At 46.6% G+C, this 60,948-nt stretch overlaps 1 pseudogene across 1 annotated transcript; it reads left to right on the top strand.

The window, feature by feature from the left end:
• Positions 1-369: 369 nt before the first annotated feature.
• Positions 370-41,449, top strand: LOC144152026 (uncharacterized; annotated as a pseudogene). Its single transcript, XR_013319032.1, has 9 exons — positions 370-492; positions 1,412-1,613; positions 20,021-20,124; positions 23,369-23,574; positions 27,457-27,624; positions 31,640-31,915; positions 38,960-39,104; positions 40,535-40,792; positions 41,216-41,449. The product of XR_013319032.1 is annotated as an uncharacterized LOC144152026 (transcript).
• The last annotated feature ends 19,499 nt before the right edge of the window (positions 41,450-60,948 follow it).

The following is a 60,948-nucleotide window of genomic DNA, read 5'->3' as shown; positions in this document are numbered from 1 at the left end:
ACATTTCGGCATTGAAACAAGGCGTCGTTATTCAAGTTTCTTTGCACATCAAGTTTGTTGCCGAAATGTTGGAAACACTGTGAGGCCGCTACATTGTACAAAATTTCCTCCTCCTCCTTAATTATACCTGCTGTAATAGGGCTAGGAAATGCGTTTTGCACGCGTTTAAGAATTTATAGAATGTCAAGTTGACTGCGTTATTACAGTTTATTTATAGTGCAAAATACGATGTTACATGTCCGCGGACCATTTTTTCATGCGGATTTCCTTATCTTTTTTTTTGCTTTTCTCTTTTCACCAGTTGCTACGTGCCTACACCTGCTTAAGTTCCGGCCTATTTTTTTGGCCAGTAAACAAACAAACGTAGAGATGAAGGCGACGATCAAGGACGGCGTTGTGTACTCGCCATACCCGAAGGTGGATATTCCGTCGTGTTCGATCTACACAGCCATGCGGAAGTTCCTCTCCGAGACACCTGATCAGCTCGCAGTGGTGAGAGTCGGACAAAAAACCGAAGCTTTAGCATTTTCTTGTGGTTTTCGAATGTAGTCACCGCAATTTGCCACACAGCAAAAGCAACTTTTCAATTGGTGCTAGCAAAGCACAATTAGGCAAGGCGTTGCCAGTAAAGACAACAGGTTGTCGCAGATCTAGCGTTTTAAAAGGTCCCAAAACGAAGCTCCGTGTACCAAAGCATAAGAGAAAGGTATGGAAATCTAGCCCCTACCTACTGTCCGCTGTTACTAAACCGAGAAGCTTCTGACACAGCACCCAGCTAAGAATGCCTTACCAAAAAGGAATGAATCATTTGACATAGTAGAGACGCCGGTGACAAAAAAAAAAAACACGCAAGTGCTGAGACACTAGACTTCGGACAACAGACGCGTGTTCATAAGAAGGCGATTTACTTTGAAATTGAAGGGTTGTGTTGTACCAGCAGCGACGCATGGAGGAAAAGTGCCTGCCCTTTTTACGACAGCTATACTTTACACACGTCTCAAAAGAGACGCCTGCCATTCGCTTTTGCAGTCGAAAATTGTACCAGTGGAAACAGTTCGTGGTTGTTATGAGATTGTCTGTAAATGCTGACACGCCTGAAAAACTGTTTCATACCAGCAAATGCAGTTTCGCATGCCGAACAAAAAAAATTACACAGCGGTACGTACGAGACGTGCGAGTAACAGAAACGCCGGATAGTAAGCTATCCTTCTGTAACCTCCATGATGAAGGACCTCTGCTCACATGTGCCAGATCACAACACTAGTAAATAATCTGACATCATAAGGGCAGGCGGGGAACATGTTCCTTACGGGTACGCATTCCCCACAAAAAATGAAAGAGAAAATCCCAGAGTGTATTCTGTGAACGACAAACTACAGTTTTTGCTTTTTATTTCTGTGGTTTGTGGCAGGTGGACGACACCACACGGCTAACAAAAGGACAGTTCCTGTCACGCATGAGGCGTTTTGCCGCGGGATTTCAGGCTCATGGTGTGGGGCCTGGAGACTGTGTCTGCGTTCACCTGGAGAACAGCGTGGACAACGTGGCGGCTCTTTTTAGTTTGACCTTTACGGGGGCCTCTGTGCTTCTTTCGAATCCCCTTCTCAATGAAGGTGAGAGAGAAAATGTTTAGCTCCCCGTGCTAAGCGTAGCGTTGTTTTTGAATATACTTGTGTAGACTCCACATGACACCATCAGTGCACTTCGGCCACGAAGTTCTCGTAGCTGACGTGGAGGCATATTTCAGAAGTGCTGAAAAGATATATTAAAGCAAAACATTACTTCTTTCGTCCAGAGGTTAAATAGTCACATGTAAAATGTAACGACACGATAACGTAAATTTGGTGCCAAAATGGAATGACCTATGAATGCTTCACCGTGGACGCCTGAGTTCACCTTCTGACCGGAAACACACCCCCTGCGACACACCCTTCCAAGCACGACGGGTGATTCGTCGGGCCCGCTTTTGGCACTGCGCACAACGCGTCGTTTTCAGAAGTTGTACTCAACCATGAGCGGCGGCCGCGGTGGTTGCGGTGGACCAGCTGATAGGCAGCCGACCACCCGCGAAGCATCACACGCATGCGACGCTAGGTCGTCTCGGTCTACGTGATTCGTCTTGCACCACATTCGCCGTGAAAGAGGAACGTTGCGTTCGCCGTGAATGAAAGCGAGGTCGGGCCTCCTTCTGTGAGCGTTGCACGGGACCGAAGGGTTTTAAATGCAGAGCATTTCTTTAACTCACGATGTTATGAGTCCGTAACTCGGCGTCCGCAGCCAGCCAGCACGTGCGCCCCTCCCCCGCTCCCCCTCGCTCTCAACAACAGGTGCGGGCGCGCATGCGCGTGCTCCGGCGATGAAAGAGGCGTTGCAGCAGCAGGTGCTACCTCCTCTCCCTCTACTGCGCGCGCTACGAATATACTCGTTGCCCGAGCGAACGATCCGCGGCCCGACGTTGACGTTTGGCCGCGGCTTCTCGTGCACGAAGTTCGGCGTCGGCAGCGCGCTTCAGACGCTTGCGTTCGGCGTCTGCAGCGCGCCGTCTCGCCGCCTTGTCTTGTGCCGCCGTCGATGAAGAGGATGGCACGTTGTCTTGAACTGGTACTACAACACTGACGTTGGCTCGCGTCGCAGTACTGGTTGAAGGTGTTGCTTCCATCGCATATGAACTTCGACGATGGCGCACTGCCCTCCCGAGAGGGATAATGAGAAAGAAAAGAAAATAAAGAAAAGAATAACAATAAAAATACAACCGATTGCCCCGCAGAGAGGGTGGGGTGCAAACGATGGCAATTAATAACACGTTACGTACTTACGTCCCTCGTATCTATCTCGCTCTCTCTCTCTCTCGTCTCGCAACCCAACTACCCAACCCCTACGACAACAACAACTACAACTACCACCGCCAACTACCACAACCTACGCCACGTGACCACCCCCAATGCTCTGCATGCATTTACTCGTGTCCCTCACGCGGGGGCATGCGACGGAAGTTTTTTAGCCATGGTCGGCAATACAGCTACATCGAAGGTTCTCCAAGTGAAACCAAGACTCAACGGGACCACACCGAGTATAAGGTGGTCTCATTATACCTTATAAGGTATCTTATCACCTTATAAGATTACCTAGTAGAAAGGTATCTTATAAGATTATTTAAGGTATTCTGAGCTAAGCCGCAGCCATGTTTTCTAATTTAGTTGTGACGGAAATAAAAGAAATGTGGGTGTCATTACTCACTATCGTCAACTGGAAATGGTTATTATGGCGAGATTTTCTGCTTAATACCGATTAAATACATTTTCACAGTCGGGAGAGACGAACAAAATTCTATTTTATTTCAACAGGGGCATGAATGTTTAGACAGCCCTCTAATAAATGATTTCTCAAATCAACTAGCATTCAGGAATGTACGTGGCCATTATGTATGTTGTAAACCTAAAATAACACAGTTCCAATCTGTCTTCGATAAATAAGTTTGTACGCTGCAATATCGATATCCTGCTGCGTCGGTCGTTTGAGGAGCACTTTGATATATCCCAGTAAATGTACAGATGTGTTAGTTCTTATGGCTGCACTTTTACCGGAAAATATCCACAGTAGAGTTAACTTTTTAATAAAGTGGCGGAATTGGTCGAGACGAATCATTTACAGTGGAATCTTGATAATACGACTTTCAAGGGACCGCGAGAAAGCGTCGTATGACCGGGGTGTCGTACGACCGGGTTTCAGGTAAATACCGGCGTAATAGACGGTCTTACGCGACAGGTTGGCTAAGAACTTAAACTGCTCTTCTCGTGTGATTTGCAAATCTTTAGCTGAAATCACAAATTTAAAAAAAGGCACTCCTATACTGTGCTCCACTCCCATTCATGGCGTCCAGCTAGCCTGCCAGCCAAGCACCGCGCGCTATGCGACACCTGTGACGTCTGGCGCTATTTATAAGCCCGCCAGTCCCGCTCCTTGCGCGCGCGAGATGAGGCCGACATGGTCAAGCAAATTGAGAGGGGAAAAAATCCTCCGCCGCATGCCCCCCCGCGAAGGACACGAGTAAATGCAGAGCATTGGGGTCGTTTACGGGGCATAGGGTTGGTGGTGGTGGTGGTGGTAGTTGCTGGTGGGTTGTTGGTGGTGGTAGTTGGGTTTGAGAGAGAGAGAGAGAGAGAGAGAGAGGAGAGAGACGTAAGTAGGTAACGTCAACTTGTAATTTATTGCCATCACTTGCACCCCTCCCCCCCCCCTCAATCGGACGCTGCTAGCACACCGCTGAGTCGCCAAAGCACGCCGCTGACGACGTAGTTTGACTGAGTCAAGGATATAAGGCGCGTTCGTAGCCTTTGATTCTGTGTCGTCTTGTGGCGCAGTGGGTAGAGCACCATGTACCTCGCGTTCCGCCCGCAGGGTCGTGGGATGAAAACCAGGCGCCAGTAACTGTTATTTCTTTTTTTAAGTGCGAATGCTCTTCTTAAGCGACCCTGAACCTGCGTCCACCGGTGATGTCCGCATAGCATACCAGTGAAGATCGTTTCCCCGAAGTCCGGTGTCGATCAGGAACCCAATCGCCCGGGCTTCGGTTGATTTGGCAGGAGGCTGGCTGGGCGATGGTGTTGAAGTTCTTGGAGGTGGCGGTCGAATTGACGAACTCGAGGCGTTGAAGTTGACTTAGTGAAACGGAAGTTTATGTACAGCTATTTACAGTACGAAAACTGGGTACAGGAATAATAAAAGAAAAACTGCAAACTTCAGCTAGACGCTAGCTCCGAGTGCGCACAAATCACTCGAGCTCCTCAACTTCGTCTAACTCTTCCTATTCTCGGAGCGTACACAAACCGCTCGAGAAACGACGGCCGAGACTCTGTCTCGCCGCAAGATCCGTCTAGTTGCCTGGTGCGGCGCTGCACCCTGAACCTCCGACGCGATCTTAACCTCGACTAGGGGGCTCCTAAATCCCATCCTAGCGTTAACGGTCGAGACTCCTTGTCTCGCCGGGAACTGCCAGCTCAGCGCTCAGACGAGAACCCTTTCCAACGGCCAAGTTCAGCCTTTTAAAACCTCGAGATCACCCTCTCTCGGGAACGCCCCTGTAGCGTTCGTACACGCGTATGGGAGTGCCCGAATTCACGTAGACAGCTGTCACTCAGCACGTCACGGAATATTCAATGAGGCGCCGCTATCTCAGGTCAACGGCACGCTCGTAGACGAGCAAGTTCGGGCGACCCCGCGGGGGGGGGGGGGGGGGGGAAGCGGGAAAGACGGCGACCGTGCGTCATGCTGACCAGGGCACGACGATAGAGACACGCCGGTAATCCCAGCGGGTCCGGCAGGCGTTCCTGGAATCCGGCGCCGCAGTCTGCCTTCTCAATGGGGGATTATCCTTGAGGAATGCGGAGGGCCAGGCAATCCGTCTCCCGCGCACGCCGCGACGAATTAGCGGTGGTTGCAGCGCAGTGTCGGCAGTGCTATGTCGCCAGACAGAGCGGTGCGTTCTCACGCGCAGCCCGGGCACCTGGCCGCTAAACTCATAAGTGGACCTTACAATACCCACGTGGGGGATTGGCCAGGAATCTCCTCGTCTTCCTTGGCAACGGGGGGAGATGGGCGTGCGCTGCCTGGCCGCTGACATGGCACATACCCACGTGGGGGATTGGCCAGGAATCGGGCGTGAGAAGGGCTAATGCAAAGGAGTACTGACACGAAATTTCAAAGCTGAGATCCGCTCTAGCAATCAAGTACAACGACAACACAAATAGGTGTCTGTGAATAAATGCATCTTTCTTTCTTTGTAGTTGTGTGTGTGTGTGTGATCTCTCTTTCGCGAACATTACGGAACCGCGCAAATTCAACTCGTGCATTCGCACTTTCACATTCTTCCCCTCGGGGAAATGCGGGGAATTTTCTTTTTATAGTGTAGGGGGAGGCTGGCTGCTGCGGACGCCGACGCACGGGTTACATCGTGAGTTATACAAATGCTCTGCATTTAAAAGCGAGTGAGAAACGGCCAAGGCCAAGCGAAACGAATGATAGTACGAGGCAGCTATGAAAAAACGGCATTGCCGTAGGTGATCGGACGCCCTTTGAACGGTCCCGTGCCGTCGCTATTTGGTAAAAATGCTCCACACATTGCGGTTTTTGTGTCCCAGAATACCCAGCAACGCCAAATAGATATGGTGATTCAAAATTTGCGAGTAAACCGTGTAGCGATGAAAATTATAGCGTGGTCTTACTACACTGAATTGCAGCGGCTGCCATGGAGTGGTCCAAAATGGCGGTGCGAACGGGTGCGTGTCCCCACCCTTGCGGCGGACGCGCGTGAATTGAGGCTGTCTAGCGATAAAAAAAAGCGCAGTGACAACGCGGCTTTGAAAAGCGCTGATAAGCAGAGAGCAGAGATATCGGTGAGCTTCAATTTCACGGTCCGCCTGCCACTTCGACTTCTCACGGTTGGCGCGTTGGCGTACTGCTGCCGCGTGGGGCCGTCTAAGCTTAACTCCAGCTCACGAGTTCCCGCCTGCTTGCTTGCGTCCGTTCAGCAAGTGGTCTCACCTTCGCAAGAACCTTTGTTTGCACATCAAGCAGCATCAAACAGGGGTTAGGAATAAAGAAGGCCAGGCCGAGGCGGCGAAGCGGTGTGGGAAAAACGCAGGTTTGTCCGCGCCAGGGTCTGTCGTATGGAGTGGACCGCGTGCCCCCCAGCGTCATATCATCATGGTTTTCAATGCATTGTTTTTAGGGGAGTTTGCCGGGACCACGGTGATCCGTCGTAAGAAGCGAGTCGTCGTAATTCCGGGGGAGGTAACATCGGTGTTCCACTGTGTTTTTTTTATAAGTCTGCTACCTTTGACCTGTATAACAAACCTGTTACAATATTCAAGATCAGCACCATTTCATGCAAAGCATTCGCAACAGAAAACAGTACAAAACAAGTCAGAACCGGTTATTACATAAAATTGACTGTTTTATTCAATTTAAAAAGGCAAGATAACCACAACTAGAAAACTGAAACGCATGGTCATCGGGCTAAGAATCAGAAATATATGTGTGTGTGTATATATATATATATATATAGTATAAGTAAAGAGTCGGATACACAGCAAGAACAATAACAAACAATGTTTACTTACGTAGCGGCAACGGGACTTGCCTTCATCAGAGTAAAGTTACATGATTTTGATGTCGAAAACATTTTGAACACATTTCTTATATAAGTTTGCATAAAACTGTGAGAAAGAGCGGAAAATGTTTCGGAAATGGGGAGTGTGCATACAGTCAGGCTACGCCTATGTTACAACATCAACAAACAAACAAGAAAAATAAAAAAGGGGGGGGGGGGAGCGAGAGAGAGAAAAAGGGGTCGTGTTAACAATGCAGCGTTCAAGGTTGCACCATGACGGGTCAACGTATGCCGCGCGGGCTGTAAGTTCAGACAATGGGGGAAACTGAACAACCGCGGTTTGAAAAGAAAGGGAAGAGTATACAGTAAGGTATTCAGTGACTGCGGAGACTAGTTCAGGGAAGCGAAGATGGGTGTGCCCCCCGCGGGTCAAGAGAATAGATAAGGGGCACAAAAGACCATTTCACAGAAGCTAGCAATTGAACAGGAAATAGGTAGGGTCACAAAAGGTTAAACATGAATAGATCACAAAGAGTTAAACATTCTTAAGTGGTGGTGGGAACGAGGCCTCCCTCCCCAGGACAAATGGCATTGTTGACCCGCATTAGGCTAACAAAGCTGCTGTATTAGGAGAGTTTCTGCGAATTCTGATGGCAAACTCGAGGGTAGGAATAATGAACATAGTTATAAAAATTATGAAGCCGCTAATTTTAATCGAGGGATAAGCACGTTAGTTTTCCGTAACTTTCATTAATTCCAAGCGTGGCTGACCCAAACTTATAAATGAGATAAGATTCCCGAACCTCGCGGTCGTGGCGCGTTTTGAAGGCGGATTCTAAAATCGTTGCTTTAAGATGTTCAAATGCATGCCCGGGACTGTTCACATGTCTTGACAGGGGCAAATAAGGGCAGCTTTTTGCATGAGAGCGGTGATTATTGAACTGTATTCGGAAGGGCGTTTAAGTTTCAGCACTCTGCTTCATGCAACAGCGCTGCAATCCTCTGGGCTGGCGTGACTTCGCATGCACAGCCGACCCAGTTGCAGCCCCGGCTATATTGCCAAATGACAGCGACTTTCCACCACTGCCTCCAATTCTATCCAGTGTAAGGACCCCGGAGCAGTGTCGTGCCAGCAGCCCACCGCCACCGCCCCCCAGATCCACCACAACCACGGCGCCCCGGGCGAGCGCCAGCGCCCCAACCCCGAAGTCTACGGACGAGCGTCGCGCCAGCGACATGCCAACCACTACTGGCAAACCTGCAGCGGCCACAACGCCCCGAGGGAACGCTCGCGGCTACACTAAGAAGCTCCCTGACCGGCGCCGCACCAACAGCATGCCACGCCCAACTCCGCATCTTCAGCGACCGCCGGACCTTCCCGGGTCCAAAATCCAGCCCTCCGTGCCACATGCCCTTACAACCTTCGAAAGAATCGGCATAGCAGCAACTGACTACAACACAAAAAAACAGGTAACGCGGCCTCCTTCCCCGTTTCAAGACAGTTTTTAGAGCTAAGAAAAATCACCAAAAAGCGCATACGTTCCGAATTGCACGTTTCCGCTCTTGCACAGTACTTGACTGCCGCGGTCGCTCCCAGGGGTCTTAGGATTAGAATAAAACCTGCTACTACCAAACTCTCCCCGTCCAACATGAATAAGTGGAAACAGGTACTCGATAAAGCATCCTTACAATTAACTGAAATAATCCTCAATCACTACGAAACTACGGCCTATTCTCTCCGAAAGAAAGAGGAACTACTTAGTCAGGAACTAAGCAAAAGAGAGTTGAACCTTTTAAGCAACTACGAATCTAAGACGGCCTCCGCCATATCCCGAACAAAAGACCGAAAGTTTAACCGAGATAAGATTTCTAACACTGGCCACATGCGTAAGAACCTAACAAGCTCCGGCACTAGTAACTGCCCCAACTCTGACAATACGGCCCATAATGTCACTACGACTGTAATAAATGCTTCGACTACTGCACCCCAAACAGTTCAGTTAAATCCCTGTACTAATATTTTTCCCTCGCCTGCCGTCACAAAAGAAAACCTTACCGGGAATGTAATGAACCTTTCAAGTATAACCCTCTCCCCAGCTCAGATGAACGTCTTGTCAAAGGGCCTAAACGTTTGCCCGGCTACTGGTGGTTTTGATGAATTTCAACTTTTTAAGGACTTAGATAACTTCGCCAGAAACATGAGACTACGAGAATACTTCTACGATCACCCCGCGACGGAAGAATCCCGCAGAACCCTACCTAGCTATAAGCACTGGACCCCTCCCACACAGCGTGATAGTTGCCTCGACATGTACATCAAAGCTGTCCAACGCGATGTGCGAAAAGCTTACCAAACACAAATTTCTTTCCACCACAACATGACTACCAACGAAAAGAAAGCCCTAGAGGAACTCGCAAGCTGTCCCGACATAATTATTAAACCTGCCTACAAAGGAGGCGCAATCGTAATCCTTGACAAAACCGACTATATTAACGAGGCCAATAAGCAACTATCAGTATCGACGTTCTATAAAGCACTACCCAATGATCCCACTCAAGATTATAAGCAAATTGTCAAAGATAAACTTGCTAAGCTTGTTAAAAATAAAACAATAAATGAAACCACGGCTAGTTCCCTGATCCCCTTAAGCCCAGTAGCCGGTAAATTCTATCTTCTCCCAAAGATTCACAAGGTGAACAACCCAGGGCGCCCCATTGTTTCTGGCATTGGCACTGTTACCGAAAACCTCTCGCGCTATGTGGATAATCTCATTTGCGACATTCCGCCCAGCTTCCCTCCTTCATTAAGGATACCAATGACTTTCTCTCAGACATCTCAAAAATTGAAATTCCTGATAACTGCCTTCTAGTCACCCTTGATGTTGCGTTACTGTATACTAACATCCCCCATGAAGATGGCATCGCCGCTGTATCCCTTGCGTATGAGCAGTCATCGTGCGACAAACCTATAGATTCTTCTGCTCTCCAAACATTCCTTAGGCTTATTCTTGAACTTAACAATTTTGAGTTCGACGGAGTTCATTACGTGCAAGTCAGCGGAACGTCAATGGGAACTCGAATCGGACCTAACTACGCTAATATCTTTATGGCTCACCTCGAATCAAACTTTCTTGACACCCAAAATTTAAAGCCAATGTACTATAAAAGGTATATTGATGACATATTCATGATCTGGCAACACGGTGAGGCGGAGCTCCTCACCATCATTGAGGCATTTAACCTAGCCCATCCTAGTATTTCCCTTGCTCATTCCTATTCGGAACACAGTGTAAACTTTCTGGACGTCACCGTTACTACCTTCGAAGGTCGGCTTCAAACTAAACTGTATAGAAAACCGACAGACACGCGGCAGTATTTGCACTTCCGAAGCAGCCATGTCAGACACTGCAAGACAGCAATACCTTACAGCCAAGCCCACCGATTTAGGAGAATTTGCTCAAACCAAGCCGACTTTGACTCAAACTGTCGAGAACTCAAGACCGCCCTCCTGAATAAAAAATACCCGGAAAAAGTTATCGACGACGCTATTGTGCCAGCCAACCAATTAGACCGTAACGAAATCTGTAAGAAAAAAGCCCCGAACGGGAACCCGCAAACTAACTTAGTTTTAACCCACTCATCCTCCGCTCCAAGAGTGTCAACCGTGCTAAAAAAACATCACAATATCCTAATGCAAAGTGACCGCTTAAAAAGCATATTCCCCGAACCACCACGCGTTGTCTACCGGCGTAATAAGAATTTAGGTGACTTTCTTACTAACTCTCGTATCAACCGACCGGCAACTACTGGCTGCATGCCCTGCAATAAACCCCGATGTAAAGTATGCCCACACATGACCACTACACAGCGCGCCACCAGCACGGCTTCAGACTACTACGTAAATATAAAAGGTAACTTTAACTGTGACTCCGCTAATGTCGTATATCTTCTAGAGTGCACTGTTCGTAGGCAACAATATATCGGCCAAACTGAAACGCCCTTCCGAATACGGTTCAATAATCACCGCTCTCATGCAAAAAGCTGCCCTTATTTGCCCCTGTCAAGACATGTGAACAGTCCCGGGCATGCATTTGAACATCTTAAAGCAACGATTTTAGAATCCGCCTTCAAAACGCGCCACGACCGCGAGGTTCGGGAATCTTATCTCATTTATAAGTTTGGGTCAGCCACGCTTGGAATTAATGAAAGTTACGGAAAACTAACGTGCTTATCCCTCGATTAAAATTAGCGGCTTCATAATTTTTATAACTATGTTCATTATTCCTACCCTCGAGTTTGCCATCAGAATTCGCAGAAACTCTCCTAATACAGCAGCTTTGTTAGCCTAATGCGGCTCAACAATGCCATTTGTCCTGGGGAGGGAGGCCTCGTTCCCACCACCACTTAAGAATGTTTAACTCTTTGTGATCTATTCATGTTTAACCTTTTGTGACCCTACTTATTTCCTGTTCAATTGCTAGCTTCTGTGAAATGCTCTTTTGTGCCCCCTATCTATTCTCTTGACCCGCGGGGGGCACACCCATCTTCGCTTCCCCGAACTAGTCTCCGCAGTCACTGAATACCTTACTGTATACTCTTCCCTTTCTTTTCAAACCGCGGTTGTCCAGTTTCCCCCATTGTCTGAACTTGCAGCCCGCGCGGCTTACGTTGAACCGTCATGGTGCAACCTTGAACGCTGCATTGTTAACACGACCCCTTTTTCTCTCTCTCGCTCCCCCCCCCCCCCCTTTTTATTTTTCTTGTTTGTTTGTTGATGTTGTAACATAGGCGTAGCCTGACTGTATGCACACTCCCCATTTCCGAAACATTTTCCGCTCTTTCTCACAGTTTTATGCAAACCTATATAAGAAATGTGTTCAAAATGTTTGCGACATCAAAATTATATAACTTTACTCTGATGAAGGCAAGTCCCGTTGCCGCTACGTAAGTAAACATTGTTTGTTATTGTTCTTGCTGTGTATCCGACTCTTTACTTATACTATTGCTGCGCGCTTTGTGAGTTTATCTTTCTCTAGATTTATATATATATATATATATATATATATATATATATATATATATATATATATATATATATATATATATATATATATATATATATATATATATATATATATATATATATATATATATATATATATATATATATATATATATATATATATATATATATATATAAATATATATGTGTGTGTGAGTGTGTGTGTGTGTGTGTGTGTGTGTGTGTGTGAAAACAAAAATAAGGACTGAAATTCAAAAATAAAAATTATGCATTCTGGAGCAGGCACAGATATTCTGGAAACGCATCTAGAAGCTATAAAAGTCACAACGTGTCTAGCGCGCCAGGTGTCTTTGAATCATCACTCGCTTGATGTGGCTTTGTTGCCTCGCACTTCTGAACGCGTGTGAACACAAACACTTCCGCGAACAATGGTCCCATGGGCCATCAGTAAAATTATAAATTTTCCTTACACTGCCAAATCTCCTGGCACACAACAAAATGCCCTTTAACAAGCCACCGAGAGACATCCTTGCATATCCATGGCCTCGAGGCCTAACGTAGGCCCCCAGTCAGTCAGCACTCCTGGTCTTCCGCTTGCGCATTCGTGGGTGACCTCAGGTTTCTACACCCGACATTGTACCAATAATCGATTTCACAGCCATCCCTAAAGTGCACACCCTTCATACACTCGGATTCAATACATCAAGATGGCTCTGGCAGCGCAGTCCTTCCCCAGCTAAAATCCACTGTCACCCAATTCACACATCCCATCAAACGTATCACAGTTCAACGCCAACGTTTCCTTAAGCACTTTAAATCAGTCTCATCACATATACATCGCCCTGAAAGCTAAAAAAACGAGAGTCATAAACATGGTATTTTTGAAAACCGTACAACATAGGGCTTCGCGTCACCGTTAAAAGTCTTTTCTGTCGCTTACTTAGACTAAATCCATTACTCCTTACACTATCTCTGGTAAGCTCAACGCAACAGCCAACTCCTCTGACTCCTCCTCACCACCAATGGCCGGCACGTCCTCCAGACCGTCAGTTACCCGAGCCCACTTGCTTCCCTATCCCTCTAATGCATTCCGTCTTGAATGCGCTCTCACGTTACTGTATCTAAAATCCCTAACAATATTATATGCCGCCAGGAGACGGCAACGATGATGCGTGCGTGAGAAAGGCACAGGGTTGTGTGGCACGAGCGCGCTTCACGCATGTAACACTGGCCACTGCTCTATCCGACGCCCGAGCTGTGTTTTTACCTCTTGAGTTTTAATAAATCGTCGGCAGCCATCCGCGGCTGTGCAGACGCACCAAATCGCGACGAGGAAGACTGCGTACTCACCGATACTTCACCGGCAGTTCACAGACGCCGAGAAACGGAACGACATGGTGACGTGTAACTTTGGTCGGCTACCCGAATTCAGTGCCAGCTCCGGCTCCTGTATATCCTCGTATAGAAGACTTCAATTTCTCTTCGCAGCTAAAGACATCAAGGACACTTCGAAGAAACGCACTCACCTGCTAACACTGTGCGGGGAACACACACGACATCGTCTGCACCGTCGTTCAACCCAAGCACCCCAGCGAAGTGGACTACGATGACATCGTTGAGGAGCTCAAGGCTAACTTTGATTCGCAACCTTCTCAAATCTTGCGGTACCAAACGCACAAGGAAACGGTCAGTGATTACGTGGCGGAGTTCAAGAAACTAGCAGCGGATTGTAATTTTGGCACCAGCACAGATACGGAAGTGAATCCGTCAATGCTACCACTAGTCATGATGCTGCGTAATCGTTGTGTCTGTGGTCGTCGGAACACGCAGGTCCAACAACGGATATTTGCAGACAAGGACATGACGTTCAAGAAAGCTTTTGACTTTGCACTTCGAGCTGAAAACGCCATTGGAGACCACAAAAAACGTAAAGGCAGAATTGAAAGATATTTACAAAGCCAGTACAATCAAGCACCTGCTCTACAGGAAGGACAGGTCGCTGCAGTAGCTAAGTCGAAAAGAAAAACCAAGGATGTCGGCGTTGTGACGCATAACATATTTCGAATATTTGAAAGTCCAGACACCTTCCTGCAACTTCTTGAAGATACGGGGGCACATCGAAAAAGCCTGTATCGAAAAGACGAAAGAGGCAAAAATTACGAGGAATACGAGTATCGAATATCCATGTGAAGGAATTTCGACAGCAACCTCAGCTGAGGACATGACTCCTCAAGGTTCGCGGAACATGGGTCTTTATGAGCTCAACAACAAAATGGGCACGCCGAGCGCCCAGCAGGTCATGATGCAGCTACGGGTACATGGCAAATCATTGAATTTCGAAGTCGACTCTGGTGCAGCCTGAATTGTTATCAGTAAGGCAACGTTCAGAGCCACGTGGACGAGAGACGGACAACATTTTCCTAGGCACATGGTCAGACTCGCCTCTTCAAGTGCTCGGCTGAGCAAAGGTGGAAGTAACGCACAAAGACAAGACATAGACATTACCACTTGCGGTAATCAAGAAATCGGGATGTAACCTTTTCGGACGAAACTGGTTTTCTCATTTGGGAATAGAGATACCTGGAGTCGACAAGATGATTGAAGAACCGGTGTGACGGTACTCTCAAAGCTAGTCAATACAGAAGAGCCCACCAACAGCTCCGATTCCCACGTGGGACGGTACCCAGACACCATGGCGCACACTGCATGTTGACTTCGCAGGACCACTATTCGGGCGCACATACTTGGTCCTTGTGGTCACGTACACCAACTGGGTGGAAGTCCGTCACATTACCAAGGCAACATCCGCAGTTGTCTTTAACGTACTCCGGAGCTTCTTCGCTGCATTCGACATTCCACGAAACGTCGTCTCGGACAACAGAAAATACTTTCTTTCAAGCGATATAAAGCAGTTCTATGCATCGAATGGCATGCCAGCCATGCCGTCACCAGCGTATCACCCTGTAACAAACGGGCAAGCAGAAGGATACTTGCCCGAACTGAAGAGAGCGCTCGTAGTGGATAAACACTGCTCCATACAGTGCCGACTTGCAGGGTTCCTGTATCGGCAGCAAACGACCGTGCACACAGCTACAGGAATGAAACATTAGAGAGTGATCCTTGGCCGCGGACTCTTATGTCCCCTCGATCTGTTCAAGCGACAGAGAGAAACCCACACCTCTGATCACCAGCCGACACCTAAACAACCACGTCGTTTCGCAGGAAAAAGGATCTCATCCGACAGTTCTTGAGAAAGCCCGATTGAATTGAAGGCGAACTTCGGCGCCGCGTCGGACGACGATCCCGGCTGGTAAAAAGCGCCCTAGGAAAGTAATGATGGTTTGATTTTATTAGCGCAAGGCCGACACGGGCAAAGAGCCCGTGTCGGCCTTGCTCGTAGTTTTCGTAGGAAAGTAGGAAAACTTCGCCGTCATCTCAACCCCACATCAGGAAAGCGAGCCAGAGGAGAATGCCAACGGACTGTAGCACAGAAAACGTTTTCGCTGACACAACGCAAGAGACGCCCTCGAATGCTGCTGTTCCACTGCTACCGGACTCGCTGTATACTCCAGATGTTTCCCGCAACCATCCACCTCGACGTCTCAAGCAGCGACTACCCGGCAACTGCGACCCCCCGAGGATAAGCGGCGTCCAGACCGCTATCGAGGCTTTGTTTTAAGTTGTTCCCTCTTAGGGGGGAAGAATTGATATGTCGTCAGACGACGACAATGATGATGTGCGCGCGAGAAAGCCACTGGGTTGTGTGACACAAGCGCGTCATACGCGTCTATCGCTGCTCACTGCTCTATCCGACGCCAGAGTTATGTTCCTACTTCTTGAGTTTTAATAAATCGTCCGCAGCCATCCACGGCTGTGCAGACGCTACACAATATGTACACGCAATGCAACCAAAGTAGAAAATCATTTCGCGTTAAACCTATTCTATCCAAGTTCCACTTTCACGCGATACTCGCTATATCGTTGCCGCGCCATACCCGTCAAAGCAGGTTCATGCTCCAGCAGTTGCCAACGCGGAAGGCACATTTCTCAACTCCCTCACGCCTCTTTGCACATTAACCACCACTGCCTAAGAATATTCTGTAGCCCTCGTCCCACCGCAGAAGCCGAATACAATTATTAGATATTTCAAGCACGAAAGCCGTAATCTGTTACGTGGCCGCATCTAACCTCCCCCTTTACGCATAATGACGCTAATCAACCCGATCCGTGGCCTCTACATCATGTGTAGGCCAGGCCACTCGTTCCTCGACGGAAATGAGACGGCTCACGCCGCTACCCCCGCCCTCCCACACCCGGCATTTCTGTCAATGTCAGATCCCAAGGACAAGCCTCTTCCTCCTTCCACTTTTCCATCATGTGGCGTTTACAAATCAACCCCTTGGGTGGTCTACGCTACGCAAAGACTTTGTATGTCTATGTCTTTACATTGTTTACATGTCTGTACGTCCGTATTGTTGTCTGTATTCTTGTGTCTACACCATTGTTGTGGTGTCTATACCATTGTTTTGACCTTCCCCTTATGTAACACCCCGCAAGGGCTCCCTGAGGGAAACCTCAACGTTGACGATACTGCACAACTCAGCGGTTCTGCACGTAAAGTGAAAGTTTGTGGTACACTTTTATTGTACAGTTTATTGTTGTTTTTGTTTGTTGGCCAATGTCAGGCCCATCGCTGTTGTTCCTGCTGAAATTGTATGAATGCCCACCTGTTATGGTCTCACCCGAGACTGGCAGAATTGAAAATAAATAAATAAATAAATAACAACGCACCCATCCTCCCCTATATTTCTGGTACCCATTACCCTCACCTGTCACTTCTGCCCCTCTCTTAAGACTACCTACCACATGGTGTGGACCCGTCAAAACACCCCATGGCTCACCTCCAATCCACACCCTTTCCCCGAGAAGTGGGAGGGCCTGCTCACAAGTTCCCATCACCCTGACCGGATCTTTCTAGTCACCCGAGCCAACGCCGAAGGGTGCCTCTACTGAGGCGAACCCACCCTACGGAGGGTCGGCTCAACGACTGCCGTTTTTTCTCTCTCTTTTGCTTTTGATATTGGTGGTATAAATAGTCTGAACGCCGTCACGTAAAGCTCATAGTGCCTTACACCCATTCAAGCACCGGCAAAACATCCCAGAGTGCTCATATATTCCAATGTTACATAGCGGACACTGTCAGATTACAGAAGCGTCGCCCTGGGTCGAATTGGTTGGTTGGTTCCAAAAAAAATGGCTCGCCTTCACTCAGGGAGATTGGCCAGGAAATGGGCGCTAACTGAGAGAAGAGGAAAAACTGGAATTTGGATTAAAAGAAGTAAAGTGAATAAATACAGGAAAAAGGTGAGTATAAACGGGAATAAAAAGATAATAAGTAAACTGCCAGAAAATGAGGTGCGGTAGCAGATGGAGCTCCCCAACTACAGAATCAACACAAATGAATAAGGAAAGGATAGGCCGAAGGAAAATCGTGGGAAGTACCTAAGAAAATTAAAGAAAGAAGATTCGGAAGAGAAGGAGAGGCAGTGAGCGGGAAGGCAGGGGATACAGGCGCAGACATTTTTTTAAGAGCAGCCCGCCATCTTGAATTAGCGGCTAGCACAGTAGACGGCGTGATTCAAAGATGAGTGAATGCACAGCGCGGCAAAGATCCCCGCGGCAAAAAGCCAGTACTGTAGCCCCAAATGATAATATTAGAGGAACAGTGATTGGGCGGGCCAATTGATTAAATTTGTTAGACGAATTTTATTCTCTGTTTTTTCCTCGTCGTTGAGGGGTCTTGTTCTGTGAGAAAATCAGCATAAAAGGCGCATCAGGACGCATGTCGAATGTCCGGGGAAAGCGTCTCAATAAATAGCCGCTGCGCGGTGATATAGGATGTAAATTCCCAGCATTTAACCAATAAAATGAACTGCGGCCGTAGATTAAGCATCCGTCAAAAGTCCCCAACAATGTCTTCAAAATATACCCTAAGGCCTTTCATGATATTAATAGTTCTCGTGAAATTATCCATCGTATAAAAAAATATATGTTAATCTCCACCAATCGAGTAGCAGTAGGACTGTAGGAAGTTCCACGTTTTAATGTCACTGCCTAAGCCGACCTTGAATGCACTTGTTTTATGATGGAACAACGCACATGGCTCGCCTTCTTTGTGTGATCGGCTAATCTTTATGATGCGTTTTTAGTGACATTTTGGTGCAACCCCTCATTTGCATAACAACACGTTTGCATGAACTTCACGCTTAACATCGCGGCTTACCAGGGTTAATGATAGCAAATGCTTCGGAACAGGGTACGATCTACATGAATATACACAGATGAAAAGTTTGTTTTTTTTGTTTTTTTTGTGTCGTTTTTACATATGCATAACAAGGTTAGGCAAGTTGCGCACGTCATTTGTTCGTTCTCCATAGTGTGCTTGAGCAAAAGGATTGTGAGTTATTTTCATCTACGTGGGTTGAATAAAGCTAAAAACGGCATTGATCAATATTCGGTAACACTATCGTAAAATGTAGCGAAATGCTTGTAGGGGGAGGAAGCACCGGTAAAATATAGCCAGCAAGACAGGACTCAGCAGAACGGCGTGTTGCGGTAGTTGGTGAATTTGCGTGCCAAAACGTCCAAAAAGCGCAACACTGAAAACGGGACACAAACGAAAGGACCACAGGACGAGCGCTGCTAGCTACATGTTCTTCGTGTTTCCTCATTAAACCTGACTTGGGAGTAACGCTCGTCCTGTGATTCTTTAGTTTGTGTCCCATTTTCAGTGTTTCGCGTTTTGAAGGTTTCCACATTCAAATTCACCAACTAGCCCTACTCCCCAGTCTTCAGCAACATGTTTCCAGTGCAGTGGCTCCTTTTTCCTTGGCTATATGCACTTCGAGCTTCCTGATTAAACTTCAGTTGAAGATGCGCTCGTCCCGTTGTTCTGTCGTTCGTGTCCCGTTTTCATTGTTGCGGTTTTCAAAGGTTTCGACATTCAAGACGGGTTTGGTGTCTGACTGGGGCTCCATTCATTGAATCCACCCCCAAGAAATTTGTAACTAATACAAATGTGGCAAAACTCGTTTTGACCACCAACCAACTTATTCGTCACATGTTCTTTCCACCTTTTAGCAGGCTGACACATTAATTTCTCAGCCTTTTTCTTAGTAATCAGGCAACCCTCCTTCTATTTTCTATGGTTATTGTCGCGGCTGAGATATGAGGACATTGCTCCTACGGTACCCATTAGCGGGGAGCGCATTAAATACCCTGTAAAAAAGAGCGCCGTGCGTAGGACAAGCGATGGCAACGCGAAGCAGACAAAAGGGCAAGGCATACAATCGTGCACTGTAGTGATTTAAGCGCAAACTGGTCCCGTGAACGAAAGAGCGTGTTGAGGTTGTGGTCGAGCAACACGAAGCCATGATGTCTTTCAGCACGTGACTCGTCACGAGCGGAGGGACACGCGCTAGTGTAGGTGAAGAAATCTGCACTAGCTCATGGGGTCATATTGGCACTCCAGAGGTATGAAGACACAGCCGCTACGCTACAACGCACCAACCACAAGCACCATTTTCCCATCTTGATATCCCTGATCTGCCGCAGTTGGCATTGTCTCACCGCCGTATAGGGCATGGTGATGCTTCGTTATTTCCCCCACCCCAAAATAGGCCGGTGCCTAAGAGCCCCGCCAGGACCCGGTTACTGGCTCTAATCGCGCCTACCGGGTATCCTTGATTCGACGCCTCTGGCAAGAACCTGTAAATAACCGAAGGTACCTGAACGGAGGTCTCGTCTCTCACGCAAAAGCGATTGCACTGTCTCAGTTGCTTCAACATAACTGTTTTCGTTCTCTGACGTAAACTTTCCTATTTTGGCAGGTGAACTTCTGTTTCAAGTCGAGGACAGTTGTGCAACGCACATCCTGACCACTGCAAAGAATGCCAACAAAGCACTTGCTGTCCATAACAAGAAAAATTTTCAGGTATGATAATTCCAACCATTTAAACTAATGCGGTGACATCAACTTTTAGTTCCTGCCTTCCCGTAATAGGGACGTGGTGCACAGCGCGGTAATAGAAACGCGGTGCATTGCGCGATGCCACGGCCTCGTTCGTCAAAAAGGAACTATAGTCCTCACGTGGAGGAGAATGCGCGGCAAGTAACGCTGGCGCTTACGGTGGGCTAACCTGGTTCGCTGGAGGTCGAAGCTGAGACCCGGAGCTGTCTACGCGTAATTTCTCGCGAATTTCTACCTGAAACAGGGGGAACTACTAGATTTCTTGGACAATCTTCGCTTCGTCCGAGTGTCGTCTCTTGACGATTCTTTTAAAATATTCAGGTTAAGAACAGCGCTTGGTATTGTATTGGGGACAGGATTGGGGACAAATCCTTAAGAAGGATGCGGACAACAATAGCGTGCCGTTTTTGTGTACCACCGGGGCAATGCAGCGCTTTGGTGCGAAATGCAATCAAGTACAATGGCAGCAGCCTCTAGACGTCCGCAGACGTCTTCGAAGGGGTCAAGGGGACAGGGAGTGGGCATCACCTTTCATCACTATGTATTTGCGGCCCAAACAGCGCCATAGCTACTCCTCAGCTAGCCTGATTCCTTCCACTTTGGGTTTTGCTGAACGGATTAGGTTAGAGCAAAGTTATATGAACTTGTCGCTTTTTTGGGAAAACTGGGTTCGTGTGAACGCTTGCATCAAACTTCTCCCAAAAAACCCTTGTAATCACGACGGTCTCCTGAGAATGATGTTTTCTTCATCTTGGGAGAGTGACCTAGGAATGGCAGACTGTTTAGGGGATGCGCTAGCAATTCGCGGTTTAGCAGTCTTGCTCACAACCGCGTTCAACAGACTGATGAAGGTTGACGAGGACGATTGGCCGGCGAGGTGTGTGGCGGCACGAGTTTGTCCGATGTTGTTTTTGTACTCTAAGTTCTTGTGATATTTTTACCTTGGCACCAGAGGTCGTATCTCCGTGTGCTTCTCCTTTATTTGATCGACGGAGCCAGAAAATCTCTGTTGGGGGGCAGCGGTATCCAGAAGTAGAGCGTCGCGTCCTACGCTTATGGTCGTTGTGACAGAGCGCGAGCATCTACGAAGTGGTCGCTCGTGCTGCTTGGCGGGAATCACTGGGGGCCTTATCGGCTTTTTCAATTTGCATTTCTGCAACATGTTTCCGTAGTATGCATCAATCAACGCTGACGCAATGGTAATAAAATAAACAAACTGCGTACTTTTCGTGGTACCCTCGAAGTCTGGCGAAAAGAGTCCCGAGTCTGCATTTTTCACAAAATAAATAATAACTTCGCTCTACAACTGAATGCAGTTCCTCTTCCTACCGTCGGTTCATCGCGTCGCCTCTTGAACTTGTCAAGCTTACAGCGCTTGCAAAAACAACTAACACGTTTAACGAGTCATTGTTGCCTACAGACTTTGAACATTGAAATAAACTGCTCAAAACCCCTTTTCGTTCAACAATTTATTCTCCGATCAAATAACTTGTGGTTAGATTTGTATAACTGTTGCAGTTAATTTCATGCGTATCCATTTCCTCCAGCTGTTACTTTACTGTGAACTTGGGCAAAATTTATGGCTCCAGAATCGACAACCGGCGTCGTTGAAAGTTGTTCTAGCCCCACCCTTTCTGTTATACCCACTGGAGATCTCTAGCAGGCGAAAAATTCTTAAGACACCGAACATCAATGGTGTTTTGAAGCTGCATTATATAAGCCATGGTTGCTGTATTGGTTAAAGTTTACGTTCAGGCAGTGCTTCAGTTTACGTTCAGGGAGCCACGTAATAGTTAGGCCACATTGCCTGGATACAAAGACGATACATAACGCCAGAACAAAACCGATAACGAGAAGCCTTTTAGATGTGGCATCTGGACTTAAGCTGACCAGTCAGGCCTAGTGCACTATTGTCCTTGCACGAAGCAATTATTCCTTGATATCCGTCACTCACTGACGCACTCACTCACTCGCTGACTCACTGACGCACTCACTAACTCACTCACTTCCTCACTCGCTCACTCTCCGACTCACTTACCGACTCACTCACAGACTCACTCAATCCCTCACTCACACATTCACTCACTCACTCACTCACACCGGTTACACAAAAAGAACTACTACAATCATGTTTCTTTGAATATCTAATAACTAACATTGTGGTTATAATTTTTTTCCGCGCTTGTTTCCAGTTTCACTGGTCTACCATGAGGCGGAACATGACAGCGACGAACGACCCTGAGTTGCCGTTTCTTTTATGCGTAATTAAAGGTTTAGCGCTACTGAGTTCATGGCTGCGTCTTCCGCTACAAACTTCGCTTGAAATTTTGAATGTTTTCGTAACCCTGGATGGTGTTTCTAACACAGGCGATTCAAGCGATATTGACTTGCGTAACATAGATGCAGCCGCATTGTGATTTCAACATCTCCCAGTACGTGATACACTGAAGAGTCATTCTGGGGAACATGACAGTTCACGGCTTTACCTCTTCTCTATGGTTTGTGAGTTTTAGAGACAATTGAATAACACCGATGGTGTTTACCGAACGTAGCATGGCTCTAGAAAAAATACAACCTTATTCCTTTTATATTTTGAAAGATAATTTATTTGCACCAAGGCAACTTGATCCAGCAGACTCAAGTATAATATTCTGGTCACCCCCTCCTCCGTATTAGCATTGCGGGCGTCAACGCTTTTACAGAACATAGAGGGCTCTGTTCAAGTAAAGTTCGCCACGCTTGCATTAAAGGAAGATTTTCTCTATATATTTGCCGAAGTTAAAAAAAAAAAGACAGTTTGGGTTATTTCACCTAGCCTTCTCCGCAATACCATTCCATGGCTAGAAACGACTTCAGGGGCTTCCCGCGCACAATACCTCTTAAAAAATCACACCAGACGTGCTCTGAAACCAGTTCTTTGTGGCTGTGGTATACCTATCAATGTTTCACACAAAAAACGCTAGGTTTGCTGCTGTAGAGACCAATAGGTGCCAGAGAAAGTGCAAAGCGACGCGGCACTGCGTCCAAGCAGGCGCTGTTGCTTGTTAGCATTGATTCCTGTTAGAGTTTTGGTATTTTGTGTACGCTTCGCTCCTAATGTTATAACAGAAATGACAATCGCACTGCTTGTTACTATCGGGTGTTCTTCAGAAAAATAATATTGCATGACACGGACAAATGTTTGACCCATGGAAATGGTGTATTGCAGAAATTATTTATAATGGCCACCGACATGACCGGCTTTGTCTCGGCTTCTGGCTTTCTGGAACTAAAGGAGGATGATTTCAAAGAAGTTCTTATTGAGGATCCCAAGGGCTCCACCGCCGCCCTGTTCTACTCTTCTGGCACTACGGGGGATGCAAAGGGAGTAGAGATATCGCACCAGAGCGTCGTTGCAAACCTTTACACGAAAGCGTGAGTGCTTGAAAGTATTCATAACAAATAAATGTCATACATTTACTGTGTGAAGAGAGCACACCTTTTGCAAGTTGTTGTATAAGTTGATTTGTACTACTAATAGCCACGAGAAAGAATGTTTCAGGGCAGGTTTTAGTAGTTCCTGTGAAGAAATACGGTAATTGTGGCCAGTTACCTCTGGTGGTAGACTTGGAGACACCAAAGTTTCAGAACTTCGCGAGTAAAGCGAGAGAGCGCCAATCCAGCCTTACAGTATTTGTGCAAGGCCACCCAATAGCCAATGACTCGCTATTTAACGAAGTTTGTGTAAATGAGTTACAACAATTAAGATTCAGTAACAATCCGAAAAGAATCGAATAATCCAAATTTACTTTGAAAATTGACTTATTCGAAAAGGATCGAATACGTCGGTGACATCAGGTTTGCCTCTCTCGCTTTTGTGCTCAGTGAGAGTGTACGATGTTCTGCTGATCTGGAGTTGGTTTGCAGGCTTATTTTGGTAATTTGTAATATGATACCAGATTACAAGGTGCATTCAAAGGACTTATCTAGGGCAATATGGCTTTGCTCGCTTATTATTGTAAACATAACATAATCAAGACCGCAAGCGTTGTTCGGTGTGTATTGTGCAAATCGGAAGAAGACGACAAAATTCCCCATAAAAGCCGTTGCGACGCCAATACCCGTAAGCAACTACTGTTGTAAAAATCAAATGGTTTTTTCATTTGTTGTGATCATTCGGAATGCCTATTCCCCTTTCTGGGTAGTGAGCTTTTCAAAAGTTTACACAGTGATTGAAACAACGAATGGCCCAGATACAGGTGTTTGCACACGAAGTTATTCAATACAATTGAACAACTACATGCGGGGTACGACTATTTCGAAATATTTTTGTCATCTTTTCAATGACTGGATGGTGCATCTTCCTCAGTACATGAAGAGTTACCAAGAACCGTTCCTAATAAAGTCATTGGACAGCAGGAGTGAAATCATGTATTTTCAGGCTTTGTTTCTCAATCTCGCTTTGGCGAGTGAACCTGTTTTTTATTTAAATTTTGACTGCCACCTAAAAACATGTTCCGTTTGTAGGAAGCAGGCTCGGCCGGTGTGGCTAATGCGGCTTCCTACATTTATTTCGAGAGCGTAGGCCCGGCCGGAAGTGGCAGCGGCGAAGACGAGCTACCACCCAGCTGCAGAGTCGTGTTCGACCTCTCATGTGTGGCACGTGGAACTGCTGACGCTGGCCAGGCGCAGCTGATGATGATTGTGTTGCTGGTGATGACGATGTCGATGGTGTCGCCACGCCACACTTTTCTATGATTAGAATTAGCGCAAGAGACAGGACGACGAAACTGTCAAGGACGAGCGCTGACTGACGAGTGAATTTTATTGAAAGAAACAACGAAATATATACGAAAAGCAAGAGCACAAGCAGAGCAAGAAAGACAAACAAAGGTTACAATAAGATTATTGAACAGAGGTGTCACCATCATTTCCTCGTCCTCTCTCTTGCGCTATTTCTAATCATGAATCCTTACCGACTCGCCGAGCTTCGCACACTTGTTCAACACTTTATTATACCGCGCATTTATTCCAGCAAAACCTTACATCAATGCATCACAATGATGAGGAAGTTGCTATTTTTTCCCTAACACATTTTCGTTGGGCATCTAAAATACCTTTTTCCTGGTTCAATACTTCAAGTTTATAAAATGTGTCTGAACAGTAAGATTTGGCGAATATACGGTACAAAGTCTGATAATACATTTTTTTAGTTGTACTCACTATTATCGTTAAACTATGCACCGAATTTTATCGCACAAATGTTGCCAAAACTAGTACCTAACAAATGTAGTAAATGCGTTACTAGCTCGTGGGGTTTTTTAATAAAAAGGGGTTTTTCAAAGGTTTTTTTAATTCCCCGGTTGCACGCGAAGCTCGTAGGGGTGTGACCAGTAAAGAGATGTTGTCGTTCGGACCCCACATCAGCCTGTTGAATTGCTGCATCGGCCTGGTATTGTCTCTGTACATCCGCAATCCTAGATTTACCCCAGGATGGGGCCGCTGTTGTCGTTTGGTTTCTACTTCTACTCGTAGAACCCCTTCTGCAGGCCGCCTTTGTCGCTTGCGGGTTTTTATAACTGATAAAACTAAGTATTTACTCGATGGGAACGCGCGCGTTGACGAGCCTGCCCCCGTTTTTCTTGCAAGACTTGCGGCTTTGCGGCGGAGCGGGCGAAGCGCGGCCTGCCCATGACGCAACCGGCCTTATACTGGGTGAAGGGAAACGTGCGCGAAGCTAGCTGATCTCTTTCTGCCTTCTCCGGAGAGAGGGACGTCATGTAAGCGGTTGGAAATATGGCTCGATCTACGCGCATCTTGCAAGAGCAACCGACCTCGCCTTGCCTTCGCCAGATAGAGGGAGCGCCTGTGATTGGTTGAGAACATGGCTTGACCTCCCTCGCCACTTCTGGAAGCGGCCGTCGGCAGCGGGAGAGGAGAGAGGTGGAGCGTGATCGAACGGTGGGCTTTGGTGAAAGCCGCCACTTACGGCGACACGAGTCAGGCAATTGAAATTTCCCTTTAAAATTGCCCATGCATTTTGTGCACAGTTGTAACAGCGAAGCTGCAGCACTGTTCGTGTTCCCGTGTAATATATACTGTGGTTTATTACAGGTTTTTAAATTGTACGTAGACTGAGACATTTTTAAATCCATTTCTTGCACGGTGCTTCGCTTATCGTACAGTGCCTGCTCCTTGGGCATTGCCCGCTCCTCGGGTACTGCCTGCTCCTCGGGTACGAAGCCATAAATTCTTGTGAGCCTGTGCTTGCTGTCCCCGCGCATTGATTCTTGTCCCTGGTCATAATCGTCACCATTGCGCCATGCGGATTGTCCACCACAACACGTGAAATCCCCCTCTCTCCGATTGATGCCTGTAAAAGCTGAGGATTGCATGCGGATCAAAATATAGCGTGACGAATGGCTTGGCGCCACGGATGAAGCTGAGGATGCTGATGATGCCTGAACCTGTAACAATGATGTCTTCAGTTGCGACGAAGCGTCGAAGGTCCTGCACCGCGTTGGTCGAAAGGGCGGGAAAACAAATCTTCGGCTGGCCTAGGCACGGCACGCTTACTGTGGTCTTCATTCGGCTCTTTCCAGCTGGCATCATGGGGAGGGAGACATCGTCGTGTTCTGGTCTCGGCTGCGCTGAGGCTGCCCGCGCGGCACCGCTAACCTTTACGTTTGCGTACACGTCGATGCGATGAGAAGCGGGGAGCCAAGATGGGGACGAACCCGCACACTCCACCAAATGTAACGTGGTTGTAGAGCAGTCGTCAGGAACCACAGTTGATGGTAGAGCGATGTATTGACAAGAGAAGACGATATATTTACAGGCGGCCGTAACGGAGCTGCCACTTGCTGCGCCCCGTGCACTGCTTCTTTTCCTGCGTCGTCATCGTTGCTGTTGGTGGCCCATGGCGCCATGGGGACTTTCCGCCACGTCCCGTGAAAATATATGCTTATACGCAGCTATAAAACTCATTCATTGACGTCTCTGAGACTAAAACACTGCTCATCGGAAAACCTTTGTAGCTACAAAATCGAGGCAAGTGTTATGCTACGGTTGTAGCAGAAAGCCACTTTGCAATGTTTAGAGAAAATTGCACCACAAAAGTATAGAAAGATAATTTGCATAATCTTTCTGCGCTTGTTGTTTATGTGAAATTTCTCCCGCGGCGTAAGGCAAAAGCTGAGACTAAAATATCTCTATTTTAGGTAGACCCATCCGTGTGAATGAATACATTGTGTTTGTATAACGTTTCAATGTTTAAAATATGAGGCTCTTGACTTGTGTTTTGGTATTCCTTTTTAGATCTCTCCTAAACAACGAGCCCGAAGACATGCTGCTGGCATGGTACCAATTACATACGCATCCGGATTTATGTTCGCACCTGTGGCGACATGTGCCGGATCCGCGTGTGTCATTGTTCACCCCGGTTTGTCCTTCGACGAGTTTGTCTACACTGTAAAGAAATATCAAGTGAGTATCACATGTCTGGGATTTGTGTCCTCAAAAAAAAAAAAAAAAAAAAAAAAAACGTCACGGTGAAATCCGCCCTTACGGCCTAGGCAGAACGGCCTTTCCTAGAAATACGTCAGTGGTTCAAAAAAAGTTGGCTTGCTCCACCACCACGTCCTCACAAATGAGCTTACGAAGGAGAACCTAATTCTGACTGATCAACTAAGAGAAACTGGAAGATAGGGAGTGTTTGCACTTCCAAACCTAAAAAGAATGTGCAGTATTTTTATCTTCTCCAGAACGGTCAATTCGGCTAGTCGGCGCGTATTCCTCTTGGCGGTTACGCCGTTCAGAAACCCCGTCGAAAAAGAAAGGGCCCAAACTTGCGACTGTTCATTGATTTTATTGATTTATGAATACTGCAATCCCTACTAGGGATTTTCGCAGAGTGTGTTACATGGATTACATGAATGCTCATATGCAAACAAACAAATTTTCAAAGCAGGATGATAAAAACACACAGAAACAAAAGTACGCACAAAGCAACTCAAAACATACAAAACTTTCCAACGTTTGTGGGGACAGAGCTTAATTGGCATGTTAGTTTAAACGCTTTTTTTGAGGCTAGAAGAAAACAATGTAATGTTAAAACAATATTAAAAGAATGCTACCTTGAATGCGTCTTTATTGTTATTTATAAAACGTAAGTTGTGTACCGGTTGCTTCTGTTGTGCGGCCGGATATGCGCCGGCCAAATCGGCGAAACTTCAACATAGGTCCACAAGAGCACCACAGATGCCTGGGAAAATGAAGTCTCAAACCTACTACAGCATTGCTCGAGGCGTGTGTATTTGAACGTAAATGTACTGCTTTAGTTACATCAAGACGTCAAGTCAAAACTTCCAGGAAGCTGATAAAGGCTTGCCCCACTAAAAGATGCGGCATTTAATCTGTGAGGGCCCCCGGGGTTAGCACGGCTGACAAAGAGTACTGCAACCTGTGCCACACGCTGCAAAATTAACGTATGCCAGGCTTTTGTATTTCCCCCCATTTAATTAATTATTTATTTATTTGTTTATTTATTTTTTTATTTTTTTATTTATTTATTCATTTATTTGAAATACTGCAAGATTCGTTTGAGACACAGGCAGGTGGGCAAGCAGGAGTATATACATACATACAAAAAAGTACTCCGTCGGTAGGTAATACCGCAGTAATAAACGCAAAAAGTCGGAACAAGTGCAAGGGTCATGTAACTTATAATGTAAGCGTCATTTTTTACGCCACATATTCATAAATGGTACCCAGAAGTGAAACAAGTACAAGGGTTGGGTGACACATTATATAGGCATAATAATTTCAGGTTCCACAATTTATAAAGGATGCCAAACGGGGAAGCGTACTCAAGTAAGCTAAAAAATAAAGAAACGTGTCGAAGGAAAAGAAAGTGAAAGTACAAAAAATTAAATTTGATGAATTTGATGAGCATTTCATCTATGCAGCATGTATTTTTGACCGTTTTGGAACTGAAACTTCTTTCTCATTTCTAATATTTTGTGAGAAAAACAACGAGAATGGTTGTTAGCGCCATTTCGTCCGCGACTTTTTTAGTCATTTTTTCGAGCCCTTTGATCACCAAGATGCATTTTTGGTTCATGCCAGCTATGAAAAAATTAAGCCTCATTTTGCAGCGTAAACAGCATGCAAAGGTGTTTAGATGGGAAGCGGTTACCCTAGTAGCACTTGTGCAACTGAGATCTAACCTTTAGAGTGTACAGAAGAGAAGTGACTGAGTTTTTTATTGGTGTCAGAAGTCAGCGGCAAGGTTAGATTTGTTTCTTGTTCTGGGGTGAAAATGCAAAGAATGGTTGTCTTGGCCACTGCCAAACGAACGGGGGCTTTGAATTACTCCTGCTTGGAGACCTCACCGCTAGACCAGCATCTGATTTGTATGTGAAGTTTCTCTTCGTGCTGCAAGGCTTACAGCACCTAAATATTGATGCGCCGGTAGATTTACATTAGGAAGAAAACACTCGCATCCATCCTGAGACCATCAGCAACCCCACCTAGTTGCGGTATAGAATAAAGTGTGATGCATCAATGGCCCATAAATGCTTGCTACACAAACTAGGAAGTTATGCGGATTCCCTCCAATTCAGATCCCAATCAGGACTCTCAAAATCTACTATCCCTTCCTAAACAAAATTGAGAGAAGCGTGAAAACAACGATTTTTCGCGCACTAAGTAAAATCATCCACGAATGATTTAAATGTATACCGATACGTGACCCATAAGATAAAGGTATACTATTGTACTCCTTTTTTATCATCGATGCATGTATTGTATCATCCAGAACCGTTACTTCTTTGCGATTTTCAACTGACCTTTTTAATGCTATAAAAGCCTTGTTTCGGGCATGGAGAATCCTCTTAGCGGGCAATTGCTATCTAACCTGTTTCGGGATAGTTTTGGTAACACAAGAATGAAAGTCGTTTTCTTTAATCCCACTCCCTCCGTGAATGGCCATTCTTTACTGCTGAACACGTAATGTGGGAAAGCCAGCTTACAAGTCCCACGCTTACACCCACACTCTGAAAGTCTGCTTCACCCCTAAACAAAAATGCATAGCTGGGAAAACGGTTTTTAAGTGACACAATAAGCTGTCATATCAACATATGAAGGCCGTAGTGAACTTTTTTTTATTTCTTAAGAGAGATTTTCGGTTGGCCAACCAGTCTATGAGGGAAAGTTTTTAAGTTTTTTTCACATTTTTTTTTTCGCCGAATGCCATCGGTTTCACTAGAAAAACTATCGCTTTATTCACCGCGTCTTGTTGCATGCAGTGGCGAAGAAGTAGAGCGAAATGGATATAGATCTATGTCGTGTGAAGTTTATTACCATTCTTGTCAACCTAAAAGACCTCTTTCACTAGCTATAAAGCGCACACCCTCGTGGTAATAGTCGAGAACGCGCATGAGTTTCAAACACACATTTTCACCCTTTCTTTGGGCCCATTTTCGCAAGGGACCAGGCTGCAAAAATGTCGTCTGCCCAGTATTCAGCTGTGGAGTACTGCAAGATTCGCGTTCGGGGCGTTCTCAACAACTTTAATTTAAGCATTTTGCTATCGGCTGAAGTCTGGATCAGTGTTATTCACCTGCATATTTTATTAATACACAAGACAAGGACAAATAGTTATATTTTTGTACATGACAACAACATAGTTTTCGGTGGTTACCCTCGATTTTCTGGGAAAGAAGCTCTTCGGTAGGTATCCTTGGAAAAAGACACTATTGTGACTGCTGTTGAACCACGGCCCTGTAGTGTGTTCAGAAAGAGGAGTAAACAGCTTAGCTGTATCCATCACTTGTGTACTTGCTTGCAAACTTCGAGGAAGACGAAGCGGAGGCTCCAATTTTGGAGGCTGGTATCTAAGATCCAAATTAAGAATAGGGGCAAGAAAAGATGCCAAAAAAATGCCCACAAAGACTGAGTACGGCGTGTAGTTCGCACGACCTGTTTGTGGCGTGGTATTCATGGCAAAGTTTATTTTTATGACGTTAAGGGGTAAAAAAGTGCGAGTGAATGTGCTGTATGAGTGACTTTATAGATAATGCGGAAGGTTTCTCGACGTAAGAGACTCCACATGAAGACCTCTTAGCTCACATTTCCCGAGGCACCTACACATTTGTACAGTGCATTTCTGAGGTAGCGTGTTAATGTATGTTCAGGAAATCACATTTTTTTGAAAGCTGTATAAACATTATGGCCTAAATTTTAGACGTTCTTATTCTCAACCGAAGAATATTCCCGTAAACATCCTAACCGCTGCACCCGCCAACTTGAAATTTTTTGTACAGTACAGACGTTCCTTAAACACATTTTTTCGCATCACTGGACGATTGTCATTCAGCTGTCATTGAGGGATTCATCTCTCATTCTTACAAGCCAGGGATGATTATTCAAAACATACAACTTGACCTACTCTGATACAACAAAACTTGTATATAACCTTGTAAACTTTTCTTTCTGCCAGATAACAATGCTCGGTTCTGCCCCATCGCGACTTTACTACTACGTTACCGACATGGTGCGCACGGGGACGAACCTGCCTTCTGTAAAGAAAATCAGCGTGGCTGGAACAGTGCTGACCGAAGCGTTCGCCGAGCAGATCGCGGCCGCCTTTGAAGGCCTCTGCTCCATGCGCAATAACTTCTCCATGTCCGAATCCTGCGGCGTCATCTGCGCGTCTCCCTTCGGGGAGCTGAAACCCAAGGGCGTTGGTTTTGCTGCTTCAAACGTCGAACTCAAGGTGACTAGTGGCAGTACCGAATGCTCTCATCTTAAGGAATAAAAAGCAGTACTACTTCAAACATTCTCGGTCGAACGCGTGTCACATCGCGCTTTAGAAATCGCGGCCTAGAAGGGAACTGTAAAGTGTTAGTACTGTAGTCGAACAAAACTGAAAGGCCACGTTATTGTAACACAAATTAGTCGCATCTCACCTCACACTATGAGATTTTGGCGGGATATGTTCTGAAAAAAAGATTTGATGAGAGTAACGCAAACATTGTAATTAGGTAACATTTGTACTAAACTACAAACGATCCTAAAGCTACGAGGCAGCCTTAAGGAATTCAATGTAATCATTTTGGCACATCATGTGCTTCTGGGAGAAACAGAGCCAGAGAGACCTGCACGTTCGACTTATTGCATACAAGAGACCTTGACCTATAGTATGCACCATTGAATCTTTTATATGGCCTCAGAGCTTTGGTGGAATTAGTCGCTAATTATTTCATACCACACAGTTTCACCATATGGGTTTCACTTTCTGGGCTTTTTAGATTTTTATACAGAAATAAAGAGTGGTCGGAACACACCTTTTCGTTGAAGGCTAAAACAGATGCAGAAATTCAGAGAATTGTCTACTAATGCTTAGCATTATTTTGGCGCTTGTCTAGAGTGAGTTCTTTACGGCCAAATATTTATTTATTTATATACAAAATACTGCAGGCATGAAGCCCAAGCAGGAGTGGTACAGGCAATACAGAGGAAAAAATTCCCTCGCACTTCCCCGAGGGGGAGAGTGTGTAAGTGCGAATGCACGGTTGTTGATTGCGCTATTACGGTGGATATCGTGATCTTAATGAGTAGTCGAGAGATTACACACACGCACACAACTACAAAGAAAGATATTTCACTCGTTATTGCTGGTACCGTTGCCCGGTCCGCCATCATCGTTATGGAGATGCAGGACCAGCGACCGCTCTCGACGACGGCGCGCGCTCGACTAATACCCTCCCGCGCCACGCGGCCGCTACACGAGCGCCCTCACGCGTCGGAATGCGGAGCGCCCGCTACGCGAGCGAGAGCTCTCCTGCCCGAAGTGGAGAGGAGGCGCCCAACACCCGCAGTCACTGAGCGGAGAGAGGAGGAGAAGAGTAGCGCCCGCCGTTACGGCGAGGGCTACACGAGCGCCCTCACGCGTCGGAATGCGGAGCGCCCGCTACGCGAGCGAGAGCTCTCCCGCCCGAAGTGGAGAGGAGGCGCCCAACACCCGCAGTCACTGAGCGGAGAGAGGAGGAGGAGAGTAGCGCGCGCCCATCTCCGCCCGTTGCTAGGGAAGACGAGGAGCGCGCGCACCCGCAGCTGTTGCTATGCGGACGACGGCGGCGGACGATTCAGGCTCGCTTAAGAAGTGCATTCGCACTTAAAAAAAGGCAACCAAGTCTAACATCAAACATATACCACAATGAATTACAAGAAAATTGCTCGAATTACATTTTTAACGAAAAATATGGGGGAAGAGGAACATGGCACTGAAAGAAAACTATGCTACAACACATTGTAGCAGTAGAGAAGATTACTACAAATCATTGTCAGATCTAAGTAAACATGGGCGTCAATAGAAGCTGTCGATAGGAGGGCTCCAAAGGGTTATTGTTCCACTCAGCGATCGTGCGTAAAAAAACAAAAATTTGAAAAGATTAGTTTGGGCGAAATATGCAGTTTGGGTAAGACGAGTTGAATGACGGCTGCACCGTGTAGCCAGGCGACCTATATACAGGCTGGAATCAAGTAAGAGCTTCCGGTTAACTAATTGATAAAGAACTTTTAGCCGGAATGATTTACGCGGGGATTCTAATGTCAGGATAGCATGCCTTTCATCAGGGCAGAAACTGATTCTGTTCGTCCGTACATACCATAAATAAAGCGGAAGGATCTTCTTTGAATTCTCTCGAAGCAATCGATACTGGTTTTCGTGCTTGGATCCCAAATAACACAAGCGTTTTCAAGTTTCGGGTTAATCATTGAAGTACAAGCTAAGTACATAGCTGGCGAGGGAGCGTCTGTGAGCTTGTGTCGCAATAAACAAAACTTACGGAAAGCGGCAGCGCTTGTTAGTAATTTGAGAGTTCCAACTTAAAGGGACACTGAAGTGATATGTAAACATTGTGGAATTACTAGCGCCAATTGTAGTCCGGAGTCCCCAGGCCATGTTTCGACCACTCTAGGCGCGTTTACGCGATTTTATTTAGTAGAAAAACTAATTCGAAAACGCTGTCCTCCTCTCTTTACGCTCGCCCATTTTCTCGTGGCGTTTTCGTGTGACGTCAGGAGGGGATGAGCTGGCAATTGGCTGCGCCACGGCTGCGCTACTGCACGGCTCCCCGGCCGACAGAGTCAGTCGGCCCAGCGTTTCGTCCGCCGGCCGCCGGCGGGTCGTCGCAATCAAGGAGGTTAAAAAAAATTGCTTGGTCGCAATTCGTTCGCTTAGTTGAAACGAAGCCAGGACACGTTTGTGAATGGAAGAATGTGCCTTTCTTTACTTGGTTTGTTTGTACACTGTATCTAGCTCCAAGTCAAGGTCGCTTCACACAAGCGCTGCACATGCGACGCTTCGCTGACTGGTACGCCAGTAGGAAAATATAAGGCCTCTTGAAGGCGGGAGAAGAGTCAGCGAAGTCAATATAGGTACTAAGAAAATAAAATCAACTGATATTTTTACCGTACAGCGTAAAACTAGGGCGCGGGAAGCACTTTTTTGCGCTGGGCGGACAAGCACAGCGGTCAGCAGCACGACTACGCATCTGCGGACGCTTTTCCGTCTACGAAATGCATTTGCTAGATGTGAGCTACTGTGGAAACTCGGGCGACGCTTACTGCACGATCGCAGTACAACAAATAGTCACCTAAGCGGCTTGAAATGCCAAAACTAAATAAAAGTGTAAACCGGTTGTACAATATATACTCTATTTAGCAAAGCGTTCGCGTCTTGCTCCGTGGCCTAGCTTTTTTTTTTTTGCGCTAGAAGTTCACCGCAAATGTTTTGCGAGTCATTGTTCGAATCCCCGTGGGTACGTGCTTTTTTTTTTTTTGTAAGTTAACTTTTTTGTTTTCCGCCGATGTTTTCTATATTGAGTTCACCTTTTTTTGGGCCGCAACGTTCATGGCTACACGAACTAGTTCACAAAACGCGTGCAGGCTGGCACTGGCGCGCTAGCGAGTTCTCGTTGGCGTGCTGTTGCCATAAGCACCGACTGCTTGCAGGCAGTGGGCACAGGCCAGAATGAACAGACCCTTGGCCTGGTGCGAACACGCTTTTTACGATACAGGCATGAGGGAGGCAAGCTCCAACTATGGGAGAAAAGCGCATGACATTTGGGCGTCTGCGGGTACGCGGAGGGCGTTCATGCACTGCTTAGGTCTCGGCTAGTGAATGCTACGACTACAAGCCGTCCTGGGAGGCTTATCTTGTGCATTTTACAGCCGACAACATGGCAGAAGCGCGGTACGATGATTACTGAGATATTGAGAATGCCCATCCAACAAAGCCATTGGTTATGTTTTACAGAACCGAAACCGAAACCGAAACTTGTGTGATTGCTAACCTTGGGCATCGTCCAATCACGGCGCCCCTCCTCCCAACGTCTCAGCCTTAGTTGGAGCGGCCGCCGCAAACCGCGCATGGTAGTTTTTCTTCTTTCGCGCTTTGTAAAATAATTACCGATTTGTCAACCGGATAAACGATGAAAAGTGTGCTAATTTGAGCCAGTCTACGCAGCGCAAGCAAAAACGGGAGCTTGACAAATTCACTTCAGTGTCCCTTTAAGGTACCGGTTCGCGTTACGCCGAGGTATTTGTGTTTATCTACTTGCTTTAGTGGTTGGTCACTAGTGCAATAGGAAAATTCCAGAGGGTGTTTCTTTCTAGTCATACGGAGGTATACTGTTTTGTCATGGCTGAGTTGCACGTTAGACGTTTTGCTCCAAAAAGCTACGTTTTCTACCGCCGAGTTTAACAGAAGTAGATCCTCGATGCTAATAATTCCATTTTAAAGGATGCAGTAGTCTAAAAAAGACGTATTTGAACTGGATTAATTATAACATTGTAAAAACTGAGAAAATGTAAAGGCCGCAGCACACTTCCCTGGAGTACGCCAGAAGTAACAGGGAGAGTGCGAGAAGTGCTTCCATTATGTGAACGTACTCTCTGTGGTTAGTTGAATATGCAATCAATTACGAAAATATAAAGGGTGGAAGCCCGATTTGAAGTAATTTTCCGAATACTTTGTCGTGTGGAACGCGATAAAATGCCTTACTAAACTCTAAAAGAATAACCTCAACCTGTCCTCTCTTATCTAGAATTGAAGAAGCGTGGTGCACAACTGTAAGTAATTGAATGGTGGTCGAGAATTCATTGCGAAGCCCGTGCTTAAACTGAGACAGTATTTGATGCCCATCAAAAATTCCGTTATGAAGGTAACAACGACATGCTCAAGTAACTTACAGGCAGAAGATAACCTGGATATGGGCATGTAGCTAGGTAATATTACAAGGTCGCCTTCATTGGGAATAGAAACGATGGGGGCTATCTTAAAATCAGAAGGTAGCGTGGCCGATTGAATGGAAGTTTCAAAAATAAGGAAAAGGAATTTCGCCACGGTTTCAGCATAACAGCAGGGAACTTCAACCGGCCCTGGCGTGGATTGGTTTTTCAATCGGAGTAACATGTTTAAGACACCATTGTAGTAAACTATATCAACATCAGGGTCCAACTGAGACTGAAAATACACTATGGAAATACATATTAAAGTGATTCGAGGTGACTCGCGAAGATTCGCGAAGTAGTGTTAAAGTAAAAATCTTGACACGTGTAATAGCACTGGAAAGAGAAGTACGAATCTCGGTGACGTGTTGAGGTGCTGCGCGTTTTTTATTTTCGTGAACGCTTGGCTTTAGGTTTAAGGTGAATTACACATCTACATACACAGGGCGTATATTTGGAGGTTTTCTTAACATAATTGGGTACAAAATTCCGCAGACGAAATAAACACATATTTTCAAATTTATTACAAAGAACCTCAACATCATGCTACGCGAAATTTAGCCAGTTATTTTTGAAATCCTCGTTAACTGTTTTGTCACACGCTGTCGCGAAGTTTTTCACATTTTTGAGAAGTGGGGAACTTGTTTCCTTTTGTAATAAAGAAAAATGAACACAAAAACAATTTTGTGATCAGAGAAACCGGCTTCGACAGACACACCGTACTTATCGAGAGATCTGGGAAGAAAAACAAGGTCAAGTAGAGAGGGCGAATTTCCACAGACTCGTGTTGTTGCTGAACTATTTGCACAAGGTGGTGCGTAAACATTATGTCAAGAATGTCATCACTCTGGCAGAAATCGGGTCTTACGTTTAAGCGGTCGCAATCAAATTTGGGCAGACTAAAATCCTGAAGGACGGGAAGCGTATTTTTACGGAAAGAGGCCATATGGGATCGCAAGTTCGCAAGAACATTGGGCCGAGAATCAGGTGGTCTGTACACAGCGATAACAACAAATACTCTGTTACCAAAAAAAAACCTTTAAGCATAGGCTTTCAGTATCTGGCGATTGCGCAAGACATTACTGCAACATCGCCACCTTTGACCGGCCGGTCTCTTCGAGATATTTTCTAACCCGGCGGCACTAGGTTGTCATCTGGTATCTCACTGTGAAGCCACGTTTCCGTAACCGCGGTCAAGTGCAGGTGGTGACATAACCAACGAGCTTCGAGCTGTCCAGTTTCGTTAACGAGAGTGCGGCCATTTTGGTTAGTGATCCTGGTGTTATTTTCAGATGACTGTCATAGTGCCGGCGGCTCAAGTCTGTTTCCGCTATCATCTGGGGCCGTGTCTAAGACATCTGCCACAAGTCTGCCTTTGCTAATATTGCTATGAGTAGGAATAGGCAATAGAATATTTTATTCTATCGAGTTCATTTTTGTTTGCTCCTTTTTACCAATGATGCAAATTTGTACATTATAGGGATGAAGGGCTTTACTTGGTTAATTATATTTTTTTTCGATGAAGCAAGACGCAGTACAGAGTTGGTCGGTTTACGGTATTTTCTATTTGTATTTCTGACGTTCTTTTCCGGATTCTTTTTTGCTTTGTCTTCGGTTTGGGGGAGAGGGAGATGTATAAGATGCATACTTTTGATTTTGTCAGTTTATTTAGTGAAAATATCATTTTTGCTAGTTTTTACTTTTTTAAGATTGCTGTACGACCAATTATCTCCGTTTACTATTTTATAACGACTACAGGTCTCACTTCCTGTAAATCTGTAGTTCTGTGGAAATGCAGGGCGTTACTCGTTCCTGGCTGTTGGGATTCTCGGCTAAAAAGGCCACGTACTATTATTGTAAAGTTAATGAACTCCGGTTATCATATCCCAGATACATATTATCCCCAACTGTTCCACACAAGTTGCAAAGATAAGCCTTTACACCCTGTAGCAAGACCTGGCATCTGTTTAGTGAGGATGTGAGTTGAGCACAAGTCTCCCTGCATACTTTCAGTTGATTCTCGCGGTTACTACATTGCCGCATCAGCGAAATGAGCGAGTCTTAGTCGCCTACCTAAAAACCCTTACGCAGAACAACAATGAGGTGGTGATATGATGGTCGAAGGAAGCAGCCGTGAATAGGAAGGGGCATATTTACCAGTTATTCTACTGCTATCAGAACGTCGGTCAGTCAAGTACAACGGTCTGTGCCACCGTCGCAGTATTTTGGCGTACCAGCTCTCATCACCAGTGTGTCACCTATTTCCATCCGTTATCTCTAAAAAAGCGAACTAACGCTTACGGAAGAGCTAAAGAGCATGAGTCAACGATTTCTTTAAAATATGACATTTCCACTGCAGGAGCGTTACACGAGACTGGAAGTACAATTGAATGTCAGCCGTTATGTGCACAACAATCCCGACGTGTGTGTAATTACAAATGGAAGGCGTTCTATAAAAGAGATTTAATTGCTTCAATGATGTGACAGAATATGCCAGGCTACAGCAGTCATGGGTATTTCGCAGTTTCTCGACGTGGACACCGGAAAGAAGGCCGGACCAATGCAGTACGGCGAGATGTACTTCCGCATCGCCAGTGTCATGAAGGGTTATTACAAGAACCCAGACCTTACAAGCAAGTTCAGAGACGCAGAAGGCTGGTGCCGATCAGGTAAGCCGCACCCCGAGGTGTGCTTCTGATGGCTCCTGGCCGGCCTCCGAAAGGCTAGGAAGAAAGCATAGTAATGTAAAACACAGCCAAACAGCACGGCGAAAATGTATCCTCGCGGCACTTAAGTCTTCTTGCGTGCTTTGAAAGCGAAAGTCTAGTGATACGTGTTACCGACATGTTTACTGCCAAAATGTACTTGCATCTCTTTTATCCATTTCCTTTCTTTGTCTTTTAGTGTGAAATACTTCGGTTAGCCTCGTCGTGGGGCACCATGCTGGCGTCCATTTTTTCCCCTTCGTAGCTTCGTCTTACAGTGAGAACCCATAAACAAGCGAGCTGAGGTAACTAAAAATATAAGATTATATCACTCCCAGGGCACTATTCGGTCATTCTGACCTACCCCACGGCAGCCTGCATCTTTTAGTCCATTACGTTTCCACAGACACAACGTGCTCCATATGTCTTCCCCTGCAGCTCAAGGAAGATGATATTAATTGTCACTTACAGTGGCCTCTTTATCATGTTGGTCTTTCAGGGACGAAGCCGCTGGCAGATTGCCCAAGAATATCCTTCATAATTTTGCTTCTTGGACCTGGTGGGCGCCGAACGGGGCACTTTAAATCAGACCATCACGGATTATTTTAGGTCCATTTTGAGCCCACGCTTTCAGCTGTGCGTTCCCAAAAAATGAAAAAGAAAGAGGTGTCAGTGCTCTATCGTATACGGACGAACTCAGCACGTGGTCCGGGGATGTTTAGCAAGCTGAGGCTGTCTCCATCACCTATTTGTCGAACGTGTGTTGTACAAACTGACGACCGTTTTTCCTTCACGGACGGTCCGGAATATGTGGTGCAGCGGTCAGTGTTCCTTCAACAACTCTGAAGGAATCACTTTGTCATGCAGTGTACCTCAGTAGGCTGATGATGAGGATGCAGAACAGCCGACCCCTTCGGCTCCCGTTTTTGAAGGAGATAAAGTAAGGAACTCGTGATAATTGGACCCATGTGATTCTATACTGCCAGGGTGTGTCCATTTCTGGGTCTTTCTGAAAGGCTATAGGTCCACCTTTCACTCACTTCCCCAGAATGAGGGTTCTAGAATCAGCGTGTGCACCAGACGAATAATGAGCGCGCCCATTTCAGCTGAAAAGGATGTTTTAGTGGAAGGCCATTCACACTGAGATAGATGGGATGGGCTGTGCACTGTAAGGGCTGAAAGTATTTACGCGAAAAGCTTGGTTTTGTAACTGATGTAGGCATGGCACATAAGTCAAATAAGTGTTTGCCCATATTCGAGGGTTTCGTTCATGGCTCCATTGGATATGAGCTTCTCTATGCATATACGTTCAAATATCCGCACTATCAAAATGATTTTGTAGCTCACTAGAAGGAACACACGAAACGGCATGTTCTATTTACGCTCCCCTGCAGGTGACGTCATGTATTATGACGAAGACGGCCGCGTGTACTATGTGGACCGACTGAAGGACATCATCATATGCCTTGATCAACAGGTGTCGTCATGTGAACTGGAGTCGATACTGCAGAGCCACAATACTGTGGCGGACGCTGCAGTGGTCGGCGTACCAGACACGAGATATGGTGACGCCCCAGCTGCCTTCGTGGTCGCTAAAGATAGAGCGAGACCACCGAATGAAATCGCCACTGAGCTGAAACATCTTGTAGCTGGTAGGTCAGCTGTGCTACCAATATTATGTTTTTCAAGTCTAATTCAGGGTTCTATTCCACTTGCAGAAGGCACGTGTTTAGCTCATTAGCAAGTCGCTAAACATAAATTTCGTGAGGAAACGTGCCCTAAACGCTTCACGTTTTGTGTTTTTCTTGTATCCGTGTTTGCTCCAAAGATTCCCTCAAGAATGCTCATAACTTTTTTGTTTCCTCGAATTTCACATTTCTGGCTAAAACAAATTATTGTCCTGCACGTGCGCCTGCAAGAATGTACACTGTCAATGCCAAGTGGTTTTAGTTAGTAAAGCTGTTGTACACCTAACCCAAAAATAGCAGTTGCTACTACAGCCGCTCTATAGCCACTGCCAAAATAACAAATGTTTTGTTCTAATGCTTTGCTTTGTTTCTATGCGTTTGCTGCAGGAAAAACAGAAACATTCAAGCATCTTTATGGTGGGGTCGTATTCATCGATCGCTTGCCCAGGAATGCCCATGGAAAAGTCCTCAAAAATAAACTACGCCACCTGTACAAAGATTCAAAGGTGTACTAAGTTTATTACGCGTCACCACTATTATCAAGAAAATGGTGAACAAAGAAACAGCACTGTGCGTGTTTATTAACAGAGCAAAATAAAATTGGTTTACGTGACAGTTACAGTGGTAGCGTTGAGACTACGTTATGCGTCTCGTCATTTTCACTGATGCTCGTAATAGTGCATGAAACAGCCACTAGCTGCGCGTATTTGGTAGAACTGGGCGATACGGCGTCGGCAGAACTCTCAGCGCCATCATTCACGGGTGAAGCGCGCGGTAAGGTCAAGGCGTTGCGACTACAGGGGCCGGAGCGGTGACTTAGAGTACTGCACTTGGGTTACGAAATATTCTCGGAACTCTCGAAGTTAGCACCAACCTCTCCACCCTTCTATAAAGAAAATAAAAAATAAAATTAAATAAAATATAAAAATCAACGAAACTAAATTATTAAAAATAAACTTGCGGCAATAAATACTAATGCTTTCACATTCCTACAAATACGCAGCCTTAAGTGTCCCGGAGAACCTTTTATTTCATTTCAGTTAGTGTTGTAATCGTTGGCCTACCACATAAAACATTTTGCAGTAGATTGTACAGTTAAAAGAACTCTTCAACACTTTCAATATACGCTTTCACTCTTTTCTTCGCATGTGGAAGCACTGCGAAAGCTATAGCTAATGCCAGCGCGCAGTAGCAGTGCGTGATTAGCTCGTCACTTCGGATATGCCTCCCGTTTCTGCTTCGCTGTTATGGCTTTCTTTTTAAAGTGGCTATCATATGCGTTCTTTGCTGCAACCTAAGGAAAGCCGGCGAAAAGTCACTACACCGTTGTACTGACGTCATTCCAGCGGTAGAAGAACGCCACGACCGGGAAGGAGGAACAAATATTTTAAGCAGGCTTCTAAGTTATCTGACGGGGACAGAGCAGTAATTTCTGGCGCAGGCACTCAGCGACCCCCAATCTAAGTACTGGATGTGTTCGTTGATTACTTTCTGCAAGCATTCACGATTTAGAAAAAAGTTGAAAAAAGTGTTGCAGGGTCGCTTTTATTTGGCTAACAAAACATTTGCACAAAGAAACCTACATTACGACTGTTTTTATAGCGACTTGTCCAGGAGACAAAAACCGTGCACAAGAAAATTAACATTAAAAAACACTCCTGCTTTTTTCCCCGAACCCGTTTGAACCGGTTCGAACCGATTTGAACCGTTTCGAACTGGTATGGAATGGTGCTCCGGAAACAAACCCGAAGCGAACCCCCCAAAATTCCGGTTCGACACTCTGGTCCGAACGTCCTGCTTAATACAGTCCGGAATGTTGGGGCTACACGGCAGTGAAACAAGGCATGTTCTGATGTTTCAGTGTGGCCGCAGTGCGGACATCGTGCGGAACGCCAAACGCCGAATCTCGCAAGACGGTCACACGTCGGGAGAACTTCCCAGCAACGTAACCAGCCGAAATCCCGAACATCAGCCGGAAGTGCCGCCGAAGTCAGCTGATGCCAACGGACAACGCGTGACCTTCCTATCTGTTGGTTGTCTAATTGGGTTATTGCCAATTTTTCACACACTTCACTTGCCGTACCTTCCCTAAAACTTAGACTTGGCAAGGAAGAATGGAGATTTCGCAATGTTCTCATAACATACGCGTAAAATGGCGGCGGCTGCTCAGCCGAAGGACCGGCGATGTGCACGTCATAAAATAATGACCGGGAAGTTCCCAGAAAGTACTGTAGCGGCGCCTTTTCTGGGTACTCGTCTAGGTCTACAAGGTCGATCACTGCACGTACCGCCAGCACGCTGCTTATTGTTTGCAAACAAGGCTGACTAAAACCACCCATTGACTTGGGCAGCCTCAGTAGTGCTCGTGACACTGTTTCTGTTTTGCCCGCCCAGAAGAACGATCCAAACTTCGTGGCGAACTGTCGGGTGGAATGGCGCGGCGGTTTTGCTAAGCGTGCTACATAAAAAAGCGCCGCCGAGACGGACGACTTAATTATGTAGCTTCGCTCTGCAAGGGAAAGCCTGAACTTTCCTGCAACTTTAAGACGCTGCTCCGCAGTCTCAAGGAGGCGCATCCACGTACTACGCGCCAGCTCACCCGAGGACTGGAAAACCACCCCTAGTATTCAAACATCCGTCACCCATTCTACGTCGCCCGCCAAGCCAGACGAATTTAAATGTGCCGACACGCACCGCCATACCTTTTCCCCTGTTCAGACGAGCTCCAGACAGCTCACCGTACTCCTGAAATATCCGGATAAACGCTTGGTAGCTGTCCTCGTCCCGAATGAACAGGGACACGTCGTCCACATACGCGGACACTTTAACTTAGCCTATGCCTGGCAACGGAAAGCCGCGGATGGCAGTGCTTGCATCAACACGGCGCAGCAGTTGGTCGAGACAAATGACAAAAAGCAAAGGTGACAAAGGGTAGCCCTACCTTACCCCACGGGTGACAGAGAGCGGACTTTAAAAAGCCCGTTGACAAGGATTCGAACGCTCACGTCAGAGTACAACCGCTCGTGCACATCGACAAAGTCTGGCGGAAAGCCGTATTGGCGTAAAACGCGGATCGGTGCTCCACTCTGTCCAAAGCTTTCGCTTGATCGAGAGACATGAAGCACCCAGAAGTATTAATCTTGTCGCGTAACTGAACAAATCGCGCGTCGATGACAGGGTCGAGAAAATTGCGCGACCTGGTACGCTGCACGTTTGCGCTTGGCTTATGATATCGGGCAAAACGGTACTGGTGTGTCTGGCCAAAATCGATGCTACAATCGTGTTGTGAGTTTTCAGTAGTGTAATTGGTCGATGCGCCTAGGGCTGCGTAGAATCCCCGCCTGGTTTTACGATCAAGATGACACGGCTTCACGGAAGGAGTCAGGTCGCACTCCGCGCTGAAGAAAGCCGTTCACCATATCGAGGAGTGCACCCCGAATGGCCGGAAAAAACTGCTTGTAAAATCCAGCAGGGATACCGTCACGCCCAGGCGCCTACGCACCGTTCAATTTTTGAACACACTCACTCAACTCGTCGTCATCTACAGGAGCACACAGCCACTCAACCAGGTGATCTGGCACGCATGGCAGCACCCCACAAAATGTGCTAAGCTTGTCCTCGAATTCTCCCAAGACACGCTCTCGGTCGAGAAAAAGGTGGCGAAATGTCCCACGAATACCTCGGCTATGTCTTCAGCCGAACCATCGGCGAGTGTAACTTGTTGAACACCGGCTAACCCAACCTCGTCAAGAGAGCGAGCTCTAATATGCCGGAGTACGGAGGGGACCGAGACAGGCCTGCCCAAGGTCTGCGTACGGCTCGCCGCTTGTGATGACTGCCGTAAGAGGGACTCGTAGCGTATTTTGAGCAGGTTTACATAGTCCCGCATCGCTAAGGTTAAGGTGCCGCCTCTCTGTACGATGCAAATCTCCTCAAGGTGTCGTTAAGCGCGGCCGTGATGCGCACCTTACGCGCACGACCCTCCTTAACTAAAAGCACGCGCCAGTGGTAGAAATGTGCTCGCACAGAGTAGTCAACGAACCCGTTAGTGCTGCAGAACTGCCCCTGTCGGTTAGCAGACGCTCGTTCATCCGCCACATCTGGTGGCAGGGCGTACAGTTGCCAAGGTTAAGCGTTGCTAACACAGGCCGCTGATCGGACACGCGACGAACTCCAGCCGGGAAGGAGAGGACGTCACAGCATTCCACGTAGCAGCTCAGCTTGGGTGGAAAATAGAATTTATCTAGCCAACTGCCAGATTGTCCTCTTTCCCAAGTAGCGACAAAACTGTCGCCGTGAAGCTGCACCCACGCGTCGGACAGATGGAATTGACCGATCAGGTTCTTCAACGCCCGGGCACCACTACCGACCTTGCCCACGTCCCCGCACATCACGCTGAGGGTCGGCCACACAATTAAAATCGCCCACCAAGAATGTTAGGTAAGGTTCGAGTATGAACCCGTCAAGGGATGCAAAAAAAAAGAGGACGCGTCAGAGTGCTGCGCAGGTGCATACACTACAACAGCTCGCACGCGACGTGCGAGCAAGAAAAAAATCAACGGCAAGAGCGCGCCCTCCTATCCCAAAGGTACAATGAGCCTTGCGGCGCAAGCTCTCGCGCAGAAAGACGACGCCTACGCCCGAAGACATCCTGTCTGACAGGGTAAAAAAGGCTTGCACGCAAAAGCGCTCGCGAAGCAAAAGAACGTCGCTTGGAGTACGAAAATTGCGCTCCTTCAAATAGAGAAGGTCAACGTGTTGCGCCCGAGCATAGTGCATCACCTCCCTCTGTTTGTCCAAGTCCCGAAAACCCTGAACATTCAAAGAAAGAAAACGCACCAGCATAAAGGTGATAAGGGCACAACCCACATTACCTTCCCATCTTCAAAACTCATTGCCGTCGGAAGGGACGTCGACTTCGACGCACAGTTTCTTGTTATCGTAGGCATCATCAGTGTCCGCTGAGGACGACGGCAACGCCCGCTTGGACGCATCTAGGCGTTCCGGTGGAGAGGGACGGGGGAAAAGCAAGTCGTGCAGCTGGTTGATCGGTGGACCAGACGAGGGTTGGTCACAACGAGGGATGGGCCAGCAGTACGGGATCGTCAGTGCCGCCCGCATCACCTGCTATCGGCTGGTAAAGAGAATGTATTATAACCCACATATCAGGGCGCAGCGACTAGTGATAACAGCTACTAAAGTGGCGTAACTGGTCCAGCGAAGCGCGCTCCATGAAGGCGCGACTAGGGCATGGCGCATTTTGCAGTGCGTTCTCTTGCTCCACTACTGCACTGGTGGATACTGGGGGCAAGTAAATCCAGCTACATTACCTTAGCGCGCTTTTATCTTAGTAATCTGCATTTCACTACAAAGTTCATTTATTTTTTATTTCATGTGTTCATATCAGTTTTTGTTTGAAATTTGCCGTCCTAAGAAGCAGTGTCCGCCCATTTCTGCCGTCGGTGGCGGAGAATGCAATCATGTGACTAAGCTCGACTGGCAAAAAAAGAAAGCGAGTGATGGAAACCCGCGACGTTCACAGTAATTGTTGCTCGGTGTTACGCTATCGAAACCCTCCGTTCACTTTTCTTTGCAAAATGACCTGGGGGCCCTTAAGTCTGCTTACGTTATTTGAAGACGAAAGCTTGACGATATTTATTAACAACTGATACATTTCACTTGCGATACTAGGCTGATACTTTGAACTTGCATATTTCTCGTCCTGCTGACGAAAAGCTGTGAAAAACGCGGGACAAGAGAAGAACAACACACGACGAGTGCTTACTGACAACGGAGTTTTAATGAAACGAAGAGTTGAAAATCTCTACACAGGGCACCCTTCTGGCGCATATAGTTATTAAACAACAACAATCGGGAAGGAATCAGCAATCACATATGCGTGGCAAAACTTAGCTGACGTGCTGCGCGAGTGTTTACAGACCGATAGCAGCATGACCGAACATTCTGAAGCCAAGAGATTTACCGCTTATGCACTGAAAGCTATCTTGAAGATAGGTGAATTCGTCATTAAGGACACGGATGGGGCGCTCACACAAGTCCCGTTATTACTGTACAAAAAGATGAAATAAGCCTCCGCCACCTCGCGAGTGCGTTACTGAGAGTGCCTAAATACGACTTCTGTTTTTTTTTTAAGCAAATGCACACACCCTTGCTTTTTACAGTGGTCCGAAGATGGGAAAATGGGGTCCTCTTCAATAAAGAGCAGTGTACTCGAACACGCATGTTCAGGCCCCTTCCCGTCTGGCCTGCGTAAGACCCACCGCAATCGAACGGGATTCGGTAAACAACACCTTTCGTGCATTTTACAAATTGTTTTCCATGCTTGACCCCCCAGCCTTCTGCTCGAGTTTCTTTCTTTTGATTGACTTTTCTGGCGATAGCCTCACACAAACCGGACGATTTGCTTGGAGCCGAGCACACAACCTTTACATCGAACCTTCTGGCGACCTTCTTCAATCGGTGAGCCGCGCGATGAGCGTAAGGTACAACCACCATCCTATTATCCCTACGAGCCAGTTCACCCTCTTCCTCGGTGAGTCCACGCGGGCGCTTGATATCTTTTGCAACGCGGTGCGCTGCCGAAACCAACACTTCTTCAGAAAACCCTGCCTGCTTTAGGCGAATCTGCTGACATAAAAGCTGGACTGCAGTCGGTGCTGGCATGACGTTTTCAAGAAAAACTTGAGGCAATTCACGGCTAAACCATTCTTAACTGTCTTCTAGTGACAGTATGAGAAATTCCAAATGGGTTTGCACTCCTCAGAGTGAACTCCACGCACCTGCAAATGTGGTCCGAACCAAAAATCAGAACCAAATCTAAAAACCTGATAGCGTTATGAGTAGGGACTTCAGGCATTCCGCACTGCCTAAACTGCTTAAAAATATCAATCATGTCCGGCATCGTGTCCGCTCTGCGGCAGAAGACAATGTAGCCGTCAACATATCTACATATCTTTACAACTAAATCCTCAAGCGCACGCCCAAGCGACCTGTCCACACAATTTAGAAAAAAAATATCGCTTAAAACTGGCGCCACTGTGGATGCAATACAAACTTCTGATCTTTGAATATGCAATTTGTCTTTCCATTCAACGAATGTGGGACGCAGGTAAAAGTCCAACCGTTCAAGAAATCCCTCAACCCATGTATACCCTCTATGTTCTCATCTATCGCACCACTGTAGGAAGCATAGGTCCGTGCCTTTGCTTGAAAAAACAGAAGTCCTATTTAGGCACTCTTAGCAACGTTGCTCTCAGCAACGTACTCGGGCGGTTGTGTTGGCTTACTTCATGTTTTTGTACAATAAGAACGGAACTTGTGTCATTGACCCATCCGTGTCCCTCCTTAATGAGGAATTCGCTTACCTTGAAGATAGCTTTCGGTGAATAGGCGGTAAATCTCTCTGCTTCAGAATGTTCGGTCATGCTGCTATCGATCTGCCAACATTCGCGCGGAACGTCGGTCAACTGCCATTGTCTCTTCCTCCAATCTTATCGTTCGGGGCAAGAGCGCTGGGATTTATCCGCGCACACCTTTGCTCCGCCGTACAATTATTCATCTCGGAATCTGGCCGTCTCCCGTGCTAGCCCCAGGTCATGCCGGGCTTCCCTCAAAAAGATCCCATCGTGTATGATCACGGCAATCAGTGCCTTCCTGCCCACTGCCTGTCCTTCACCAACTTCCTTTCTTGTTTCATTTCTCTACATACTTTTCATGTTTTTTTCCTGTAATTTTTTTTGAAGTTTTCATTTTATTTCGGTTTTAACAATTCCTGGTACTACGTCTCATGTTTGGGAAGTTTCTTTTTTCTGTGTATATTTTCCCCTAAACACCTAGTTTGTTTCGTTTCTTTAATGCGTTTCTTTAATTACTATATAACTTCTCTCGGTGAGCGCCCCTTTCCTGGCCAGTCCCCCTGAGTGGGTATGAGCCATATCTTCTGGCACCACCAGCACCAACCATTGCGGCACATGTGTGATTGCTGATTACTTCCCCATTGTTTTTGTTTAAGTACGTGGGTTTTTGTGTGTGTGAGGCGCCAGAAGGGTGCGCTGTGTCGAGATTTTCCGCTTTTGGTTTCATTAAAACTCAGTTGTTAGTAAGCGCTCGTCCTGTGTAGCTCTTCTCTTTCTTCTGCGTTTTTCTGTGCTTTTCGTCAGCATGTATCCATACCAACTTCCTCACTTGTCGGTGCTCCTAAGTTGTTTTCCTCGCTTGGGCTTCTTTGTCTTCTGGTATAAATTACTTCGACTGGCTTCTTTTCTGCTACACCGTGCTTGCGTCAGTTTTTGTTTCTCTTTCACTTCCTTGAGAACTACGCAACCAAGAAGACTGGCACACCACAGCCTCCCTATAATCGGGGCTCTGCCCGGCTGGTGTGTACCTCTCCTCCTTACGTGACATCACGTTAAGCTTTACGGAGAACGCAGTATTCTGCAACTTTTACTTTTCCAATTCAACATTTTGGGAATATTGAAAACCAGGCCCACAATCTCCTCAAGGTTCCCAATTTTGGGCAAATCGCCTAAGTGGGCATGTTCTACAAAAATACTACAGCAACAACCACAACCTTCTAAATGCCTTTGATTTGTTTCACTTTTTTCTTCACAGCTCTTGTTCAACGAAGCTCTCCACAGTCGTTGGTTCTTTTTTTATTGAGTCCAGTCCCCCGACTGCCCTCTCTTCATTCGCTATCTTTCTGCTCTCGCTCACCGTCGTTCTGGCGTCACGACGTTACTTTCGGTCTCAACTCTCCCCTTCACAAGCCTTGCATGCTCTGTGTCCCGCTAGACGAAGAACACGCTGGACAAATCCTGTTGAAATGCGTACAGATCGTCTGCGATATTAGGTACAAACCATTCATGGTGTACTATCCTGCCAGTAAGGTTTTCGCAAGAATGGTGCGACACGCAAAGCCTCAAGGGAAACCGTCTGCCGCGCCGGATATAAGGTAAATGTACTGTCATACAACGCCTCGTTAGAAATAGTTTTGCGAGCACAATATAACTGAAACGTGCGCGGTAGAACATGCGGAAGCCATCTCCGGGGCATGACCTAAAAAAAAGGCGAAATCGTGCCCGCAGGAATATTATTCCGCAAACGCCAGCACACTGTCGACTGGTGGCGGTCGCTGGTGCGGTGGCTATCAATGCTTCCATGGAGAGTTCCTCTCGCGTAAAACCGCAGCGTACATAATACGTGCTCTTCGGCAGTCATGGAGCGAAAGCCACCTCAGAGTCGTTGCAGAGGGGGTCAGAAAATGCGCAGTACTTTCGAGACTGAACACGAGCTGAAAGAACTTCTCCAATAACGAAAAACGTCTGTGCGGACAGATATATACCTGCTATACGGCGACCGTGAGCAATAAACCACGCTGCAGCAGCCACCATCCCGGGCCTCACGAGTTCAATTCGGCCGTGAAATAACCATCCCGAGTTTCCTCCGAGTACTCGTGTCAATCAATCATACCCAACCCATCCTTGGCCTCGGCGTAGTTACCGAAACCCCACCGAACCAAGGCGTCCACTTCACCGGTGGGATAGCGTCGCAGCCGTGAAGTCACTTGCGTTTGATGCTCCAGTAACAAAGCTTAGCAGCTAACAATTAACTAACGAAGTACCTCGGACGGTGAACGTCAGTCAAATGCTGCCAGTTCCTGGGGTGTACGGTCCGAAAGAAGAGTTCGCTCTAGTCCGAACGATAGTAGCGGCCAAGACGACAACATGTTTCCACGGCAGCCGTCTTTGTACACAGTAAAAAAAAAACAATTCCTAACACGCTAATGACACGCTGAATTGTGGTGATTTCTGATACTGCGCCTGCTGTCCGCACGTAAGCAATGCCGGCCACGTTTGGCAGGGTCGGGAGAAAGGCGCGTTGCTACAGTGAATTCCTCCGCTTACTTGATGTGGGCTTGCGCTGAGCTGCACTGGAGCTAGCCTCAAACCACGTAGCAAACATAATACATTGGAAAAACAGAACACCGACAAAATAGGGCCGCCCCAAGCTGGTTTTAGTGGGCGGAGCTTTGAAAGAAGACTGGGGTCAGGCCGGATGTTTAAAATAATACTGGGGTTATCTACGTTTCGCAAGAGAGGGCATATTGCAACTCGATTTTTCAGGGCGCTGTGGGCTGGATCTTGCAGAAGCCGTGCTTGTTCAACTTTAGGGGCCTCAACTAGGTGCGCTGATAACGCCAAGGGTGCTCCGTGCGATTGCGCGGGTGTGGCTTCAGGTTTATCGGATGCTCTACCATCACTACTTTGTTAGGTTACCTCCGCCGTACACTAAAAAACTCCGAAAAGCTCCCAATTGCTCGGCAATCCCTCAAGCGGCCATGTGCTGCACAGAAAAAATAGCAACGCTGACCGCCACTTTTCACTAGAAAGGCTGTGGTGAAGTTGTAGTCTTTTCACAACAACGTCTGCACAAGATAAGTGCATCATGCACCGCCTTAAGAGAAACTGTCAGCCGCGTTGGTGATAAATGAAATGCACGGTCAAGCTACGCCTCTTTCGAAACTGTTTTGCGAGCAGACGATAGCGAAGTGAACGCTCCGCTGCAGACGGTTAGACGCGCGGTAGAACCTGCTGTAGCCATGTGCGCCGAACCGACTAAAGGAAAGGGGCGGACAGCGAAGCACGTCTCCAGCGATCATATTGCGCACACACTGGCTCACTGCAGACTGGTGGCAGAGTCGATGGTGCGGTAACTACCAACGCTTCCGTGGAAGCTGTTGCCGCGTGAAACCGCAGCACACGCAACACTTGCTCTTACGCGGCGATAGAGCGAAAGCCGCCCCTAAGTCATAGCAAACGGGGGTCTGTCGCTACATCACTGCACAGCCAATGCACAGTGCTTTCCGAGAGATAAAAACGAAATCCAAATTCCTTCGGCGTAAAACACCTGCCGGGGTAGAAGTATGGCTGCTACGGCGACCATGAACAATAAACGATGCAACAGCAGCGGCCACCAGGAGCGTCCCGAGTTCAACACGGCTGTGAAAAACCACTACCAAGTTTTCTCTGAGTTTTAGTGGAATCAAACCCATCCAGAGCCCTCATGGACGGGGTTTAGCGACCGTAGTCACGCCCACCAATAGCATCGCTTTGTCGATGGCGAAGCGTCGTACGCACGAAGCCGTCCCAGGGGGTCAATTCTCTAAAACGAACGGCCGTTGTTCTGAAACGACGCGATAGCGTCATACAAATGCATGTGTTCTGGAACGGGGGCACCGCTTTGACCAGGAAAGCACTGCGGCAAGGGCCCAAAGCGACAGTGCTTGTCGCTTTGCGCTGCTCAGCCTCGACCGGGGCGATGGTCGTCCACGACGGGATTCATACAAAATATGCCGGACACTGACCAATGTTGAAAAAATTTACGTTTTGGGATCCGTACGCATCTTTTGTTCCCGACAGGGGGATGTTTCACCAGACACATGGGTGTCTCATGCTCCGCAAGAATTTATTGATCCTTTGTAACAGATGTGCTTAGAGATGTATGTCTGGTTTTCTAAGCGCCTGTTTCAGAATAATATCTCACAAACACAGTGTATTGATGACTTTCTGATCTCTTAAGTCAAATTTTAGTATCTGTATTGGGCCTGGGGGCAAAAAATTGTAGGGCATTAACACATCTGCACTCAATCTAAGGCATGTGGTTCAAAAAAAGTACACCAGTGCCACTTGACATGAAATCACCAAGAAAAAAAAAGAAGCATAAAAACGAAATATAACTTTGTTGAACACGAAATAACGAGGCTTTGGTAACTCGCTAAGCTTTATTACTTCCACCAAGAACGGTGGTTTTCCATCAAAAAAGACGCAAGGAATGTCGAGCAACTTTCAAAGTCTGCTCTACAAGGATATAACCATGCGCAGAAGCTGAGCAATAGGGGCCACAATTAAAAAAAGACTGATCAAAGTCTCCACTACACGGCAACATTCATGTGATAAAGCCAAACAACTTCTGGCTGGTCCACAATAGCTCACTTAGTTTCTTGGCCGTGAAAGAAGGGTGTTGCCGCCGGACGCACAAAGAAGGTTCTGTGGTGTCATTATTGAAAAATACCTCAAAGCGGCTGGGGAGTCGCCACTGATTCCTGAATTTTCTTTTCTACCACGATAATTTGTTTAAAGTTTACCATAGAATCGGTATTCTTGTTATTGGGCAAAGCAGTTTTTTCACTACACCGCGCTCGTATTTTGTCTTTGCAGCATTTTGAAGGACAGAAAAAACCGGAAGGATTGAATGAAGGGCTAGACCCACCCAGCCTAACATTTTCACAAATAACCACGATCGGGAGAGCTAGTTAAAAAGGAGAACGAAAACGAAGACCAAGAAGCTCCCAAACGGTACGTCAGATATTAGTCATTCTCTTTTGCTCGACTGTCTGTTTAAAAGCGAGAAGCAGAGTAAGGGGTACAAAACATAATGTTTGTATACCGCAGTAATTTCATGACGTGCGCTTTCTATGGCCCGCCTCGTTTCATTTCGAGGAGGGCCAACCAGCATTTCTAATGTGCGTAGGTTCATGCCCGCGTAGGGAAAACAAAAAGAGCCGTTATTAGCATGATTACTGTCAATACTACTCAAGTTTATTCGCCTCCTTGGTGGATTCGTTTGGTCACATTTGTCGAACTACGACGCTTGCAAAGGAAAACGATCGCAAAGAAGCAAGTGCTGTTAATATTACAGGATATCACTACGCTACACTGCATGCGAGATTTATAAAATAGACACTGAATATATTTGTCAGGCAGTGTAGGTGGCAAACGGATTTAGGTAACCAGAAGCACATCACGAGTTCATTGCGAAAATGAGCTGTTTGATCGTTGGCTCTGAAGACGCGCTTGACAAGGGTTTTTCTTGATAGGTGGAAAAGACATACGCTGCCACATTTCTTCCTGTCATCAGGAAAAATACACCGTTCTGACGCACTTCCCCATACTACGGTCCAGCTGTAGTTATTTGACAGGGAGAGCGATTTTGATTTTTGCGAAATATTCCCATCCGTGGCTGCTGACAAAGTTCACCCAAGCAAGGAGTGGTCTTTCGACAAGCTTTTGTCGAAAGCCCAGGGGCGCTTTCATAAAAAACGACCTTCCGTGATTACTCTCAATATGGGCGCAAGCTGCACCACGTGGTGTCGTCCTCAAGCTTCGAAACGTTTCCACTGCATTTAACAACTAAGTCATCGTACTTGTATTTATCTTTATTACGCTCTGCAACCATTCAAAAACTACACTTAATTCACTCTTTCCCTGAAATTTTCTTCTTTACCTCATATTTTCACTACCCTTTAAGCATGTGGCCTTTGCATTTGGAAACGTCTCTGTCCACTCACATGCACAGTTTTGATATTTGCATGCACTGCCAGTTGCTTTCTGTCTATTGTTATAAGCTGATTGAGTGATTGATGTTTGTGTGATCACTGGGCTGCCCCGTCCACATACAAGCTCCTTCGAGTGCTTCTGCGGGAAGGCAAGAAAATATATTGTATCATAGGCGAAATAAACTCAAACTTCAAACTTCAAAATTCAAACTTCACTATCATGCACGGTCAAATAAGTGCGACCAAGCGGTGCCTGTTCACTGTACCATGCCTGCCCCGAGAATACTGCCCTTGATGCTAATACCGCAATGACTTTTCAGGTCCTGCCTTCTAAGAGAACAATATGTGCCTGTGCAGTACGGGGCCCCAAGTCAGCGTCCTGGCCCTCTTCTGCATGGTAAAATCGTATTCACAGTTGGACGTGTTTTCCGACGTGCACCGCTCGGGGCGCTAGAGGGCAGACAGAGTGCAGCGGTGAGGTGTGGTATTTATACCCCATGCATAATTGATGGCTTCGGATAGTAAGAAAGTCGGAAAGTGTGGAACTAAACCAATTCGGCCGCTTAAAAGGAGCCATGAACAGAAAATACAACTTCGTGTAATTTCAAAGAACTAGAATTCAGTATCTCACTGAGCTCCATTGCAGCCTCAAAAGATATTTGGTTAACGAAAAAAAGCAAGAAGTATTTAAAAACTTTCAAATTCTGCGCCACAGTGACGTGTTATGAGCAAGAATGACGTCATGCGGGCCAACAATAAACCAATTTTCAGTGCGTTAACTACACGCTAGCATTCAAATGATGCAGTCAAATGGAACTAGAGGCCCCATTACAGACGTCCAGTCTTGTGTCGTCGGGACAGGTCAGTTAGGCGGCCGCCAATCGCAAAAAGTTCCGTGACGTCATAGAAAAGTTGCGGGAAATCGGCGATGGGGTCGCGACTGCTTCAAACGTTTTTTTTAATATCTCCGTTACTTTTTCAAAGATAGCGATCATATTGGTATCATTGTTATCGGGACTAACCAGTCTTTCTAATAAACTCAACTTGTATTTTATTTTCATGGCTCCTTTAAGTCTTGTTGACCTGCTTCATAGGTGTCACTTGATTCTATGCCTTTCAAACACCTAAAGTATGCCTTTGTGAAAGCGGGCAATGAATAACAGACCAGTGAAAGAACTGGATTGCCTCAGCAAGGCTACGCCAATTGCCGCATAAATACAAAATATTCAACGATTTTGGCCTCTTTTTTTGTTTATGGTTTGCCGTGAGCATAGTGCTTGCATCTTTCATCGCTCACGTCTGGTCTTCACTACTAAAATATGAGCTTGTGATGGGTTTATGGTTGCCAATCTGTGTTGTCATCCTCTTTCAATCATAAGACAATTGTATTGAAATTTAGTCCCATGAGGATGTTTATGCTTGCGCGTAGCCACTCCCAATCTTCCCTTTGTAATAAAACCTACGTAATATCGGCCAACACATTATGGGATCCGGCACAGCCATTACGTAGTAGGGCACAATGTTACATTAGAAGAAGGGAAATGTTTCATGTAACTGCAACTTTTAAAGACGATATTCTTTCTTGGGCTACTTTTCCGAAGAAATTTTGGTCGTGTCTGTATGTCGGCGACTCGATTCAGCCACCCAGCGAAAGTGAAACCGAAGCTGCGCGAAAGTCTTATATACCCACAGCCACATCTAAATGTGTTAAATCCGCTGTCAATGTTCATTATTGCCAACATTACTGAACAAGAACAACATATTACGCAAATTTATGAAATAAAATCAATACATAAGTGTGTAGGCGCCGATGTGCTCGAGCGGTAGGTCCAACATTTATTCATAGACGCGATTCCGAGGCAGCAGGAATCTGCGATACGAGGAGCGCTCGTAGATTGTGGCCGAGGACCGCAGAAACGTGGGTGTTCTCTCTCTGGCGCGTGGCCGTATAGCGTCAATGGTATACGTTGATGCTACAGAAAATCGACCCCGCCATACATACGTCATAGCATCAGAAACCCCCCACACCCCAAACTCAGCCACCATCCACGCTATCTATCCCCACGAGGCGGAAGAAGCAGCACTAGTCCTGGCCACCACCCTCCACCCCACCCCTACCCTCATATAACGGATTCACAAATGGCCGTTACATATTTCTGCAGGGGCACCATTTCGCCCATCGTCCACAAAAGTATGTCCCCCTACCCCTCTTCTGAACGCACCATCTCCCTTTCGTGGACTCCACCCATTAGAGCTTTGACGGTGCTGAGAAGGCCCACGAGGCAGCCCAAGCTTTGATACACCGGACCCCTCAACAGAACCCCATCCTCGCTTACCAACCAATACCTCACCTAGAGCCACTGCTCACCTTCCGTGAAATCAACTTCCATCACTGGCTTTTACGCACCACCCTTCCCCCACCTCACCCCTCCTTATCCCCCGGTGAATCATCACTCTGGAGACAGATCCAAACCCACTCTCTCCCCACTCGATCCATCGTCACCCACATACCGCCATCCCTCTTTCCAACCCCACTTGCCCACACGATGTGGACTATAAAGACAACCTCCTGCCTTGCTTCCTCTTTCCTACCCGAGCCCCCCGACTCCTGGCTGTCTGCCCTCGCGTGCTCGGACTCCCAGTTCCAGTGCGCCCTGGTTGACAGGCCTCGGGCCACATAGCTCCGTCTCCGCGGCTCAAAAGCCCCTAATATTGTCCAGAAATAAAACGTGTGCGTCTCTCTCTCTCGTACTGCGTTCCGAAGCCAGGCGCTACTGACCATGGTAAGGGCCGACGATGATGTTGGTAGGCGCTTGCTGTCGATGACGAAGTGGCCTCTGCAAGTGATATTTACAGTGTTCCGTTATTAAAAATTCATGGAAGCTTAGTTTCAGCGATATCAAATTTAAATACTAAATGAAATGCAGAAAAACTCCCACCTCCCCTCGCGGGAACCCCTGTGTAGATGCGACGCATAGAGGGTTCACGTTGCAGCGTTGGACAGCGGAGGAACGGCGCTTGAACGATGGAGCGGAGCGGCGCAGGCACCGCGTTTTATAGCGCGCATAGCGGTGAGAGGACGCGCCGGCGCCAGTGCGTCTGCTGCGGCTATGAAGCAACACACTCCAAGACAATCCACTTTAATCCGATCCAATACAAATCTAATCCAATCCAATCCAAGCCAAACCAAGCCAAGCCAAGCCAATCTATTCGAATCCAATCCAATGCCCCTCTCGAGAGAGGGCATCGGAGAGGAGAGGGGGTGAGCGGCGGAGAGTGCAGGTCGCGCGGCGAGAAGAGTGGGGGAGGGGCGGACGCCGACGACGACGACGCCGGTGCAGGGACAAGGCGATTGAATGAGATGCAGTCGCATCTAAAAACCGTCGCCTGCTGTTGCCCGCGCTACCTAGTGACAATAAGAAATCAAATGGCAACAGCAACGAAAGGTTCCACTTGACAGGGTCCACGCTCCATTTGGAACGCTCGTGGAGTATGGAAACGTGGTTCTATAAACGCTGTAGTAGGATGCTTCGATTTCCGCGCGTCTCCGCCGTAACGAAGAGCTGGCATCGAGGGACCCTACTTGGAGCAGTGGAACGCGGTAAATTGAAATTGACTTGAGCAAACCTCTAGCGTGTTATCTTGGGAGGAACGAGACGGAAGCGGAACAACATGAGAGGTTAGCGGGAAAGAGAAGGGAGGCATTTGCTTTTAGGGGCGCCAGTCGAGTGTCGTCTTTCGTCGACATTTGCAACTACAGGAGCAGATAGGTGGCCATTTTTTTTTGGTGGCTGTTATTATTTGTAAGTCGGCTGTGCAATATTGACTTGGTTTTTAAGAGATTATAAATTACATGTGGTAGCGCGTTTGCACGCACACAGGAGTTGCAAGTGTGAAAATAGCTTGCATGGCTTTGCTATGTCCGAATAATTCCAATAAAATATATGTCGAGGATGAATATATAATTGCGGTATACCGTAAAGCTCCTTTCTATGCGACGCCTTGGCAGTCAGGAATCTCCCAAAAACATTTGTGTTGTTTTGTCTTCCCTACTCTGATCGCTCTACTTTTTTCGAAGCCTTGGGATTTGTAATTTGATGCGCAGATTTTCAACGCCGTCCTCTGCAACATGTTCTACCAGGTTACGGATTTCCGTAAGCAGACTTCATTTATTTTATGCATAATATCACTGGATGTTATCAAAAGAATGTTTACATTTGTGCGGTATAGCTTCGTGGCACGCTTACGTTAATTTTAACTGAAAGGGCACTGGGCATTTGAAATTTTAACACCTGTTTCTATAAAGTAGACACGGTTCACTTATATTACGTGAGAGAAATAGTTTTTTTTGTGGGCATACCCCTTCTGCTTGCCAGTATTCACAGACGGTTATATAAAATTAAGAAGGTTCTGCAGCCATCTTACTCCTATTAAAGTTGTAACCAACTTTGTGTATCCTAAACAATTTTACAGTAGATTGTTTATGAATGTCGTACGAAACGTAACTGCATTCTTGAAGAGGGCCACCTTGGAAGGTAGCTGCTATGACAGAGTAGTAAGCTTTGCGATACAATTTGTTTTTCAAAACTATGAGGAACACGGCGTCACAGCCAAGAGAGAAGCAAAACATTTGGATACAGCAGTATATGTATCTATAGCTGCACTGTAAAATACGCCATCTGCAAATACTATGCTACACGTGCATCGAACGTGCCTGGAACGTCGTCGTCAAGCAAATGCTTGACGACGACATGCTGCAACAAATGCTCGTTCCTGGCGTTAAGCAGTATCGTGCTGAAGGCGACTGAACCACTCAAGCTTTTTATGCCCCTGCTACGCGGTAACTTTCAATTGACAACTGGACCCTCGCCCACAACTGCACCCTCTGCATTTACGATGGCACACTCGATAGAGCATTGGTTCAACAAACTTCTGAAGGCCTTCGAGAGAGCCGTGGAGCACGGGAAGTACGCGGCGTTTCCAAGCATCGTTCACTGCGAAAAAAAGGCGTAAACACATGTTTACAGTGACTCCGCCCATGGGATCACTGCCACTGACAAACAACTGTTTTATCTCTTCTGACCCACGCCACACTGGTTGTAGGGTGCGTGTACAAGCTAACTAGGCACTAATAGAAGTGGTTACCGCTTCAATCGGAAAGTTTTGCTGGGTGAGCGAAATACTAAATAATTGACCTGGATACGTCAATTTCTCTGGAATGTATCGCACCTAGGACGGGTACAGTCTGAGCCAGATATTCTAAAACCATAGGGTCTTTCCTTAAATGCATCAAATGTCGTACCCAGAAAGACAGACTACAATATGGAAGTAAAAACAGAGGGTGCGAATCGCAATGACTTTCACAATGACAATCACAATCTCAAAGTGTGTAAGCCCTATAAATATGAGCCTTTATGCAGCTAATCCAAGAGTCTCCTAACTAAACAAAATGTGAAACATATATATTTTTATACAGATATATACAGATGTGCATACATTTATTGCAGTCCGCGAGTTAGGTTTATTTCACAATACGGAGGGCACGTCATTCCAGACGAATGTGCATAAGGGTATTCCTTAAGTGGCGCTTCCTATTGAACAGGGTATCTGTTCAAGCATAGCAAACAATGGTGGAGTTAATTCTGAGGTGACCAGGATGCTCAACGGAGCACCTGGGCGTTATCTGCAATACTTTACCTATGAATAAGCAGAAAGGAGCAATTGGTGTTTACTACAGATCTCCTTCTTTTTAGCTAATTTCTTTACGACATACATGACACAATTAACATCGTTCAAAGTAGTTTATTTCACCCCCTATTCTGTCATTCGGCGATTTGACTGATCTAAGCATAAAGTGGCACCCCGAACAGCCATACGCAACCCAATTTTTAAAAGATTCTAGCAAGTGGCACCGCGAACAGCCATACGCAACCCAATTTTTAAAAGATTCTAGCAACTTTCCTATCATGTGCTCAGAGTTTGGTTCTCACTATTAACAGAACAGTGGGTGTGACTCCCATAAGTAACGCCTTGTCACCGTTTATTGCTGTTATCCTCTAATCTCCGGGTAATGGTTCGCTCTCAGATGACTGGAACGCTTTTGTCGTAAAGTCTATCCGCTCACTGAAACGTACTTCGTCATTGTACAATAGGTACCAGCGTGCATGCGTCTTGGCAAGATTGTGCCATAAATTGACCATCCGTTCATAAAAAAAAAGTGGAGATAAGCGCCATAACTTTCGGACACCAAAACTACGTGAAAAGTGCGTCTAACGTTCTCTGAAAATGCGTCAAATTGATAGTCAAACATTAAAAGATCCCGAACGCCAAGTAAGAACGAACCCTTGCGACGATTTCTCGCAAACTAAGCAAACGTACCTACGAACGATCCGAATGTATACCAATAATTGCTTTATGTGACAGCGGTCTACTACTCGACTCCATCCTCACGATAGATTCCTGTATTGTCTTATCTAGAATCGTACTCTTTCGCGATTTTAAGCAACAGTTTTGACACAATGGAAGGTCTTTTTCAAGCACCCGCAGTGTGTCGAGAAATCTTAGAGCTTTCCTACCGACCAACCGGTCTACGGGGAAATGCATTAGCTTTTTCGGAGAACGCCGACCATCCCACTAAAAAGCTTTCCCTTTACAACTTGTCGTGTTTATATCTGCTTCATTACCAGTGCCTGGTCGTGCCCGGTTGTCTTATCCTCTTCAAGCATAACGCAGGTTTGCCCTTTTAAATGCGAATGCATTTATTAGC

The sequence above is a fragment of the Haemaphysalis longicornis genome, unplaced genomic scaffold (genome assembly GCF_048455015.1).
Source record: "Haemaphysalis longicornis isolate Haplotype H1 unplaced genomic scaffold, Haemaphysalis longicornis Haplotype H1 scaffold_9, whole genome shotgun sequence".
Taxonomy (NCBI): domain Eukaryota; kingdom Metazoa; phylum Arthropoda; class Arachnida; order Ixodida; family Ixodidae; genus Haemaphysalis; species Haemaphysalis longicornis.
This window is presented reverse-complemented; position numbering and strand designations above follow the sequence as displayed.